At 41.9% G+C, this 65167-nt stretch overlaps 3 protein-coding genes and 2 long non-coding RNA genes across 5 annotated transcripts; 4 read left to right on the forward strand and 1 right to left on the reverse strand.

Annotated features, from left to right (window-relative positions):
• Positions 1-1022: 1022 nt before the first annotated feature.
• LOC124276388 (glycine-rich RNA-binding protein 10-like) lies at positions 1023-1361 on the forward strand. Its single transcript, XM_046712030.1, has one exon. It carries the CDS (start codon positions 1023-1025, stop codon positions 1359-1361), a length of 339 nt encoding a protein of 112 aa, XP_046567986.1.
• Positions 1362-24485: 23124 nt separating this feature from the next.
• On the reverse strand, positions 24486-30186 carry LOC124276387. Its single transcript, XM_046712029.1, has 5 exons — positions 29276-30186; positions 28975-29033; positions 28746-28794; positions 28202-28261; positions 24486-25705 (listed from the first exon to the last, which is right to left on the reverse strand). Exons 1-5 carry the CDS (start codon positions 29364-29366, stop codon positions 25464-25466), a joined length of 501 nt encoding a protein of 166 aa, XP_046567985.1. The 5' UTR covers positions 29367-30186; the 3' UTR covers positions 24486-25463.
• Positions 30187-49094: 18908 nt separating this feature from the next.
• LOC124276385 lies at positions 49095-55800 on the forward strand. Its single transcript, XR_006898534.1, has 3 exons — positions 49095-49282; positions 55207-55424; positions 55712-55800. It is a non-coding gene; the product is annotated as an uncharacterized LOC124276385 (long non-coding RNA).
• Positions 55801-55813: 13 nt separating this feature from the next.
• LOC124276389 (monocarboxylate transporter 12-B-like) lies at positions 55814-57374 on the forward strand. Its single transcript, XM_046712031.1, has 2 exons — positions 55814-55857; positions 57019-57374. Exons 1-2 carry the CDS (start codon positions 55851-55853, stop codon positions 57372-57374), a joined length of 363 nt encoding a protein of 120 aa, XP_046567987.1. The 5' UTR covers positions 55814-55850.
• A 15-nt stretch (positions 57375-57389) lies between these two features.
• LOC124276386 lies at positions 57390-58959 on the forward strand. Its single transcript, XR_006898535.1, has 3 exons — positions 57390-57817; positions 58105-58154; positions 58812-58959. It is a non-coding gene; the product is annotated as an uncharacterized LOC124276386 (long non-coding RNA).
• Positions 58960-65167: the final 6208 nt, after the last annotated feature.

The raw sequence follows: 65167 nt of genomic DNA on the forward strand, positions 1-65167 counted from the left end.
GGCGTCCATTCCTGAAACACATATCATATTGTCCCTACATCACTGAATCCAATAATACGAACATAAATATCAAGAATGGCATCGATTCCAAGAAATATATCGAAGCACCTTGAGTAGAAACCTTCATGTTAGATCGAGGCCTACTAGAGGAGAGGAGGCTGAGGCGGATAGGAGCAGAAGGAGAAAACGAGGCAGGCTGACATGGCTCTTGGGTAAGAGGAGAGGACTGAGACTGGTAGGGAGGCAAAGGCCATGGGCACGGTAGGATGGAGAGGCACCTGCAGGAGAGAGCCACGGGGGAGGGTATGGGTAGGGGGCACACAAGTGGCACAGGCACGAGGGAGAGGGTACTGCAGGAGGCAGAGGTAGGCACTGGGTAGGGCTGGAAGGAACCGGGTAGAAGGAGATAATGGGAGGAGGGCCGAGCCACAGGGATGCAACAGGCGTAGAGGGAGATCACAGGAAGGACAAGGGTCAGGAGGGAGTCTGGGAGGAGGCACGGGCAGGAGGAGGCACAGGAAGCTGGCACGGGGAAACCCAGTGGAGGAGGGAGCCACAGAGGGAGGAACCCCACAGGAGGGAGCCAGGACAAGACAAGGAGTGGAGTGGTGAGCCGGAAATGTGGCACCGGCACAGGAGGCCCAGGCACGGCACGAGAGGACCAGCCCCAGGCACGTGAGACCAGGAGGAAGGTACGTGGAGGACTGAGACCCAGGCACAGACTTGCACAGGCACGAGACCACAGGCATGGAGACTGGCATGGAGAGACTTGCACTGCACAGGTGGCATGTGGAGACTGAGGCACGAGACCACACGCATGTGAGACTGCACAGGCACGTGGAGCCGGAGACTGCACAGGCACCACAGGAGAGGCATGACATGGAGGAGGCCACGAGTGAGGGTGGACAGCCCTGAGTGGAGGTGGCTAAACAGATCCGGGGTAGGACAGACAAGGATGAAAGTGGACGGGGTGAGTGGAAGAATATGGTGAGAGACGGGGAAGGAGTGGACTGAGGAGGAGGATGGAGAGGTGGAAAAGGAGGGAGAGGAGGAGATGGAGTGGAGATGTGAAGTGGATAGTGGTAGATATAAATATGGAAGAAGGGAGGGAGGATGGAAGGGGGAAGAGGAGAGGAGGTGAGGGAGGGGTGGTGGAATGGAAAGATGTGGAATGGGTAGGAGAGGAGTGGATGAGAGAGGGAAACGGAGGGAATGGAAGGGGAGGAAGTGGAGAGGGGTGGTATGGAGTGGATGGTGGTGGGGGAAGTGGTGGTAGGAATGGAGATCTGGAAGGAGGGAGGGAAGAGGGAGAGGAAGGGGGGAGGGGAGGGGAGAATGGAGGGATTGAGGAAGGAATATGAGAAGAGTTGAAAGAGGAAGACCCAGGAGGACAGACAGAGGGAGATAGGAGCTGATAGTAGGAGGATGGAGACACTGAACCAGGATTTGGAAAATATGGGTAATGGCAGGCACAGGCAGGTACACAGAGGAGTGGATAGGAGGGAGAGGAGAGGCGGGCAATGGGTAGGATGAACCCAGGAGATATGGAGGCACGGGCAGGCACAGGCACACAGGATGATAGGAGGGAGGAGGAGACAGGAGCCGAACTAGGGAGATGGAGAGGCGGGCACGGGTAGCATATAGGCAGGCACACAGACAGGAGGAGGAGCAAGAGGCACCAGGGAGCAAACCCAGGAGATATGGAGAGGCGGGCACGGAGGGCAGGCACACAGGAGTGATAGGAGGAGGAGCAGAGGCACTGGTAGGAGCAAACGCAGGGGAGATATGGAGAGGCACGTACAGGACAGGCAACCCACAGGGACCAATCGAGACATCCCAGAGAGGCCCCAGAGGACCATGGACCACATTCCCAGGAGACTTGAGACCAACCGAGACAGCCCACAGGAGTGGACAATGAGAATCATAGATGAGACAGACATGGAATCCCATGTGGAGGACAAGGAGAGGGAGAGACATGACACACAGCCCCACTGAACAGTAGCCATGGAACAGGCATGGACGACACGGAGGAAAGTGGTAGGAGTGGACACGAACCCACAGGATCAGTGGACAACTGAAGGACATGAGCCCCAAGGACGATCATCAAACGATGGATACACAGGAGACACAGTGGACACACAGGACACATGGATGTGGACACGAGCCCGACCACAGACTGAATGGACCCCAGAAAGACTGATCCAAGGAAATAGAGTCCTAGCTGGCATGGTGACCAGAGGGACACAAGAATTGTAGTAGATGATCCCAGACAGGAGAAAGAGGGACCAGCATGGACAGAACAGAAATGGACTACAACCACAGCAGAGGAGAGGACACAGAGATCCTAGCACGAGGAATGAGACAGACAGACAACACAGACATGGACTGACAAGAGGAAATGAATGAGACAGACACAGACACAGTGACACAGTGGACACAGCCAGAAGGAAGACCACAGACAGACCAGACACACACAGAGTGAGCATGACCAGAACGACCCCAGTGACATGGCCACACGAAGAGCACAGTGGCCAAGGAAGCATGACCAGTGACAGTGGACCACACAACGGACACGGAAGGAAGTGAGACCTTACACACGTGGAGACCAAGGTGGACACCCAAGGACTGAACTGTATGGAAGAAAGATAAAGAACCCCAGGAACAACAGATCCCGACAGTGGAAAACCCAGGAACACAGGAAAGAAGGAGACAGACCACTGTGGACTGGATGGACACACAGGATCCCAGGATCGAAACCCACAGGAACAAAGATCCCAGACACAGCAGAAGCACCACACACACAGCAGCAGAAAAAAGACGCACAGAGAAAGGAGCACGAAGCCAATAAAGACATTCATGCACAGGACTGCCTTGTGGGCTAACCCCTGTGGAAAAGGAAATAGACGAAAGGATGAATATAAACGGAGTCTTGAATGGAAGAGGAAAATGAGTAATGCAGCCCAACTTGTGGACACAGGTATTTTGAAAGGAGGATGGACTTGTGGAATGGGAAAGAAACTTACAAAGACATTTACACGATAAACAATGTCCTGAAATGGAAAATGAGGACGATGATGTTGAATCATTAAGCGATGTCACACACAACAGGAAAAATAAGATGGCTGATCTTGAAGAGCAAGGTATAAGACAAATGTATTCACGTACGCGTGAGCTGAATAAAGACTTTTTGGATGAGAAACGACAGCTGTACATAAAAAGAGGTTTAAACGAAGACATGATTCAAGCCAAACTGAACAAATTGATGTGGAGCACGTTTAAAGAGACATATGCCCGATTTATTACTTATCTGTACCTGTACCAAAGACACAAGGAATACTGAAACAAGTAAAAGAAACAAATAATATGTATCATGAAGTGATTTCAAAATTGTACCAATATAAGTCTTGGGTCGAAGGCATGACTGAAGATGAAGACATAACATCTGATGAAGAGAGTGAAGGACAGGTGGATGAGGAAGGGTAATAAGACAACAGATGTAAAGTAGGCATTTGGGAGAGCTCCTATCCTAATGTCTACTCATTTGAAACGGAGCTAATAAACAATGAAATCTGTATATCTCTCTTGTTTCTTAATGCATTGTACCCATGAAGGTCTGGGTTACCCTTCAGTAACCCATGCTTGTCGTAAGAGGCGACTAACGGGATCGGGTGGTCAGGCTCGCTGGTTGACACATGGTGCATTGTGTAGAATGACGCTCATCCTGTTGATCACTGGATTGTCTGGGCAATTATGTACAGACCACCGCCAGAGAGGTGGACTATTGCTGAGAGTGTACTAAACTCACTGAATGTATTGCTGGAGGATTGACATAAGACAACTGTTGTACAATTCTTGGTTTTTATAATAGGAATTTCAACCCTATTTCACTGAATCCACAGAAATTTTTAACATGATCATACTATTATCAGACATACAAGTTTCAGTTTAAGCGTCATTCCTGTTGATTGAATACAAGATAACAACTGTTTCAGTTCATTGTATTGAAGATAACAACTGTTTCAGTTCATTGTATTGAATACGAGATAACAACAATCGTAATCGTAATCGTATGATCATATATATATATATATGGTTGAGTACTGTCATAGGAAAAGGTTTATAAATACATAAGCTATTACAAATGGTCACTTGTGTTGTAAGCCGTTTTGGTCTACAAAGCCGTTTTGGACATGTAGCCGTTTTGGACATGTAGCCGGTTTGGACATGTAGCCATTTTGGGTCAGAACCGTTTGCGAACCGGTTTGATAGGACTGTTTGCGATCCAGTTTGACAGAACCGGTTTTAGGTCGGGGCTGTTGGCGCCAAGATTTAATGCGCTTTGTTGGGTCTCCCTAATCTGAATGACGAATAACAGCAAATGACGAATGACAAATGTATTTTTGCACAATGAAGCATCCCTTGTCATTCGTTTTTCTGCGATAGTGAAAGATCATTACTTGATGTTAATTGTTATCTTTTTTAAACAGTATGTAATGTTACCACATATGAAGTTGAATGACAGGGTTTTAGAGTAATGTTATAAGAAACATCACCCTCAGCAAATGGAATGACAGTCATATCAGGTAGAATGACAATGTTTTTTGTAATGTTATCAGTAATATCACCCTCTGTAAATGGAATGACAGTCATATCAGGTACAATGGCAGTGTTTTCTGTAATGTTATCAGTAATATCACCCTCAGTAAAGGGAATGACAGTCATATGAGGTAGAATGACAGTGTTTTCTGTAGAGTTATCACTAATATCACTCTTAGTAAATGGAATGACAGTGATATGAGGTATAAATGGAATGACGGTCATATCAGGTACAATGACAGTGTTTTCTGTAATGTTATCAGTAATATCACCCTCAGTAAAGGGAATGACAGTCATATGAGGTAGAGTGACAGTGTTTTCTGTAAGGTCATCACTAATATCACCCTCAGTAAATGGAATGACAGTGATATGAGGTAGAATGACAGCGTTTTCTGTAGAGTTATCACTAATATCACCCTCTGTAAAGGGAATGACAGTCATATCAGGTAGCATGACAGCGTGTTCTGTAGAGTTATCAGTAATATCACCCTCAGTAAAGGGAATGACAGTCATATCAGGTACAATGACAGTGTTTTCTGTAGAGTTATCACTAATATCACCCTCAGTAAAGGGAATGACAGTCATATCAGGTAGAATGACAGTGTTTTCTGTAGAGTTATCACTAATATCACCCTCAGTAAAGGGAATGACAGTCATATCAGGTAGAATGACAGTGTTTTCTGTAGAGTTATCAGTAACATCACCCTCTGTAAAGGGAATGACAGTCATATCAGGTAGAATGACAGTGTTTTCTGTAGAGTTAGTTATCAGTGATATGAGGTAGAATGACAGTGTTTTTGTAATATCTAATACCCTCAGTAAAGGGAATGACAGTCATATCAGGTACAATGACAGTGTTTTCTGTAGAGTTATCACTAATATCACCCTCAGTAAATGGAATGACAGTGATATGAGGTAGAATGACAGCGTAGAACGACAGCGTTTCTGTAGAGTTATCACTAATATCTCAGTAAAGGGAATGACAGTCATATCAGGTACAATGACACTCAATATCACCCCCTCAGTAAAGGGAATGACAGTCATATCAGGTACAATGACAGTGTTTTCTGTAGAGTTATCACTAATATCACCCTCAGTAAATGGAATGACAGTGATATGAGGTAGAATGACAGTGTTTTCTGTAGAGTTATCACTAATATCACCCTCAGTAAAGGGAATGACAGTCATATCAGGTACAATGACAGTGTTTTCTGTAGAGTTATCACTAATATCACCCTCAGTAAAGGGAATGACAGTCATATCAGGTACAATGACAGTGTTTTCTGTAGAGTTAGCTGTAGTTTAGAAAAACGATGAACCTAGGAAAAGGTTCTGATTATGATTGGACTGTGTTTATTGTGTTGGGATTTAAAGATTCATGGCAAATGGGAGTAATGTGTAATCAACTTTCTATCGGTCGTATCCTATGTGTGTATCGGGCTGTGTTTATTCATGTGATTGTGTGTGAGTTTTAAAGTAGGCTCATGGCATATGTGAGTAATGTGTAATCAACTTTCTATAGGTTGTATTCTGTGTGTGTATGGGGCTGTGTTTATTAATATGATTATGTGGGATTTTAAAGTAGGTTCTACATGGGATATGTTGGTGAGAAGCATGCTGTGTGTGATTTCGCTATGACTTTCAACATTTTACTCAGTTTTTTTCATCGGCGGGCATGGCTAGGACTTTGTTATTTGTTTAAATCTATTTATTTATAATTTTTTTTCAAAATGGCGGCGAGGGACGCGGTCTGTGACCTAGTTTTACGCTTGTGCATGCATGGTTGAGTACTGTCACAGGAAAATGTTTGTTATATGTATTTTGTGTTTACATCGGAGTCATGGGTGGGCAAATGTCTTATTCATAGTTGGAGAACAGTGTGAATCAATCTGTTGTCTCCACATGAATGAGTGTCTTGTCATACTCAACAAAACATCATGAAATGGTACCTATGGATGTGTTATTCCCTGATGTCATTCATATGGATATGATGAACAGAGGTAAGTTGACTTCATGTACACTAGAATAGTCTTTATCCCCAACACTCGTTCAATTTGATGATGATGAAAATCTTAATCTGTGTTACGATGTATTCTGTGTAACAATGTAGGGACTGAAGGTAGGACGTTGTATACATTTGAATTTCACATTCTCAATAGTTATAGTTAGTCAGACGGTAATTTATACTGCGATAACGGGCGCTCGCTTTGAGATAAAAGAGAAATACACTGGTAGTATAATGTGTAGTCACTCCAGAGATGTGTAGTTGAGAGGCTGAGTTATTGAAAATATACATCCAGTGAATCACACAGTATAATCACAAGTTGTTTAGTATTCCAAAAACAATTACACTGGTATGGAGTATATCCACAATGTGTAATCACTAGGTGTAGTGACTGAGCTGTGTATGACATGGGGCTGTTCGGGGGACTTTATATTACCCACCAGTCTAAAAATAGAAACACCAGATGTTGATATGAGTCATGGTCTAAATATAGACTCTTCTAAAAATAGAAACAGCAGGTGTTGACATGACTCATGGTCTAAAAATATATTTTGACACTATAAAGCCCCATAGCTAAAAATAGATTTTGCCGCCATTAAGGCCTATATACTACTTACAGGCAGTTACGAGTATGAACAGGGCATTAGGGAGAGGTGGAAACGAGTTTAAGTGAGAGGCAGGTAAGAGTAAGAGGGAGAATCGTGTACGAGGGAGAGAGAGAAGGGTACAGATAGGAGGTGGAGGAGGGAGAGGCGGAAACGAGTTTAAGTGAGAGACAGGTAAGAGTAAGAGGGAGAATCGTGTACGAGGGAGAGAGAGACGGGTACAGATAGGAGGGGGAGGTGGAGGTGTAAAACGGGAGGATGTAGAGGCGTGTACGGGCACACAATAAACTATCTACCTCCATGTCATTCCCCTCGTTCTACCTATAACAATACCACTCTATTTCCCAAATAATGATCCACCTAAAGCCATTAGCTATTTTTCCACCCGCAACTCTTGTTCCTGGATCTACATACCCGACTACACATAGACGCTGAAGTAGAGATTTGTTTCACCGATCCACTGCACAGTTACGCCTCTTAGATAACAAGTCCTCCATGTCACGTGACGACGACAACGACAACTTCATGCACTACAATCTACGATATTGTACACCTCATGGTCGTCTGCTGTCAAGTCTGGAACCTTCCAGCTTGATGTTTAGAAAGAAACGGAATCTATCTAACCCTAATATGCGACAATTAACACCCCGATTCACTGTCACAACGTTAGGTAGAGTAGTTCCATGTTTGTAAGTACAATATCATATGCATCACACACAACACACTTCGAGGAATGGGGTCTGAGGTGGGAGTTACAATGAAGGGTTTACCTGTTTGTCCTGACGCCTGATTGTGAAAACTTAAATCAAGGGCAACATAGATATTACATAATCTACGATACTCACGTATGTATTGCGCTGATTTAGACTGCAAAATATATCTTGTCAAGACAGCTTTTCTGGAATATGTCGCGACAGTACAGCACACACCTACCTGGAGGTTCGGCTTCCTTGTAATATAGGTCATATGCCGGCGTCACCTGATGGTGATAACGACTGTCACACGACACCTAAACACAAAGCCCATGTACTGTGGAGATAGCTCATCTGCACTTGCACACTTCCACTAGCCTAGTGGTTAATGCGTTCGCTCGTCACGCCGAAGACCCGGGTTCGATTCCCCATATGGGTACAATGTGTGAAGCCCTATTTCTGGTGTCCCTCGCCGTGCTATTGCTAAAAGCGACGCAAAACTAAAGTCACTCACATCTGTACTCGATACCACCAAATTGGCGACATAAAGACGTTGACCTCTGACCTCACTCCTGTAAGCTGAACCTGAGGCTCACCTACAAATAGATAACGTTTGTTAAATATGTAGATACACTCCTTACTAACAGAGCTGATATTCATTGCACAAAAAAGCATGGAAAGAAAAGTAAACTTTTAACAAGATCGAAAGTTATGATTAAACTTCACAATTACTGATATTAAAAAAAAACAACCCCGAAGATCAAGCATTCTTTGTAAAACATATACTGAGGTTTTGAAATGACAAATGCAATACTAAATCTCAAAGGGGATCACAGTCCAGTACTTGTTACATGTGGCTGGTGCCAACAATTTTTGTCAGTTATGATTATCATTAACTGCAAGGCTGACACACAATATAATATAAGTTTGAAAACAATCTCGAGCTGGGCAGATACTTCTACTTGCTCACACACAGTCTCTATTTAACACTACACTGTTTCAGTCATACTATGGTACATGTACATGTCTACATGTGGTACACTGTAAGTACAGGCTAGACCTTATACTGGCACACACCCAGTCTCCCTTTAACACTACACTGTTTCAGTCATACTAAGGTACATGTACATGTCTATATGTGGTACACTGTAAGTACAGGCTAGAACCTTATACTGGCACACACCAGGTCTCCCTTTAACACTACACTGTTTCAGTCATACTATGGTACATGTACATGTCTACATGTGGTACACTGTAAGTACAGGCTAGAACCTTATACTGGCACACACCAGGTCTCCCTTTAACACTACACTGTTTCAGTCATACTAAGGTACATGGACATGTCTACATGTGGTACAGAGGAATATAGAACACTGTGAGTACCTCTGCCAGCCTGGGAGACATCAGTCACGAACTCGGCCTCCTCTCGGACTTTAACCTCCTTCTGTCTGAGAGGATCATCTTGGTGGACGTTCAGGTGAATGTTAAAATGACCTGAATCACACGTGTTGATATTAAAGTATTTTGTGTTAATCGTTATAACCCATGCTTTTCTTGGTGGTCCATGTTTCATTTCATAGTTTCAGCTCTGAAATTTAAAACAAAATTTCAAAATGTATGGATGCCTATGTGGCTGGAAGCTTTCAAGCTTTAGGATACAACATGTTAAGGTGTCCTAGAAAATTCACTTATAAATTTGATGACATCAACTGAAACATTACCTTTACAGCAAACACAAGGTACATTACCAACACAAATTATACATCTCAATTTGAAATATGGTTGTAGGAAAACAGTTAAAGACTTATGCCACTTTTAGAAATATTCCATTCACACAGTCATCGAACATCGTAATTAAAAATCTTCAGAGTAACAAGCCAAGACTCCAAGCTCAACATCATACGAACACCAGAAACACATTCCCATCAGATGGTAAAATAGAGCTACATCTCACTGCCCCATTAGATGCTAACATACAGCTAAACCTCACGGCATCCAAAAACACATCCCCATCAGATGCTAACATACAGTCATTTCAGGTTTATTCAAACATTCCATTTTTTACAGTTATTTTGACAATATCTATTGAAAATATAGCAATGCTTTCATTTTCAACCTGCTTCCTCTCATCCTTAGCCTGTTCACAGATATATTGAATTGCAACCAATGAAGTATTTCTATGGGGACATATACTGTATTCACCTAAATTGTCCAAATTGCCATATTTCACGGGTTTCCAAACCCAGATTTCCCATGATTGAAATGCACCATTACACCCCACACCTGTCGTCTCTATCTACCACGGCCTACATTCGTATAAGGTGTGGCAAGTCGATGTAAAGAGTTGCGGCCCTTACCCATGCTATTGTCTCTCCATTTACATTTTGAGCATTAAACAAAGTAAATATCTTGAATTATGCCTGCTTTCACTCTTATAACTGTACGTGGTTCCCCGTCAACCCGTGTTTTTTTCTAGGCCTTACTGTCACTGTGGTATTCATGCTTTGTATTCACAATCTTGTGTAGTTTTTAAATGTGGACAGAAACTATCACATCTTGTATCAATAGTCTTGTAACTATTTAGCAAAGGCGTTCAATCAGTTTATTCAGTTAATTCATTTAACTGAGCATAGTCACAACTTTGTAATTGAGGACAGACAGGCAGACAGGTTTTATCCAATAGTTTAGGCCCAGTGGCCTCAAGTACAATTGAAGCTGCTTAATGACTACTATTGGTCACATGACATGAGATAGTAAGTTTACACGTGATTTAAAAATGGGCATCGAATGTGTTATGAAAATGGCAACAGATTTGATAATATTAGCATCATTACAATTAAGAAGATTATACATCGTTTGTGGGTATCATTACTATATTATAAATACTTCTATCGACAGGCAGAAAAAGGTCCACAGACTGATCATATGTAAAATTCGTCTTCAGTTTTACCAGAAGAACAATAAAAACATGATAAATCTTCCAATATATTATTATCTTTTCTAAAACGTTGTATTTTAAGGCATGTAGAGAGATTCTAAATTTTAAAAACAAAGTAATACAAGACTTCTCTCACAAGTGACTTTTTCATGTCAATGCAGTTCATTGATATGTGTGCTGAAGTCGACCACACTCGACTCTATACAATTACACAAGCGTCACTGATAACGACAGGGTCAAGCAGAGTTTGTAAGTATTGAGTGACTCGAATCGTCTCTCTTTAATAATATTACGTTAGCTCTTCCTGACTAAAATATATTGCAGATGATGCTGATTGCAGTTGAGCAAATCTATATTAATATCATCGATTGAATCTCAATTCTAGTTAATCCCAATATAACACAGGGGTGTCAGGTGGTCTATATGATGCGCTTAATAATAATCTTTTCTGTGGCAGGATAACCTCGAGGTACATATTTTCATAATTGTATGGCTCTAAATATACTCTTCGTTTAACATACAACAATGACAATGATACCACGACCAAATACATTCCTATCCCTCCTATAAGGAGAATAAAAAAAATCTAATTTCAAATCATGTGTGTTTACAGAATCACCAAAGTGTGTTTCTGTAAAACATAATCTATCTTATTCAAAGATTTGATTAGAAATACGAGGTAATTTAAGTGAAATATGAATACACTGTAGTTCCTTATGGAGCGAGTTCACTGAAACGGGACCATGATTTGGCTCCACGTCTCCAGCAATAACAAGAAGTAAGGCGAAGTTTGGTATTACCTTAGACTCGTTGAAAGACTGTGTTAAACATACATGTAGATATATATCAACACGACTACAGCTAGTGGAACAGCAACGTGCTCTTATCATCTTTAACATAACCATCTGTTGCAGGTAGTGAATGATTGACTGGATGGAATGTTCCCTTCATCAGGTGAGTTCAAAAACATTTATCATAGGTGAGGTGAGGTGAGGTGAGGTGAAATTGGGTTTAACGTCGTCCTTGAGAATATTTCGCTCATATGACGACGTGCATGCGTGTGAATGTGTATGTGCGGCTGCTTGTACTAGCCCAGACTGAAGCTGGTTTTATAGTGCTAGCCCACTGAGATACCATGCGGCAGTGAAGCATGAATACCCCACTCAGACATATTATACTGACTCCGAGCCGACCAGTCCTTGTTGTACCCATTCGTGCCGAGCGCAAGACAGGGACCAACAAGTACCATATTTTAACGTCTTTTGGTAAGACGCGATCATCGATCGAACCCGCGACCTTCCGCTCTCCGGACATTTATCATAATGCATACCTATTGATGATGAATATTTTCAAACAGTGAACTAGCTGTGTGTGCTACAGGAGTGAGTGTGGAGAAAGTTACAGTAGAATTCAGACTCAATGAAGTAACATGCCGAGATTAACATATTATGCACATTTCGACAAAACATGTTCATGAGTGCAATGAAGTTGAGTGCACTGTGACACCGACACATGGCAATTTAAAATCTAATTAGCAAGCATACGTAAAAAGTAGCTCTGCATGCCATGAAATTGTATAAAATAAAAGTTATTTGAAACGTTATAAAAATAACCCTAAATACACATGTAGAAAAGCACTTTGGGTGAAATTTGATGTCACGTATCACGCGTGGCACGCGCATTTTGTGCACAATGAACTTGCTCACTTTTGACACTGAAGTTCACACACCTGATATTGAAAAGTGACGATCGGTAAGTTATTCTCTAGCCTCTAGTGGACAACACTTTTCAACCTAAACTGCGCGTACGTCATTCCACGGCTTACAGAAAATCAGCGTCTGAAGTGGCCCAAAATAAAGCGGCCAGACATTTTCGTGTACATCGAAACACGATCTCATCTCTGTGGGGATATTTTCAACACAACGGGAACACAGAAGATTTGCCTCGTACTGGCCGGCCACGCGTGACGTCACGTCAGCAAGACAACCACGTTACAACTTATGTTATGCACAGTCACTTTTTTCCGTCAGTATAGTTTTCTAATAAACAAGCGCATTATAAAATAATTCAACATTTGAGTTATGATTCTGCATAACAGGAAATGCTGAATGATTATTCTAAAAAAATGTAAACAGTACGTCTGCAAACAGAAATTGACATTGCTATTTCGTTGCATTTCCATCTCTACTTCAAGCGAAGGAAAGGGGCGGGGTTACTCACGATTTAAGTCAGTGGCAGGAATCTAAAGGCAAACTATGCGAGTTGAAGACTGGCCCTTAATTATCAACAATGTAACTTAATAACTTTCCATATCAGCGAAAAACGTGGCGCATTGTAGAAAATAGGATACGACCCTTAGTTTTGCAACTATGATGGCAATACGCAACGGTAAGGGAATATAGTGAACCCAGTGGCGATAATCAGGCAATGGCCAATACTTATTTCTGTGAATAAAGAATCAGCAAAAGTAGGTATATTCAATCTAAACATTCAAATTTCATACCATGATTTGATTTACGAGACATGTCTAAGATCCTACATTATGGAACCTGTAGAGACCAAACTGTGACAGACAATTAATTGATCTTTCAGATAAACTGACCCTCATCTCAGTTTACACACTCCATGTTTTAGATAAACCAAAATGGTGCTGCCCGTCGGTAAAACACAAACTTTCTACATACTTCCCCACCTTCAGGCTTCAGGGCCACTCTGAAGGCGGGTAATAAATAAATAGTGATGAAGGCCACAACTGAAGATTAGTTGAAAACGAGTTATTTCCCCTGTAGCATGTTGCTGCAGCATCAGCCTTAACAGATTTTAACGCCTCTTGGAACAAATATAGAATATTACGGCTGGTCGCTAACTCTCTCACGCAAAGCAAAGCAAGGCAGAGCCAAGCAGAGCCAAGTTCTACTTGAAATTGTTGTTCTGTTTCAATTTGCTTTGGATTGTCACCCGATCGTGTACACTGATAAATAACCTCACTTTATCCCTTTCACTAATTCTAAGGCAGAGAAAACACTATGCATTTCACAACAGTCAAAGGATAAGATTACAATAGGGGTCAGATGATAATAATGCCTTGGCCGGCTCATAGATGTTTATAATATCGACCACTGGATTGAATCGATATCACCGTGAAATGACTGGTGCTCACTGGCAGGTTGAACCTTGACTTTCTACATCAACAATTTAACGAAACACCGTCGTTTAAACACTAGCAGGAAAGAGAATGTGTCTTTGATAATTATTGCTTGAGGGTTTAGCATTGATGCCATTGCTTGAGGATTTAGAAAGTGGTCAAATGCAACATATGTTATATTTGGGATACATTTTCTCAGTAAAGTACAAATTCTAGTACTTTTGGGGTTGAATCCCATCCAGGTTTCGAACCCACACCCTCAGTGTCATGCACCAAATGGCCAGCACACAAAGTCAGCCGCCTAACCCGGACTGAGAAAGTGTATCCCAAATATATCATATGTTGGAATTGACCACTTTCTAAATGACATTGTGTAATCATAGCTTTCGGTCGTTGGAGCCGAGCCAATTTATACTTATCAGAGGGGTACACAAAGTCTGCAGTCTAGACTACAAGTTGTCCGTCTTCCATTTTTGTGGAAGTCTCGTTGGCTGAGTGGGTTAGGCGGCTGACTTTGTGTGCTGGCGATTGGGTGCCTGACTCTGAGGGTGTGGGTTCAAAACCCGGTTGAGATTCAACCCAAAAAGTACTAGAATTTGTACTTTACTGAGAAAGTGTAATCCCAAATATAACATATGCTGCAGTTGACCACTTTCTATAATGGCATTGTGTATTTCATGGTACTTGTTGGTCCCTGCCTGGCGCTCGGCATTACTGGGTACAACAAGGACTGCTCGTCCGGAGTCAGTATAATGTGTCTGGGTGGGGTATTCATGCTTCACTGCGGCATGGTATCTCATTGTGTTAGCACTATAAAACCAGCTTAAGTCCTGGCTAGTACAAGCAGCCGCACATACACATACACAAGCATGCACGTCGTCATATGAGCGAAATATTCTTAAGCACGACGTTAAACCCAATTCCACTACCACCACCATCCTATTTTTATTTTTAATCAGTGAAAAATATGATGATAGCGCATCTTTTGGAAATATGGTATTCAACTGTTTCCAGATTATTTGGAAATTTTAATGCTACTCCTCGCAGATGATATGGTTTTACTATGAGATACAGTCGAGGGATAACTAACACAACTCGATCATTATTGCTTGACGAATGCCATTACTAAATTCTATTTATTGAACAAAACGGACTTTAACTCCACGATAACTGTTCTGATTTTCTACTGTATCGTGTGTCAATATCTGAAAGTTGGCTTAACTAGCTCAGTGGTTAATACGTTTACAACGGACGGTACTTATGACGTCTTACTGTCGTCCACATTTCCTTGCTTATGATAAAATCCTCTCTCTCGTCATTCGTTCGCAGAATGTCAGAAACAATCTGTTGGTGTTGTGAAATGTCAGGACATTACTTTTATTGATTACAGCTTGGAAATAATTTGTGCTGACATAATTCATGTCGAAAGAAGATTAATCTTTTAAGTACTATTTTAAAAAGCGCAGCACTTTCTGGTTTTAATGCCGCCATGCACAGGTCGGGCTTTAATTTTTTTAGAAGATTTGTGGGACTGCTGTTGGATGCCTTTTTGTTTTTTGTTTTGGATATTTTTGGTGCTGTTTGGGTATGGTTTTGGTTTTGGTTTGGTTGTCTTTTTATGATGCGTATTTTTTTTTACCAGCGAACTCAAAGATGAAAAAGTCCCTAAATGCCCTTGCGCTATAGGGCCCGTAAGTAGGTCACGGCACTTCGCGAGACCTTAGTACTTTCGGTGACAAACAACGTCACATACCTTTTTGAATGTCTCTGGTTGTCAGTTGACAGTAAGGAAACGATAATCCTCGCAGGAATAACAAAGTTCCGATCTAACCATCCCCAAATTAGCCAACGGTCCTGTCTAGTAAAGTCATATTTGGCGGTCGCGCAATTTGGAAAAGAACTGGTTCTTGAATATAGGCTTGTCACCGGAAATCAGGTCCCGGAAGTAAGCTGGGCCCCCGTCTCTCATATCGAAAGAAGCGCCTAGCGAAACTTACAGGCCCTATTGACCAACTTTGAGCTGCATCACTGCTAAATATAACGGTCGTGGTCATATGACTACCAAAACTCAGTAGTTATGTTAATCTGTTGCAAACATTGCAGTTTTAGTCGTAACTGTCGGGGGCGGTGGGGTAGCCGAGTGGTTACAGCGATCGAACATTGTACCCATGTATGGAATCGAACCTAAGACTTTTATCCACTGGATTCCTCACCGCCTTTGTAATAAAGGAAATACAGCTGGATGTCAACCATTTGAACACATTCATACGATGATTCCCGTGGGGCCTGAAAAGGCCCTGGTCTTACCTCCTCTACAAGGCCCCCGTGCTCTTGTAGATGCCTTGGTAGTCGTGTTAAAGGAGGGTGCTCATTGTTTTATTGCCTGGCTCTCGACATAAGAATGAATGAGTGAGTGAGTGAGCGAGTATGGTTTCACGTCGCTTTTAGCAATATTCCAGCAACATCACGGCGGGGAACACCAGAAATGGGCTTCACACATTGTACCCGTGTGGGGCCTTCAACATGACGAGCGAACGCTTTAACCACATGGCTTCCCCACCGCCCCTAAAGGTGAGTGAGGGACCCAGCTGATAAAGCACGTGGGGTATCAGGTGGGTCCCCTCACTCACCTTTAGGGGCGGTGGGATAGCCTAGTGGTTAAAGCTTTCGCTCGTTACGCCGAAGACCCGGCTCCGATTCCCCACATGGGTACAATGTGAAGCCCACTTCTGGTGTCCAACGCCGTGATATTGCTGGAATATTGCTAAATGCGGCGTAAAACCCAACTCACTCACTCACTCGAGATGTGACAGGCACTCTGATGAATCTGGAATCAATTGTTTGCCTGCTGTGTGAGACACCCTTATAAACTAAACTTGTTCTAAACTTCTCAACTGGATTGTTAATTGTCCCGTTGCTCTGGCTTGGTTTTCTTTTATTCCAAAATAGTCATACCTGGACATTAAGTTTTGACTGCTAACGCTGTCATGATCATCACTACAGGATGCTGAGAAGTATAACTCTTGTACCCTTCTTTCCCCACCACCCCTAAAATCCTTCAGCCGTACCCTCCCCATCCGATCACAAGCAAATCCCGTGTAGAGACCCAGAGGCTGCTCAACGTTCACCACAAGCACATCTTGCTATATCGGGTTGAAGCATGCTAAGCTGTATCAGGTGGATGGTTTTTTTTTGCGATCAGGGAGTTGTGTTCTCCACTTCCCCAATGCTGTGAAGACTTTCCCGCACTGGCGGATGTACATTTTGCTGTAATTAGTGGAGGCGAACGTTGCTGTAACAGGTGAAGGGACATGTTTTCTTTATTATGACTCAAGTGAAATTGGCCAATCAGAGAGCATATACTGTGCCCGTTGTTCTGCTTTCTGATTCATCAATCTCAAACTGAGGCATAATAATTTGCCACATTGGATGGACGCACGAGAGGAAGGAATAGTTTGCTTTTTCGCGTAGTCACATTTTCGACTTCACCAAAGACTTTACAATATCGAGTGGATGAACTCTTTGGTGTTTGGGATGGAATGCATTCTCGACTTTTACTCTTACTTTTTTCGGTTTTGTGGACAGCGGAGTACTTAAAACGTCAGCTCCTCGTGTAAAACTTCTGCGTTCGATTCCGGCCCACAATAGACTCACAATCCTTCATGTCTGCTACCATGTGTATATCTAATGTTTTGTGAGTTTTTAACTCGATGTAAGACACTGCTCACATATTCACGTTACTATTTCCAACAATACTTCCCATCAGGACGACCCGTGAAGGTCCCGGTTAGAATTGGTCTTCAGCAACCCATGCTTGTCGTAAGAGGCGATTAACAGGATCGGGTGATCAGACTCGCTGACTTGGTTGGCACATGTCATCGGTTCTCAATTGCGCAGATCGATGTTCAGGCTGTTGATCACTGGAATTTCTGGTCCAGACTCGATTATTTACAGACGGCCGCCATATAGCTGGAATATTGCTGAGTGAGGCGTAAAACAAAACTATTTCACTCACTACCAAGCTCTCTTCTGTATCTTCCATGGGAAGTCGACTCAATGCATCTGCGTTGCTATATCACAGCCTTTCTTGTAGAACATAGTACAGTTATATATGCTTAAGCAAAACAGACCAATGTTGAGTGCGTGGGGATACCACATCAGGAACTAGTTTGTTTTGTCTAAAGAGTGACAATAGTTATTTATGGTCTTTACCGATCTCAAAAGTATGCCCATACACATATATTCTGTCCAAAATGAAACGCAAATGTGATTTAAAGATGTATCCTTTATGTATTATATATATAATCAACAGATCATAATAGATTGTTCAAATTTACCACAAGTGAATGTCACTCACCGAACGTCATCATGGCGCATATGAAACAATCCATTGTCAAGGTGAAGGTCATAGGTTCTCAGTGTCTTGTATGGTCCCCATGAGAGTCCAGAACTGCCTGGCATTGTCGTCCCATGGAGCATATCTGATATGAATTGTGTCCTGGGGTATGTTCACTCACTCTTCCTACAGAGCTACTGTTGAAGGTTCTGTCGCTGATGTTGATGTAATCGCCGACGTTGGTCACGAGCATCCCATAAATGTTCAAAGGGGTTTAGATCTTGAGACCTTCAGGGCCATGGTAATCATTGGACATTGTGGTTCTTCAAAAGGCCGTTGCCAGTCTTGGCGTTGTGTTGATAAATGACGTTAGCTTGTTGTATAACTTGAAGGACGTGTGGCTGAAGAATTGTATCTGTCTAATGCTGTGCCATTCAGTTGCCCTGGGCCATGTCTGTTCTATCGGTGTGGGAGACTGCAGCCCACATCATTACACTCATACAACTAAACCTTTCCACTTCCTTTATACAGTTTCGAGCATACCGTTCCCCACCAACTTTGTAAACACGATGTCTTAAGTCTTTATGGTGAAGCGAATAGCACGTCTCCATAGCTGTGGTGGCCATACTCTGTGTCCTTGACACCATTGACATCACAGCTGACGATGCTGATCAGACAGAATGACGCCTTTAACTGGTTGTCTCTAGCGATTACCTGCGGCGTGTTGAATATTCCTCACTTTCTGGGCTTAAATCCTACGCAAATCCTGGTATGTTTTGGAGCTGAAGAGGTGGCCTGTTGAGTTGATCATGTAAGTGACAAACTCGTGTGAACCTGTCCTCCGTAGGTGTTACACGTGGTCGACCGGGTCTGGACAGATCATGTGTTGACCTCTGCATCTGATAACGTTTCCATGGTCTTGTAATGGAGCATGGCGATACGTACAAAATCCTGACTACAGCTGAAGCCAGGTCGCCTGTCTGCAGTTGGACGATAGCGCTGTTGCAATGAGTTTCTGTCAGTCGTGGCCAGGTTTCTCTTTTCAGAGTTGTACAATTGTGATGACAGACAAATGAAAACCGATCGTTTATGTAATCCAACAGTCCATTTGCACGTTCATTTCAGTTGGTGTGTTTGGCTGCCACTCTCCCATGTGGTTGAGTATGTGCATTTCCTCGCTACTTTAGGTATTCTTTGGCCGCACTATATTCTACCTGCACAAAATGACTGCAGACATGAGAAATTCATATAGCCAGGTCGCCTGTCTGCAGTCGGACGATAGCGCTGTTGCAATGAGTTTCTGTCAGTCGTGGCCAGGTTTCACTTTTCAGAGTTGTACAATTGTGATGACAGACAAATGAAAACCGATCGTTTATGTAATCCAACAGTCCATTTGCACGTTCATTTCAGTTGGTGTGTTTGGCCGCCACTCTCCCATGTGGTTGAGTATGTGCATTTCCTCGCTACTTTAGGTATTCTTTGGCCGCACTATATTCTACCTGCACAAAATGACTGCAGACATGAGTAATTCATTTTTACTAATTTTCTTTGCACAGTTATCATCACAAGACAGCTTTCATCCTTTCGGCTTTTGCGTTTCTTTTATTGTAGAATACGTTTGTGAAATTTCTGCAAGCCATAAATGACAGTGTGACTTGGTTGACACATGTCATCGGTTCCCAATTGCGCAGATCGATGTTCATGCTGTTTATCACTGAATTGCCTGGTCCAGACTCGATTATTTACAGACCGAAACCATATAGCTGGAATATTGCTGAGTGCGGCTTAAAAATAACTCCACTCACTCACTCAAACTGTAGTAATATTGGTTTCGAAGAGTAAAAGTGAATACGCACATATTCTAATTGAATTCATATTCCGTTCTCTCTTTTCCCCAGGACTAAGCGGCATTTTCATGTCCAATATCCAATATGTCAGTCATGTCAGGAATGAATCGGTGATGATAGTTCAAAATCCAAAGATAAACACGCAAGTCACTTACTGTTCTTGGATGAGGAGCCTTGTTTATGGCCTCAACGTTTCTGTACATTTGTATCCCATTTATATCCAAACTGCGACGCAGGTAATCAACTTCTTCAGCTATAAACATACATTTCTTAGGTTTCAATTTCAAACCTGCATCAGAAAGTATTTGCATAAGTTCATCCAAAGTCTTGATGTGTTGGGGATCATCCTTGCCAGGGTTGATGATATCATGCATGTATTAGGCTCAACAGTCAATCCCATTAAGTAAGGTGTCAATGACCCCCTGAAATATTGCAGGTGACGATGACACACCAAAAGGCAGTCTGGTGTATTGAAACATACCTTTGGGTGTGATGATAAGCACATATTTTCTGGAGTTTTCATCTGGAACAGGTTTTTGGTTAGCATATGTTTGTAAACTTCTCACATCCTGCTACCTTGCTACACAGGTCTTCCAATGTAGGTAGCGGATACTCTTCAACTTTGGACACTGTGTTCACAGTCAAATTGTATGCTCCGCAGATTCTCACTGTACCCTCGGGTGTCATAATAGGCACCATTGGACATTCCCATTCAGAGTGTTCGACTACCTCCACTCACCATTGAACCAATGCCAATGCGAATGACAAAAGGCCTATAGCACTCTACTGCCTCCATTCGTCAGTATGCTCATTCAAACGCAGTCAACATGAGGTCTACATCCTCGATTGCCTCCTGTGTGATATGATGACGGCCAAGGGTCACCCGTCACGGTATTAACATTAGTGTTGAAGTTCAGTAGTTCTTCTGTGCATCTTTAGTGCACTCAGCCAAGAGACGACACAATTATAAAGTTGGTTATATCATAAACAGAATGGTCACTCTATAATTATTCAGTTATTTCCTCCTTCAGTGATAACTGACAAGCAAACATATCATCCTGCAGAGTTTGTATTAGATATTTTAGCCTATTTAGCATATTTTATAATGGAATTGTAATTGATATGGCGAGATGACTGATGACAAGTTAGAACATTCTGCTATTGACATTATATATGAAAAATATATAGATTAGAATACAGATTTTATTATAATTATTTTGCATTTAGACTGACTTTCTTCCTTCTACATTGAAACTAATATGATGGTGAAAAGATATTTTACTGTTAATGTATATTATGTAAAACCTAGGATGGTCATGAGAGAACTGTGATGACATTTTGTTGTCAGGTGGACATCTTGATGGAGGCAGCAGCCCACGGCGAGCACGACCCGATGAAAGGTGTATCTGAGAACATTATGCTGGGGCAGCTGGCCAAGATCGGCACAGGCTGCTTCGACCTGCTCCTGGATGCAGAGAAATGTGAATACGGCAGGGAAATCCCTACAGCTGATAAATCAGGAATGATGCTAGGTAAGGAACTAATGACGAGGCGAACTAAAGGATTGGGTAGTTAGTCTCGGGGTCTTGGTTGACCTCATATCCTGACGATGTTCACAATATCAACCACTGCATTGCCTGCTCCTGACTCTTACTTAACGGCTGCCATTATATAGCTGTAATATTTTGTGGTGTGGTGTTTAAAACATATAAACACCAGACTGCTCGAAGTAAGCATCACTTTGCATGGCACACACCAACCTATCCCCCTAGTTCACCCAAATACAGCCTAAGCAACCCACCCTACTCCCCCAGCTCTCCACAGAACACCCCAACATGCCCAAATACAGCCCAACCAGCCCCTCCTACTCCCCAAGCAGCCCCATGTACTTCCCCTCGTCCTCCAACTACACCCCGACTTCCCCACAGTACAGCCCCCAGTCCCCAGCGTACAGCCCCTCCTCCCCACAATACAGTCTCAGCTCACCTCGGTACTCCCCCTCCTCTCCCATATACTCTTTTACCAGCCCTCGATACTCCCCAACCTCTCTTACATACACCCCAACAAGCCCCAAGGTACTCCCCAACCTCCCCCAACATACACCCCAACCACACCCAAGTACTCCCCAACCTCCCCCACATACACCCCAACCACACCCAAGTACTCCCCAACCAACCCGCGATATCCAGGTCAAGGTGATCAAGACAGTGATGGAGATTAGATCTCTGCACGGGATAAACCAGATGGAGATCACAGTGCAACATGCAGCGGTCTGGATAAAGACAGTTAAAACTACACTGCAAGATTCAGAGACTTGCTGCTATGCAAAATGTATTTGTAGGTATATTTGTGACACCTTCAACCGCTAGTGCTGGGAGTGATAGAATGTTGTGGAGATGTACTATCGAACATTCTTGATGCATGAAGCAGATACTAATCAAATTGTATATCATGTACAAACTAACATCTTTGATCTTTGGTGAAATTCCTGTTTCTAGAATACAAGAAACCTGTACAAGATGTGGATCTAGTTGTATATTATGAACCCTCACCTTTATTTTGAGTATATGTTTTGTGTTTCTATGGAAATGGGAGAACCATTGAAAGAATTATGGAAGTTGCAGTTGCAGCAACCTGAAGAGAGAAAAACAAAATCAAAAAGCCTTAAATAGAAATGTGCATGTTGTACAGACTGTACAAAATGTGTTCAGGTCGATGCAGGAACTAATGGAACTTATAAAATGGCAAATACGTTATTGTCTTATTGTATTTCATCAGCCTTATGGCTTGACGTGCCTTTTAAATAGTGGGTCCCAGTTTCCCATGACACAGGGAATATCGCTGGGGATATAACCTACAGCTTTCTATATATATCGACATATAGTGAAGGGATGAAACTGGGGGTTTTACAAATACAAGCAAATCAATTTCGAAGAAAAACGTTACAGTGGCAAAACCCCCTAAGGAGGCTTAGGAGCATGACCCTATCCCTCTTACTCAAACTTCGCTGTACAGAGTTGCGTTCCCTGGGCACGTCAGTAGCCAATGACCGCAGGTTTGATCACAATTAACAATTTGGTTTCTAGATGTGTCAGTCAGCACCATAACGTGATCGGTTGTCCAAGAGGTAAATGTCTGAGGTCAGCATCACCATATGACTTTCTACACTTAATAAGTTTACACGTCGTAATATGACAGGAATGTGGTTCAGCTGGGCGTTTAAGTAAATGAATGAGTTTAGTTTTACGCCGCACTCAGCAATATTCCAGCTATATGGTGGCGGTCTGTAAAAAATCGAGTCTGGACAAGACAATCCAGTAATCAACAGCGTGAGAATCGATCTACGCAATTGGAATACGATGACATGTGTCAACCATGTCAGCGAGCCTGACCACCCGATCCCGTTAGTCGCCTCTTACGACAAGAATGGGTTACTGAAGATCAATTCTAACCCTGATCTTTACGGGTAAGAGGGCGTTAAAACAAGCTCACTTATCAACAAAACACAACGATTGTCCATATGTATGTATGTACATTGTACAGAGCGAAAGTCGAACAAACTCACGGAACCTTGTAGGTGTAACTTTAACAAAGTGATGCGCCACAAATTGGTTTCCATAGTGACACAACGGCATCACCAAGGTAACGCTTGATAGTTGTGTGCATCTTTCCTGCATGTTCTACGTATTCTAAAATGTTTATAGCAAGCACGTTTATAACGACCAGTTCCCGATGCTATTTTAACATTGTTTCCAATTTCAATGTGTCTTCATCTGTGGTTGTGCACGGGCTGAATTTAAATATAATTTTGTTAGGGTTCAGAAGTAGATTATTGATAAATTCACTTTACCCCAAGTTGAGAACATTGTACTGGGTAAATTAACACGCAGCCTTTGTAATCTTCATATGTTACACGTGCTAGGGATTACGTGCCTCACTCTGAGAATGGGGATTAGAATCCCGCTTGGGACTCAACCCCACAATTTTACTAGAAATTGAGTAAATATAATCCTAAATATAAAATATATTACATTTGACCACTTTCAGTGTTCATAAGTGTGTACAGATAATGTGTCCAAGTATATTTCCGCTGTCCTTACAGACGGCAGCCCAGTCTCACGTCACACTCAGTTACTTTATCCGGCAAATCGACACATGACAGCTGATGAGCTTTAGCGGACAGTGTTTGACAACTGGGAAGAAGCCAGTGTTCCTCTAAGTCTGACATTTCTGCTTCAGCTAATCCATAAACTAGTCATGTGTGGATTAGAAATACATTTTAGTGAAGATAAAATCCAACTAATTAGGAAAACAAAAGATCCTGTGAACTTGATTGTATTTCTGAATATACGTCACAACATGTAAACGAGGACATTCTATGTCCGCTTCAATCACTTTCATCATATTTCTTCACTGACATCAAATGTGGCGTATGTGGATTCACAACTACAATAATTTCATCTCAACAATATTCATGTGGGGATTTAAAACATTTGTATTACAGAGAAGACACGAAGCATGGCGAAAAAATCATGATTTGAAACAACTTTTGATGAATTTGTGACTCAGTTATTTGTTGTGATATTTCCCAGACATGTATGAAATGTGTGATAAACTGGTCAACTACTGCAGAATAATAATCATAACAATAGTCATGTGTGGATGTAAAATCTTTTTCATACACAAGAGAATCCAGTCAAGCAGTAAAACAACACATTTAACTGACTTCGTTACATTCTTGTCCACAACAAACATCACATAGACAGACAACTTATACGTCCGCCTCAATCACTACAATTACATTTGACAGTTGAAATAAATAAGTCACACTTACAAGTTTACACAATGTCATGTTTATTTTATTATCTAATTCAGGGCGTCATAGATAAGTGACTTCTTGGTGTCAGTCATGGTGATATCTGCGCCACTTATCACCTTCATTTTGACTGTGAAGAGATCTGGCGACCCAAGTCCAAACATGGGAAGAAGAGACTCGCTCCACTCAACATCCACCTTGGCTAAAACAACCTCTGTCGAGGTCGATGAAGGCGAGTATCCCTCCCCACATCCAGCACAACGCCATAGTGGAGGGTGGCCTGTGTGCCGGGTGTGTCAGACATTGTGTTAGTGTAACACTTCCCCCCCTCCCCCTGCTGCCACACACTGGTACAGAGACTCCCCTGGTGTGTGTAACATCTCCCTACACTGACACACCAGGAGCGGCGCTGGTAACAAACACACCACCCACTGTCCACCTGGCTCTCCTCCACCACACCCATCTCCAGGACAAGCCACCACCCTACACGCACCACACCCACCCTAGAGTGTGTCTCCCAGTATCGTGGTGTGTGTGGGACAGGGGTGACAGTAGAGGGGGATGGAGGAAGGGGCATGATGGTGGAGGCACATGTACCCCGATATTTCCTAACCTGCCGCTGTGTCTGTATTGTGTGGCGGGCGGCGAGTTCACCAGCTGACCGACTGTAGTTACGTGGCACCTGTCGGTGTTGGCTCGAGCAGCGTCCAGTTGTAGTTTAGGACCTGGAAATATACATTTTGTTTACAGTTTAACAAATTTCCTGACTTCAGACAACAAATTAGTCATGTTATTGTCAACCTCCTTTCAATGTTTACAAAACAGCACACTGAATGATCGGCCGCCATTTTCGTCTGTGTATGAATTGTATCACCACTGTCAATTAAATACACACAATTATACTGTGAAAATATTTGTATGGGTATTCTAAATGTTTTTCATACAGTTTGATATTGACTGACAATGAAATAAACACTCCATGAAACAGTTTGTCAGACACTGTCAGTTGAGCTGGTTTGTTGTCAGTAGTCAGAAATAGACATTTCCGTATGAAAACTCACATGTATAAACATCATTTCATGATAAAACTATTACTGTTGGTATTCCAAACTCTTCTTATACAGTTTACTAAACAATAAGACATAAAAGCTGTTGTTTGATGATATTTTTACATCTGAGTGTTCAACAGACACAGTGTCAACAGGTAACTTCTACGTCCGCTTCAATCACTGTGCACAGTTTCAACACACTCACTGTGTGGGGAGGTGGTCGAATCATGTCTATTGGCTGGGACTTATAATTATTTTTTATGTTAAACATAAAGTTTAAAGAGATGGGTTTTTTTCAAATTGATTAGTTTCGTATATCTTGAGACAGTTCGTTTCAGATGTTACCAAGAAAGCATCAAATACAACTTCACCAGGACCCGTGAACATCCGGGTTAGAATATTGGTCTTCAGTAACCCATGCTTGTCGTAAGAGGCGACTAACGGGATCGGGTGGTCAGGCTCGCTGACATGGTTGACACATGTCATCGTATCCCAACTGAGTAGATTGATGTTCATGGTGTTGATCCCTGGATTGTCTGGTCCAGACTCGATTATTTACAGACCGCCGCCATATAGCTGGAATATTGCTATGTGCGGCGTAAAACTAAACTCACTCACTCACTCAATTTCACCAGGAGGACTGACAACCTGTCCGATCATTATTACAGGTATTTGACATTTAGTTAATGGGTGAACATTTTGTCACATCAAATACGTATATTTCATATGCAAATAGCTGAACTGTCGTCAACCAGCTTCTCACCCGTGTCATACTCATTTTAGTCAAAATTCAATATATGTATAAACTCTCACCCTTTCATAATGATCTAGCATTTTCAGTTTAGCTTCTCAACACTAAATTGTAATATCTGCTTTAGGTCGTATCTGAAACGACGCATTATGTGAAAGACAATTAAGCAAAATATATATATGTCCTAAAGTATAATATTCATTACAGCGCATCAAAATCCCAGATCTTATAACGTTAGGCTTTCATCTCACTGATTGACACAAACTGACACCGACAATGGGTTATTTTACAATACACAAAACACACTATCAACCAAGAACTTGTTCCAAACGTTAACAATGATTAACGAATTTGTGGTGTTTTAGGCCCTTGGTTTAGATATTATACAACCGGACAGTAAACCAGTCAGACAAAGTTAACGAGAACCAGGTACACCCTCCTAGTGAACAACGGCTTCTGATTGCACATCCATATGTCGCCCATTAGAATTCGTAATAGTTTTGAGGGCAAATTCCAACTGGGTCGGGATAAAACAAGTACATCTATTCTTGAGCAAGTCAATCGCTGCGAATTCACATCTCCTTGTAAAAAAACGCGTCTCGGTGGCCTGTTGTAGACACATTCATATTACACCAGATGTCCTCCGTGACGCCCAGTCTGGCCACCTCGGCAAAGCCCTAGTGTTACCAGCTGTTCGAAGCCCCATCAAGAAATAAACACATGCAATTTTAGACCCTTGCAATTGCTTCTTCCAGCTGACGTTTCACTGTCTATAACGATACGTCCGAGGGTTTGTAATGATATACAGAAATATGGATTCTGTTGATAGATACGATAGTTACATTTTCTGGAAACAGTGTCGAAAACTCACTCACGATAAAAGTGCACAGGTCACCAAAAAGTAGAACCGGTGGCATGCCTATTGTTTAAAGGTCGGGTAACACCATGTCCAGTGTTTAAACGAAGTTAAATAGTTCCACCGAATCCCCCATATAAACAAGGCTCAACAGTACTACACCAAGTAGAGTGTCCTTTGTTTAAAGGGCAATCAAGATAATTTCATCCAGTACCATATCGTGTGTTAAAAGGCGGACATTACTACACTTAGCGCTATAATGAATGCTCAAAGGGCGGACATCATCACGGAATCTAATACCACAGATGATGGCAAACCTGAATACACCCAGTACCATATCATTTGTTCAGAAGACGGGAATCACTAATACAAGAACCCTTTAATAGACTTTAATAGTACACAATGTCCACAATGTCATAGGGTTTCAGCAGCAAACCTGTACAGCATCCTGTGGTTACAGGTCAGGAAAGAGCGCTTCATTCAGTAACTTATCCTGTTTGTGGGCGCACAACGGCATAACATCGAGTTGTGCAACGTCGCCAAGCAAGCAACTGATTATACTCACACTGCAGTGTCAACTTGGTCCCTGTTCCTGTTTCCAGACAGTAGGTTTTAGTCCCCGCATCTGCAAAATATTTCCCAGCTTGAAGAACAATAATGCTCATACACATTAAAGCATAAACAGTAACTTCTATGCTTGGAACTTTCTTTTTTCAAAATAAGAGGCACTCCACCTTTGTACCCAACAAAATATCTGCCAAGACAGATCTGGGTCCTTGTAATATCAGTAGAGTCACGTTTCAACATTTTTAGTCTCTCAGCTTCTGTCCATTACAAACGGGTATTGATAACGTATCCCATATCTGCCCTCTAAGTGTACACGTATCACAGTATCATGTCAATATAACAAGACCAAAAACTGTTCACATAAGATTACTTTGGATAAATATTTTATGAGGCCATTTTCTGTCCATTCATAACTATGTCTGTTTAAATCATAAAGGAGTTGGAAGCATGTGCTTCTGAAAATATGGCATGCAAAATAAAGGGACACATACGGTAACGATGTTTTCCGTCGTTACTTTTCCAAAGTAATCTAAAAATCTCACCAAACTGTGGTAGTGGTGCTGGATTGTTAGCAGCCTCCGGAAGCTTCAGCTTGAAACAAAAGAATATATTTACAATGTCGCAATTCAACATTCACAAAGCCGTAGGCTTGTTTCACTCCTAAGATACAAGCATAAGTTCAATATGAACATTATATGTACGCAGGTGACAATAATTATTACCTCAGAGACTACGAGACGTATATACGTATGCTTACTAAGAAGTACTTACATGCTTGGGTGTGTTCTCCGGGTCAGGTAGATGGATATCATCTGTCTGTGTACCTCTGTCTGTAAAATAACCAACAACTGTTACCAACGATCATTTTATGTTTCACCGAGTTTGTGTTAGAACGGAATAGAACGAGCATCAGCTCACCATCTTAAAGTCAAATTAAATGAATGGTCAAGAGAAACATCTACAAGCCATCAATGTTTCTGACAAAGCCTAATCAAAAATACTTGACAGTATGCTAGGAAATACTAAACAAATCTAATATATAACATATACTGCCAGAGTCAGAAGTAAGTACCTGTCAGTGTGTGTTCATCAGATGCTGATCCATCTCTAACGACAGACCCAAACTCAGAAATGTCGGATTTCAATTTCTCCAGTCCTCTCATGTTGAATGTGGCTGCAGGTGAACAGTGCAGCTCTGGTGGAACTGATCTGAGGTAAGTCTTCGTTGTTTCTTGTATTGAACTCTCCAGTGTCAGAAAGTCCGAGTTTGAAGCATATCTGAGCACTGTCTTGATGTAGTCTGAGGTCCACTTGCATCGTTCACTCTCGCCTTCAGAGGTAATTTGCTCTGTGTGTAGATTTGACAGTTTCTGCTTCGTCTGATTGTCAAGATCGATGATCAGTTCCTTCTCTCTTTGATCGAGTTGTGTCCTCAGAGAATGGAAAGTGTGGTGGATGGTCTCCTTCACAGCACTGCTTGTCTTCTTTGTGTCATTTATGGCTTTGCTGATGCTCTTCACATATGCTTGGTGAGACGTATGAAGTGCAGTCACGTTCTTCCCATGTTGTTCTATCCGCACTTTCGCAGCATCAGAAGCTACGTCTAAATCCTCAACGTCGTGTTCAGCATGGTCGCCAAGCCTGCATTTCGTACAGATTAAAATGTTACAGTTTTGTCAAAATATTCCAGAGGATAACGCTTGTGAAGTTTGCAAACTGGTTCAGCCTTCATGCTTCCCGGTGCCGTGTCCACAATGGTTTCAACAACATGTCGTCTGGTAGCTTTGAAACTGTTGTGCATGTTCTGGCAGTATTCACAGAGGAACTCTTCACAGTCCTGACACCAACACACAGCCTGGTTGCCACCATCTTCGTGTGTACAGAGAAGCTCTGTACGGCGATGCTTGACCATCAGGTGGAATATTTCCTTCTGTCTCACTGGGTCCTTCTGGAAGGTTGTGTCTGTGAGGTTGATCTCCCTCTGACATGTAGAGCATGATATCACACCACCAGCTGCAGATGTCACACATGTCCTCACACACGGCGTGTAGACAGGGCAGTAGGTAGGGGCGGGGCCTTTCAGGGTAAACTGCTGCTGACAGACAGAACATTTGGGGAAGGCGTCCATTCTGAAACAAACATATCATTGTCCTAAATCACTCAATTCAATAATACGAACATGTTATCAAGAATGGCATACTGATTCCAAGAAAATATATTTGTGCACTCTTTGTGAGTGAAAAAAATCTTCATGTTAGATTGAGTTTACTAGGAGGTGAGAGTGAGGGTGAGGCGGATAAGAGCAGAAGGGAGAAAAGAGGTACGGGTACAGGTAGGAGGGAGAGCATAGGAGGAGGGAGCGGCTAGCGCAGGTAGGATGTACAGGCGTAGAGGGAGTGACGTTTACAGGGGTAAGAGGGAGCCAGGGATGTATAGGTAGGATGGTGTATAGGGGAGGAGGGTACAGGCAAGTACGGGTAAAAGGGAGAGGTGGGTACGGGTAGGGTAGGAAGCTAGTACGGGTGGGAGGGAGGCATGGGAGGAGGGAGCGGCTAGTACGGGTAGGGGATGTACAGGAGTAGAGGGAGAGACGTTTACAGGTAGGATGGAGCCAGGGATGTACATTTTGTATAGGTAGGAGGGAGAACAGGTTAGAGCCGGGAAGGAGGGAGAGACTGGGTACGGGTAGGAGGTACAGGAGGGTACAGGTGGGTGGGAGAGGGGCTCGGAGGAGAGAGGCGTGCTTGAGTATGAGGGAAGGCATCGAGGAGAGTGAGGTGTACGATTAGGATGTCAAACAGATCCAGGTAGGATTTAGAGAAAGGGATGAGTTAGACGGGGTTGGGGGTGCGATTTGGAAGAAGTAGCAGGGAGGAGGGAGAGAGGGGGAAGGAGGGATTGAGAGGGAGTACAGAAGGGAGAGGCGGGTACGAGGGGAGAGGAGGGGACGAGAAGGAGGCAGAAGAGGGAGGAGTGAGATGCAGTTACAGAGTAGAAGGAGCAGAAGGATGAGGGGGAGATATTTGTATGATTAGCAAGGTAAGGCAGATACAAAATACAGGGGAGACAGGAGAGGAGGGAACAAGTAGGAGGGAGAGACGGGAAGGTGGGATTGAGGAGGAGTAGAGGAGAGGAGGCGGGTATGAGTAGGGGAGAGAGCCATTTGAAGGGAGGTACGAGGAGAAAGGAGGAGGAGGAGGGAGAATAGGTACGTGAAAGGAGAAAGGGAGGAGGGACAGGCGGGTACAGAGTTGGAGAGATATGGAGGATTGAGAGGAGGAAGGAAGGAGGGAGGAAGAGTAAAGAGGAAGAGCCTGGTAGGAGTGACAGTCAGAGGGAGGTATGGAGGAGGCGGGTGGGTACGGGTAGTAGGTACAGGCAGGTACATGTAGGAGTGATAGGAGGGGAGGAGGGAGAGGCGGGTACGGGTAGGAGCAGAACGCAGGGGAGATATGGAGAGGCGGGTACGGGTAGTAGGTACAGGCAGGTACATGTAGGAGTGATAGGAGGGGAGGAGGGAGAGGCGGGTACGGGTAGGAGCGAACGCAGGGGAGATATGGAGAGGCGGGTACGGGTAGTAGGTACAGGCAGGTACGAGTTGGAGTATGAACAGGGTATTAGTGAAAGGCGGAAACGAGTTAAAGTGAGAGGCAGGTAAGAGGTAAGAGGGAGAATCGTGTACGAGGGAGAGAGACGGGTACAGATGGGAGGGGAGGTGGAGGTGTAAAACAGGGGAGGATGTAGAGGCGTGTACGGGCACATGATAAACTATCTACCTCCATGTCATTCCCCTCGTTCTACCTATAACAATACCACTCTATTTCCCAAATAATGATCCACCTAAAACCACTAACTATATATCCACCCGCAACTCTTGTCTGGATCTACATACCCGACTACACACAGACGCTGAATGTAGAGATCTGTCTCACCGATCCCCTGCACAGTTACGCCTCTAAGATAACAAGTCCTCCATGTCACGTGACGACGATAACGCCCACTTCATGCACTACAATCGACGATATTGTACACCTCAAGGTCGTCTGCTGTCAAGTCTGGAACCTTCCAGCTTGATGTTTAGAAAGAAACGGAATCTATCTAACCCTAATATCTGACAATTAACACCCCGATTCACTGTCACAACGTTAGGTAGAGTAGTTCCTTGTTTGTAAATACAATATCATATGCATCACACACAACACACTACGAGTAATGGGGTCTGAGGTGGGAGTGACAATGAAGGGTTTACCTGTTTGTCCTGACGCCTGATTGTGTAAACTTAAATCAAGGGCAACATAGATATTACATAATCTACGATACTCACGTATATGTTTCGCAGATCTTTCTGTAAAATATATCTTGTCAAGACAGCTTTACTGGAATATGTCGCGACGGTACAGCACACACCTACCTGGAGGTTCGGCTTCCTTGTTATACTGGTGATTTGCAGGCGTCGCAGGATGGTGATAAAGACTGTCACACGACACCTAAACACAAAGTCCATGTACTGTGGAGATAGCATATCTGCACTTACACACTTGCACGCATGTGCACAGACGTCCCTTGCGTGTTATAGGAACTATAAATTCAATATTCTAGTGTGGTCACCATGCTGATATGGCATTTGTAATAATGGATATCAATATATGATCAAAATAAAATGCCTTTGGTAGTAGGTTTCCCGACAGGATAAAATCAAGGTTAATCAGTTACACCACTGTCTCAGGTTTCTGTTTGAACCATATTAAATGCTGTCACCATCGGGCTGATAAATAATCGACTCTCTGATCAAATATATTTCAATACACACTTAAACTGGAAATGGTTAGGGACCGTTTTGGATACACGAGAACAGGGTTTTCGACGACAGGATATCAATAACAAATTAAAGTGATGCAGACATTGTGTATTTTTCCAATGGTAAATACCGCCAAGGTTCATAAAATACAATATGAATTCATATTAAATGATATTTACCATGCAAAACGTCACTCGCTTGATAACGCAATAACTCTTTTTCATTCATGCTGCCATGAGTTTCACTTTTTTCATTACATGATATTTATATAGCGCACATATCCACGTGACTAGTACATGCACAAGACGCTGGTCACAACTTACAGGGGCGGTGGTGTAGCCTTGAGGTTAAAGCGTTCGCTCATCACGGCAAAGACCCGGGTTCGATTCCCCATATGAGTACAATGTGTGAAGCCCATTTCCGGTGTCCCTCGCCTTGCTAATGCTAAAAGCGACGTAAAACTAAAGTCACTCACATCTGTACTTGCTACCACCAATTGGCGACATGATAACGTTGACCTCTGACTTCACTCCTGTAAGCTGGACCTGAGGCTCGCCTACAAATAAATAACGTTTGTTAAATATGTAGATAAACTCCTTACAAACAGAGCTGATATTCATTGCACAAAGAAGCACGGAAAGAAAAGTAAACTTTAAACAAGGTCGAAAGTTTTGATTAAACTTTTACTGATATTAAAACTGATATTACTGATATTAAAATCAAAACAAAACCGGTTTTGAAATGACAAAAGGCAATACTAAATCTCAAAGGGGATCGAAGTCCAGCACTTGTTACATGTGGCTGGTGCCAAAGATTTTGTCAGTTATGATTATCATTAACTGCGAGACTGACACACACTATAATATGAGTTTGTAAACAATCTCGTGCTGGGCAGATACTTCTACTGGCTCACACCCAGTCTCCCTTTAACACTACACTGTTTCAGTCATACTAAGGTACATGTACATGTCTACATGTGGTACACTGTGAGTACAGGCTAGAACCTTATACTGGCACACACCCAGTCTCCCTTTAACACTACACTGTTTCAGTCATACTAAGGTACATGTACATGTCTACATGTGGTACACTGTAAGTACAGGCTAGACCTTATACTGGCACACACCCAGTCTCCCTTTAACACTACACTGTTTCAGTCATACTAAGGTACATGTACATGTCTACATGTGGTACACTGTAAGTACAAGCTAGAACCTTATACTGGCACACACCCAGTCTCCCTTTAACACTACACTGTTTCAGTCATACTAAGGTACATGTACATGTCTACATGTGGTACACTGTAAGTACAGGCTAGAACCTTATACTGGCACACACACAGTCTCCCTTTAACACTACACTGTTTCAGTCATACTAAGGTACATGTACATGTCTACATGTGGTACACTGTAAGTACAAGCTAGACCTTATACTGGCACACACCCAGTCTCCCTTTAACACTACACTGTTTCAGTCATACTAAGGTACATGTACATGTCTACATGTGGTACACTGTAAGTACAGGATAGAACCATATACTGGCACACAACCAGTCTTCCTTTAACACTACACTGTTTCAGTCATACTAAGGTACATGGACATGTCTACATGTGGTACACTGTGAGTACAGGCTAGACCTTATACTGGCACACACATCCAGTCTCCCTTTAACACTACACTGTTTCAGTCATACTAAGGTACATGTACATGTCTACATGTGGTACACTGTAAGTACAGGCTAGAACCTTATACTGGCACACACCCAGTCTCCCTTTAACACTACACTGTTTCAGTCATACTAAGGTACATGTACATGTCTACATGTGGTACACTGTAAGTACAGGCTAGACCTTTATACTGGCACACACCCAGTCTCCCTTTAACACTACACTGTTTCAGTCATACTAAGGTACATGTACATGTCTACATGTGGTACACTTTGAGTACAGGCTAGGACCTTATACTGGCACACACCAAGTCTCCCTTTAACACTACACTGTTTCAGTCATACTAAGGTACATGTACATGTCTACATGTGGTACACTTTGAGTAGAGGCTAGACCTTATACTGGCACACACCCAGTGTCCCTTTAACACTACACTGTTTCTGTCATACTAAGGCACATGTACATGTCTACATGTGGTACACTGTAAGTACAGGCTAGACCTTATACTGGCACACACCCAGTCTCCCTTTAACACTACACTGTTTCAGTCATACTAAGGTACATGTACATGTCTACATGTGGTACACTTTGAGTAGAGGCTAGACCTTATACTGGCAAACACCCAGTCTCCCTTTAACACTACACTGTTTCAGTCATACTAAGGTACATGTACATGTCTACATGTGGTACACTTTGAGTAGAGGCTAGACCTTATACTGGCACACACCCAGTGTCCTTTTAACACTACACTGTTTCAGTCATACTAAGGCACATGTACATGTCTACATGTGGTACACTGTAAGTACAGGCTAGAACCTTATACTGGCACACACCCAGTCTCCCTATAACACTACACTGTTTCAGTCATACTAAGGTACATGTACATGTCTACATGTTTTACACTTTGAGTTCAGGATAGACCTTATACTGGCACACACTCAGTCTCCCTTTAACACTACACTGTTTCAGTCATACTAAGGAACATGTACATGTCTACATGTGGTACACGGTAAGTGCAAGCTAGACCTTATACTGGCACACACCCAGTCTCCCTTTAACACTACACTGTTTCAGTCATACTAAGGTACATGTACATGTCAATATGTGGTACACTTTAGTTCATGCTAGACCTTATACTGGCACACACACAGTCTCCCTTTAACACTACACTGTTTCAGTCATTCTAAGGTACATGTACATGTCTATATGTGGTACACTGTAAGTACAAGCTAGACCTTATACTGGCACACACCCAGTCTCCCTTTAACACTACACTGTTTTAGTCATACTAAGGTACATGTACATGTCTACATGTGGTACACTGTAAGTACAGGATAGAACCATATACTGGCACACAACCAGTCTTCCTTTAACACTCCACTGTTTCAGTCATACTAAGGTACATGTACATGTCTACATGTGGTACACTGTGAGTACACGCTAGACCTTATACTGGCACACACCCAGTCTCCCTTTAACACTACACTGTTTTAGTCTTACTAAGGTACATGTACATGTCTACATGTGGTACAGAGGAATATAGAACACTGTGAGTACAGGCTAAAACCTTATACTGGCACACACCCAGTCTCCCTTTAACACTACATTGTTTCAGTCATACTAAGGTACATGTACATGTCTACATGTGGTACACTGTGAGTACAGGCTAGACCTTATACTGGCACATACCCAGTCTCCCTTTAACACTACACTGTTTCAGTCATACTAAGGTACATGTACATGTCTACATGTGGTGCAGAGGAATATAGAACACTCTGAGTACCTCTGCCAGCCTGGGAGACATCAGTCACGAACTCGGCCTCCTCTCGGACTTTAACTATCTTCTCTCTGAGAGGATCATCTTGGTGGACAGTTCAGGTGAATGTTAAAATGACCTGAATCACACGTGTTGATATGAAAGTATTTTGTGTTAATCGTTAAAACCCATGCTTTTCTTGGTGGTCCATGTTTCAAATCATAGTTTCAGCTCTGAAATTTAAAACAAAATTTCAAAATGTATGGATGCCTATGTGGCTGCAAGCTTTCAAGCTTTAAGATACAACATGTTGAGGTGTCCTAGAAAATTCACTTATACATTTGATGACATCAAACAGCAAACACAAGGTACATTACCAACACAAATTATACATCTCAATTTGAAAATTATAGTTGCAAGAAAACAGATTTATGCCACTTTTTAGAGATATTCCATTCACACAGTCATCGAACATCGAAAGTAAAATCTTCAGAGTAGCAAGCCAAGACTTCAAGCACAACATGATACGGACACCAGAAACACATTCCAATCAGATGGTAAAATAGAGCTTCACCTCACTGCCCCATCAGATGCTAACACACAGCTACACCGTACGACGACTAAAATCACATCCTCATCGGATGCTAAACTAGAGCTACATCTCACTGCCCCATAAGATGCTAACACACAGCTACACCGTACGACAACTAAAATCACATCCCCACCAGATGCTAAAATAGAGCTACATCTCACTGCTCCATCAGATGTTAACATACAGCTAAGACTCACGGCATCCACAAAAACATCCCCATCAGATGCTAACACACAGCTACACCGTACGACAACTAAAATCACATCCGCATCAGATGCTAAAAATAGAGCTACATCTCACTCCTCCATCAGATGCTAACATACAGCTAAATATCACGGCATCCAAAAACATATCCCCATCAGACACTAACATACAGCTAAACCTCACGGCATCCAAAAAACATCCCCATCAGATTCTAACACACAGCTACACCGTACGATAACTAAAATCACATCCGCATCAGATGCTAAAATAGAGCTACATCTCACTCCTCCATCAGATGCTAACATACAGCTAAATATCACGGCATCCAAAAACACATCCCCAGCAGATGCTAACATACAATCATTTCAGGTTTATTCAAACATTACATTTTTTCCAGTTATTTTGACAATATCTATTGAAAATATAGCAATGCTTTCATTTCCAACCTGCTTCCTCTCACCCTAAGCCTGTTCACAGATATATTGAATTGCAACCAATGAAGTATTTTTATATACTGCCTTCACCTAATTTGTCCACATTGCCACATTTCACGGGTTTCCAAACTCAGATTTCCCATGATTGAAATGCTCTATCACACCCCACACCTGTCGTCTCTATCTACCACGGCCTACAGTCGTATAAGGTGTGGCAAGTCGATGTACAGAGTTGCGGCCCTTCCCCATGCTAATATCTCTCCATTTACATTTTGAGCATGAAACAAAGTAAATATCTTGAATTATGCCTGCTTTCACTCTTCTAACTGTACGTGGTTCCCCGTCAAACCGTGGTTTATTTGTTGGCCTTACTGTCACTGTGGTATTCATGCTTTGTATTCACAATCTTGTGTAGGTTTAAATGTGGACAGACATCTTGTATCAATAGACTTGTAACTATTTAGCAAACACGTCCAATCAGTTTATTCAGTTAATTCATTTAACTGAGCATAGTCACATCTTTGTAATTGAAGACAGACAGGCAGACAGGTTTTATCCAATAGTTTAGGCCCAGTGGCCTAAAAAGTACAATTGAAGCTGCTTAATGACTACTATTGGTCACACGACATGAGATAATAAATTTACACGTTATTTAACAATGGGCATCGAATGTTTTATGAAAATGGAAACAGATTGATAATATTAGCATCATCAGAATTAAGAAGATTATACATCGTTTGTGGGGTATCATTACTATATTTTAAATACTTCTATCGACAGGCAGAAAAAGGTCCACAGACTGATCATATGTAAAATTCGTCTTCAGTTTTACCAGAAGAACAATAAAAACATGATAAATCTTCCAATATATTTTTATCTTTTCTAAAACGGTGTATTTTAAGGCATGTAGAGGGATTCTAAATTTTAAAAACAAAGTAATTCAAGACTTCTCTCACAAAGGACTTTTCATGTCAATGCAGTTCACTGATATGTGTGCTGAAGTCGACCACACTCGACTCTATACAATTACACAAGCGTCACTGATAACGGCAGGGTCAAGCAGAGTTTGTAAGTATTGAGTGACTCGAATCGTCTCTCTATAATTATATTACGTTAGCTCTTCCTGACTAAAATATATTGCAGATGATGCTGATTGCAGTTGAGCAAATCTTTATTAAAATCATCGATTGAATCTCAATTCTAGTTAATCCCAATATAACACAGGGTGTCAGGTGGTCTATATGATGCGCTTAATAATAATCTTTTCTGTGGCAGGATAACCTCGAGGTACATATTTTCATAATTGTATGGCTCTAAATATACTCTTCGTTTAACATACAACAATGACAATGACACCACGACCAAATACATTCCTATCCCTCCTATAAGGAGAATAAAAAATATAATTTCAAAACATCTGTGTTTACAGAATCACCAAAGTGTGTTTCTGTAAAACATAATCCTATCTTATTCAAATTATAAGATTTGATTAGAAATACGAGGTAGTTTTAAGTGAAATATGAATACATTGTAGTTCGTTATGGAGCGAGTTCTCTGAAACGGGACCATGATTTGGCTCCACGTCTCCAGCAATAACAAGAAGTAAGGCGAGGTTTGGTATTACATTAGACTCGTTGAAAGACTGTGTTAAACATACATGTAGATATATATCAACACGACTACAGCTAGTGGAACAGCAACGTGCTCATAACATCTTTAACATAACCATCTGAAGCAGGTAGTGAATGATTGACATGATGGAATGTTCCCTTCATCAGGTTAGTTCAAAAACATTTATCATAGGTGAGGTGAGGTGAAATTGGGTTTAACGTCGTACTTGAGAATATTTCGCTCATATGACGACGCATGCATGCGTGTGTATGTGTATGTGCCGGTGCTTGTACTAGCCCAGACTGAAGCTGGTTTTATAGTGCTAGCACACTGAGATACCATGCCGCAGTGAAGCATGAATACCCCACTCAGACACATTATACTGACTCCGAGCCGACCAGTCCGTGTTGTACCCATTAATGCCGAGCGCCAGACAGGGACCAACAAGTACCATATTTTAACGTCTTTTGGTTTGACGCGATCATCGATCGAACCCGCGACCTTCCGCTCTCCGGACATTTATCATAATGCACACCTATCGATGATGAATATTTTCAAACAGTGAACTAGATGTGTGGGCTACAGGAGTGAGTGTGGAGAAAGTTACAGTAGAATTCAGACTAAATGAAGTAACGTGCAGAGATTAACATATTATGCACATTTCGACAAACAATGTTCATGAGTGCAATGAAGTTGAGTGCACTGTGACACCCACACATGGCAATTTAAAATCTAATTAGCAAGCACACGTAAAAGTAGCTCGGCATGCCATGAAATTGAATAAAATAAAAGTTATTTGAAACGTTATCAAAATAACCCTAAATACACATGTAGAAAAGCACTTTGGGTGAAATTTGATGTCAAGTGGCACGCGTGGCACGCGCATTTTGTGCACAATCTCTCTCACGCAAAGCAAAGCAAGGCAGAGCCAAGCAGAGCCAGGGTTCTACTTGGAATTGTTGTTCTGTTTCAATTTGCTTTGGATTGTCATCCGATCGTGTACACTGATAAATTACCTCACTTTATCCCTTTCACTAATTCTAAGGCAGAGAAAAAACACTATGCATTTCACAACAATCAAAGGATAAGATTACAATAGGGATCAGATGATAATATTGCCTTGGCCGGCTCATAGATGTTTATAGTATCGACCACTGGATTGAATCGAATATCACTGTGAAATGATTGGTGCTCACTGGCAGGTTAAACCTTGACTTTCTACATCAACAATTTAACGAAACACCGTCGTTTAAAAACTAACAGGAAATAGAATGTAACTTTGATACTTATGTTTGAGGAATGATTACGCAATGCCATTTTAGAAAGTGGTTAATTTGCGGCAACATATGTTATATTTGGGATACACTTTCTCAGTCCGGGTTAGGCAGCTGACTTTGTGTGCTGGCCATTGTGCATGACACTGAGGGAGTGGGTTCGAAAGACGGATGGGATTCAACTTCAAAAAAGTACTAGAATTTGTACTTTACTGAGACCAGTGTATCCCGGAATATAACATATGTTGCATTTGACCACTTTCTATAATGGCAGTGTGTATTTATGGTAATGGCCACTGCCTGGCGCTCGGGATTAATGGGTACAACAAGGACTGGTCGGCTCTCGGAGTCAGTATAATGTGTCTGGTAGAATGGCATTGGGTATTCATACTTCACTGCGGCATGGTATATCATTGAGCTACCACTATAAAACCAGCTTCAGTCTGGGCTAGTACAAAGCAGCCACACATACATTACACACGCATGCAACGTCGTCAAATGAGCGAAATATTCTCAAGCACGACGTTAAACCCAATTCCACTACCACCACCATCCTATTTTTATTTTTTATCAGTGAATAATATGATGATAGCGCATCTTTTGGAAATATGGATATTCAACTGTTTCCAGATTACTTGGACATTTTAATGCTACTCTTCGCAGATGATGCGATTTTACTATGAGATACAGTCGAGGGATAACTAACACAACTCGATAATTATTGCTTGACGAATGCCATTACTAATTTCTATTTATTGAACAAAACACACTTTAACTCCACGATAACTGTTCTGATTTTCTACTGTATCGTGTGTCAATATCTAAAAAGTTGGCTTAACTAGCTCAATGGTTAATACGTTTACAACGGACGGTACTTATGACGTCTTACTGTCGTCCACATTTCCTTGCTTATGATAAAATCCTCTCTCTCTCGTCATTCGTTCGCAGAATGTCAGAAACAATCTGTGGGTGTTGTGAAATGTCAGGACATTACTTTTATTGATTACAGCTTGGAAATAATTTGTGCTGACATAATTCATGTCGAAAGAAGATTAATCTTTTAAGTACTATTTTAAAAGCGCATCACTTCCTGGTTTTAATGCCGCCATGAACAGGTCGGGGTTTAATTTTTTAGAAGATTTGTGGGACTGCTGTTGGATGCCTTTTTGTTTTCGTTTTTGGATATTTTTGGTGCTGTTTGGGAATTTTGGTTTTGGTTTTGGTTTAGTTGTCTTTTTATGATGCGTATTTGTTTTTACCAGCGAACTCAAAGATGAAAAAAAGTCCCTAAATGCCCTTGCGCTATAGGGCCTGTAAATAGGTCACGGCACTTCGCGAGACTCTTAGTACTTTCGGTGACGAAACAACGTTACATACCTTTTGAATGTGTCATGGTTGTCAGTTGACAGTAAGGAACCGATAATCCTCGCAGGAATAACAAAGTTCCGATCTAACCATCCCAAATTAGCCGTCAACGGTCCTGTCTAGCAAAGTCATATTTGGTGGTCTCGCAATTTGGAAAAGAACTGGTTCTTGAATATAGGCTTGTCACCGGAAATCAGGTCCCGGAAGTAAGCTGGGCCCCGTCTCTCATATCGAAAGTACCGGAAGAAGCGCCTAGCGAGGCTTACAGGCCCTACTGACAAACTGACATCACTGCTAAATATGACGGTCGTGGTCATATGACTACCAATACGTTCCCGAGTTGTAACCACATGATAACAAAACTAAGTAGTTATGTTAATCTTTTTCAAACATTGCAGTTTTAGTCGTAACTGTCGGGGGCGGTGGGGTAGCCGAGTGGTTACAGCGATCGAGCATTGTACCCATGTATGGAATCGAACCTAAGACTTTTATCTACTGGATTCCCTCACCGCCTTTGTAATAAAGGAAATACAACTGGATGTCAACCATTTGAACACATTCATACGATGATTCCCGTGGGCCCTGAAAGGCCCTGGTCTTTACCTCCTCTACAAGGCCCCCATGTTCTTGCAGATGCCTTGGTAGTCGTGTTAAAGGAGAGGTGCTCATTGTGTTTATTGCCTGGCTCTCGACATAAGAGTGAATGAGTGAGTGAGTGAGCGAGTATGGTTTCACGTCGCTTTTTGCAATATTCCATCAATATCACGTTGATGACACCAGAAATGGGTTTCACAAATGTACGCGTAAGGGGAATCGAACCCGGGTCTTCGGCGTGACGAGCGAACGTTTTAACGAAAGGCTACCCCACCGCCCCTAAAGTTAAGAGGGACCCAGCTGATACCCCACGTGCTTTCAGTGTCGGGATGTGAGGGGCGGTGGGATAGTCTAGTGGTTAAAGCGTTCGCTTGTTACGCCGAAGATCCGAGTTCGATTCCCACATGGATACAACGTGTGAAGCCTATTTCTGGTGTCCCCGCCGTGATATTGCTGGAATATTGCTAAAAGCGGCGCAAAGCCCAACTCACTCACTCACTCACCTCACTCGAGATGTGACAGGCACTCTGATGAATCTGGAATCTATTGTTTGCCTGCTGTGTGAGACACCCTTATAAACTAAACTTGTTCGAAACTTCTCACCTTGATTGTTAAATGTCCCGTTGCTCTGGCTTGGTTTTCTTCTATTCCAAAATAGTCATGCCTAGACATTAAGTTTTGAGTGCTAACGCTGTCATGATCATCACTACAGGATGCTGAGAAGTATAACTCTTATAACTCTTTGTTCCCACCACCCCTTCTTTCCCCACCACAAGCCCTAAAATCAACCACAAACACATCTTGCTATATCAGGTTGAAGCATGCTAAGCTGTATCAGGTGGATGGGTTTTGCGATAAGGGAGTTGTGTTCTCCACTTCCAATGCTGTGAAGACCTTCCCGCACTGGTGGATGTACATTTTGCTGTATTTAGCGGAGGCAAACGTTGCTGTAACAGGTGAATGGACAGTTTTCTTTATTATGACTCAAGTGAAATTGGCCAATCAGAGAGCATATACTGTGCCCGTTGTTCTGCTTTCTGATTCATCAATCTCAAACTGAGGCATAATAATTTACCCACATTGGATGGACGCACGAGAAGGAAGGAATTTGCGTCGCGTCGTCAAATTTTCGACTTCATGGACAATATCGAGTGGAGTACTTAAAAAACGACTTTTACTCTTACTTTTCAGCTCCTCGTGTAAAAATTCTGCGTTCGATTCCCCGCCCACAATAGACTCACAATCCTCCATGTCTGCTACCATGTGTATATCTAATGTTTTGTGAGTTTTAACGCGATGTAAGACACTGCTCACATATTCACGTTACTATTTCCAACAATACTTCCCATCAGGACGACCCGTGAAGGTCCGGGTTAGAATTGGTCTTCAGCAACCCATGCTTGTCGTAAGAGGCGACTAACGGGATCGGGTTTGCTGATTGCTGACTTGGTTGACAAATGTCATCGATTCCCAATTGCGCAGATCGATGCTCATGCTGTTGATCACTGGATTGTCTGGTCCAGACTCGATTATTTACGGCCGGCTGCCATATAGCTGGAATATTGCTGACTGGGACGTAAAAGACAAGAAAACAAAATCCATCAAGTCTTCGGCTTTATTTGAAGTTTGCGTGCACATATCAAATATGACAAAACAACAAATGCTTACAAAGAGAATACAGGCGTTGTAAAGTGTTCATGAAGAAACAGGCCGGAGAAACGCCATTGAAAACAACTAAGATAAAACAAATAACGTATATAATAATAATGATGATAATAATAATAATGAAACTAATAATAAACCAATCAACCATCACAACCAGAGGACTGTGCGATCAGAGGTAGAAGATAACATAATGTCAAGGACCTAAGGGAGATAATTTGTCATTGGAATGTGCTTTGTCTTATAACTTGTTTCAGTTGAATCCAGTACAGTACTGGTAGGGCCACAGTCAGGAGACGGTTTCCATGACAACGGTTGACAAGGACACGGCACCACTACTGACGGCGTGGCTATATCGAGGTAGCGTTCTAACACCACACGGCCATGTTGTGTGACGCCACTTCCTTCACGTCATCACTGCCCATAGATGACCTTGTACTCTGAAAAGGAGAGAGAACATAACGTTAGAAATACACTATTGGCGAGTTGTATGACACAGGAGTGAGTGAGTGAGTGAGTTACGCCGCTTATCTATATATTCCAGCAATACTACAACGACTGTGAGGATCATGACAAAAGGACTTACACTCTACCATGTCTACGAAAGGCTTCCGTGACAGAACGCGGAGCCGTACAACCTATATAAAGCAAGGATAACTACGCAAATAGAAATAGTTCTTGACGTTTTAATGGGCGATGGGGTAGTCTTGTGGTTAAAGTGTTCGCTGGTCACACCGAAGGCCCGGGTTCGAATTGGGTACAATGTGTGAAACCCATTTCTTGTGTGATATTGCTGAAATATTTCTGAAAGCGGCATAAAACCATAATCAGTCAGTCAGTCAGTCTTGACGTTTTAAGATATTTTCTCAATTAAAGCTGACCATCCTATTATATATGTATATCTAGACATGGAACTCGTCGAAAATAGAAAATCCCATAATTATGCAATATCTTGGAGAGACTGCATGATATGTGATATAGCGTCATAGGGCGGTAGTCCGTGGCGGAGGTACGACTTGGCTCCATCTCGCATACCGCAGTATGGCTTTGGCGCATGCCATAAATCAGTTGAAGTTCAGCAACGTTGTGATTGGTGACCGTGTTTGGCAGTTTGACTCCTGAGAGTTTCTATGACTTCAGCCCTGCCCCACAAAGAAGCACACGTGACACATGTGGTCTCACTTTAGCCAAGTGAGCTTGTTCAAACTTGCCTCTGTTCACCAAGCAGTGAATGGGTACCCGTTAGGAAAAGTCATTGTGACTGATAACATTCCAACGCCTCACAGGCAACTGGGGTTAACCGGGGTAATAATGTGTTAGGGCATTGAGCATGCACAAGTGCCTGGATACAGGCGCTTTATAAATAGCCATTATTGTTACTATATTGTTTTGAAGTTTCCGGGTGAGATCGTTTCAGCCGAATTAAGTTTAAATGACTTGAATTTTGAGCCATGTTACTTTTGAAACATACTTTCATTCATATGCAAAATCCAAAACATTGGGGCGGTGGGGTAGCCTAGTGGTCAAAGCGTTCGCTCGTCACGCCGAAGACCCGGGTTCGATTCCCCACATGGGTACAATGTGTGAAGCGCATGTCTGGTGTCCCCCGCCGTGATATTGCTGGAATATTGCTAAATGAACTGTAAATCTTAAAAGTGTTATAAGTAATATCGTTATCTTGTGTCTATGTACTGCCATGATGTTTATGATTGAATCGTGTATGTTTTAGGGCAGATCTGGACGTCTATTTGTCCGAATAAATCCCTCGAACCACTACAAGTACTCCCTTGTTTCTTGAGATGTCATGGGTTCCGCTGTTACAAATACATCCAAATCTACGTTTAAACATAGGCTGGCTACTCGCCGTCATAAAGAGGTTGCTGAAGAGTTTTGTACTGTAGTACAATATTTTCATGACGTCACACTGTAATGACGTCACTGCCTTGGTAACCGACGTCACGATGCATGTCAGTTGTCATCGCCTCGTACAGCCTCCTACAGTAGCAGCTCCGTTTCTTGGTTTGAAGTTGCTTCATTCGGCTAACATCACTGGTGGAAACATTGCGTTTATGTTTTCGACGGATATAATGTCTCAGTTCGACTCACACTTAAACAGCGACACGGCAACATTCCTACTGTTTACATTCCCAGAATGCATTTAAGTTGTAGAATGAATGAATTGACGTGTTTGATATGAATGAAAAAATAGTTACGTCAGAATGTGACCTAATTGAGAGGTCATCGGTTATCCGATCAAATCGTTAGAATATCAGGTCAAGTGGTTTACGACACATGTCACCGTGATACGACACTCGTGTGACGTACGAGATTAGTATGCAACTATCCATACGTTGACCACGTGGGTAATAAGATATGATATTATATTATATGATTTATACTTACACATATTAGTAAATGAAAGGAAACTGCTGAAAGATACACACTTTTGACGCTGGACACAAACTCCACTCAGATTACACGAGTGAGTGAGTTTAGTTTTACGCCGCTTTTGGCAATATTCCAGCAATATCACGACAGGGGACACTAGAAATGGGCTTCACACATTGTACCCATGTGGGGACTCGAACCTGGGTCTTTGGCATGGCGAGCGAACGCTTTAACCACTAGGCTAGCACGCACGAACATTCAAATACAACAGTTCAGCAAGTGTCTGATTTTATTGCAACGATTGTAAACTCATATAGTCGGATATTCTAAATGAAATGTGCCAGTGAAGTGACGCACATCCACTTTGAAATGTTTATGTATGTTGTGTGAATCGAAGGCGAAAACAAAACCGCACACAATAAATTATAAACGTATGACATCCATATGAATGATTTAGTTCTTATTCTTACGCTTTCCTTGTCTACACGTCTTAAATGTCATTTTCTTACAGCTTTCTGGATCTAAAACACCACACTGACACCCCTGCAGATGATCCAGACTACACTACAGGAAGAACACAGCTTGGTAACTTTGATATATGTCCAAACAGTCCCAAAACGTCAACTGTTGGTATTCGAGTGAGTAGGTTTAATCGTAAAGTCGTGTTTGGTACATGACCGAGGTCTTAGTGAGTTTAGTGAGTTTATGGTTCCGACAGATGATGAAACATAATCAGTAAGAATCAGGTATTCGAACCAACAATCACAGGCTTCTGGTAGACCAAGGGGAAACAACCCTGGACAACAAATTGCTATAACTTTCTATAAAATAACTGTCTCTGCTGTCTCTACTGCCACTACTACCAACGCATCCTCGATAATGTCCTGTGTAAACGTTCCGATCAATCGCCACTATAACCTGGATGCATCTACGGCTCGAGCCGATGATTTTATTACCTCCCTTGGTTGGCTTTTTATCCAATCAGGTTGCAATGCTAGGAAGTTGAAATTATCAATCACAACTCACTTTCGCTTTTAGATTATCTAACCGATTAAACTTGGCAACACAATCATATATTGTTGCTGGGGTACTCTGAAAGAGGTAGATTTCAGACCTGTCAATTTGTCTGTATGTTTTCCCCTAAAATCTGAGTCGCACTGCGAACAAACATTCGCGGCTGCGACCGCTATCTTTGTTGATACTGGCCAGCTAGGTTGTAACGGCGACTTACCTGATTGGCTACTGTGAGAATGCGGAGCCCGCAAAGGAGGTAATAAAATCATCAGCCTTAGATGCATCCAGGGTATAGTGGAGATTTATCGGAACGTATATCCCGGAGATTATCGAAGATGCTACCACCACTACTACTGTTACTACTACTTCTTCTACCACTACTTTGCTGTCCCCACTAGTCTGCCTCCCTGAACCACATTATTTTCCTGCCCAGACCTCACTGCAATGCCAAAACCCTAAATAAGGGCAAGTCTAGATTTCTTCCGGGTTCCCAACTCACTGGAGCTCCTTTTCAGAAATAGTTTTCAGACATTAAGCGTTAATCTATTTTATTGTCAGTCTCGATAGAAGAACTGTTACCATCTCATCCTAACGGGTACCCACCTCTGGATGAACAGAGGCATATTTTGTGTCACAAGCCTCAAGAGACACCACGTGCAGCACGTGTTTAATTGCAGGGCGTTCATCAAATGAAAGAAAACGTCGAGGTCTCCCGGTGAGAATTACTTTATCATTGAGTCAGGCGCAGCCCAAGAGAACGTCCTATTTCCTTATTGTACTTTTATATAAACCAGAACTCATGGGGTCACAGAAATACACTCGATGCCTGACGATTTTTCTATAACCATCTAAATATGTACAGTACACTTACATGTCAGAAAATTTTGAGTGGAATCACTGAATACATTTGTTTCAAATTTGAGGGCGAAATAAAAAACTTTTCAGTTATCCACACAGGTTACGTTTTTCTTTTGGGATGGGCGAGATACGTGACTTGTATGTCGGATGACTCGGAAAGATGTTGCGGGCGGATACTTTTACGGGAGGGACACACTGTCCCGCTACACCGTTCCATTGTCAACACACACACAAACGAAGCTAGTGGTAAGTTGTAATTTTCTGTTGAGAAAGGTTTCTGCTTCTGCAAACTAAGCTATTAATCTCTGTTGTGCGCAACATGTCACCAGTATGTGAGATATAATTTTAAATCTGAATGTGAAACTCAAACTGAAACATGCCAGCAAATCTGCACTTATAGACTAACGCTCAGTCTCCGAACGTATATAATTTTCATAGTAACAATAAACCCATTTAAATTGAAAAGGAGCCCCATTGAGATGGGAGATTCAGAACCTGGGGAAGTCTATAGTTGCTCCATTACAGGCTTTAGCATTGCAGGGAGGGCTAGGTAGAAGGAAAATAATATGGTTCGGGGACGGTGAGACAGACTACAGCACTCACAGCGATTTACAGATCTGAAAATCAACCAGACCCGGGGTTGTAAAATCTGTATATTATAATGCAGACACGAAATGAACGTAACACGTGGCTTGAATATCGGATGAATCCTGTCTGGCATGTCATACGAGGGATTTGTAATCCTGGACGGGAACAACATATCCTGCCCTCCTAAGGTGTTGCAGGTGGATATTTTCACCAGAGGGACACGCTGACCTGCTACACCGGTTCATTGTGTGAACACATCCGAACAAGGCTGGCGGTGAGTGGTGCTATTGTTTACTTCTGTCAAAGGTTAAACTTTCAATTTCTGCAAACTACTTTATTAATCTTTTTTGTAATGACATGCTCCACACATGTGAGTTTTAATTGTTCTAATTCAGACACAATAACCCTTACAACGGCATATTATGCATTTTTGTTGCATTCAAGTGCGGCTGTGTACACAGACGGGTGAGAATCTAGAGCGAGTCGAAGCTGATAAGATTGGGAAGGTTTAAGTATGACGTTTCTTTGCTTGTGTAAACAGGTATACGTGCATTTCCTACGCGTCAGATATGTCACGACAGCTCATTGTTCTCCCTTCGTTAAGGGCGGTGGGGTAGCCTAGTGGTTAAAACGTTCGCCCGTCACGCCGATGACCTGGGTTTGATTCCACACATGAGTACAATATGTGAAGCCCATTTCTGGTGTACCCGCCGTGATATTGCTGGAACATTTGTAAAAGCCGCGCAAAACTAAACCTCACACACTCACTCACCCCTCTTCACGATCCTGTCAGTCACTAGCACTTGTATACTGTGGAAATCCCACTGTCCTGCCTGATTAGCCTGTCTCTATCTTGCATTCATGGTGTACAGTGGAGGGACGGGTCATGCACCATTCCTTTCAAGATACTGCTGTGTAAGTAAATAAATATCATATACAATCTAAACAATCAGTTAATCCCGAATATATCCTTTTCGGGCGAGGGTAAGCCACTGGTGCCCATTTTACAGGGCTACCTCCCTTAAAATGTTTACGGTTTCCACTGTTCCTCTTTATTTTATACCCGTGAAGATCCGGGTTAAATATAGTCTCCAGTAACCTACGCTGGTCGTAAAAGGCAACTAACGGCATCGGGGGGTCAGGCTCGGTTGACACATGTCATTGTATCCCAACTACGTAGATCGATGCTCATGCTGTTGATCACTGGATTGTCTGGTCTAGACTCGGTTATTTACAGACCGCCGTCATATAGCTGAAATATTGCGGCGTTAAACAACATATGCCAACTTTATTCTATCAATATTTTCCTTCATCACGTTTATTTCTTTCCCGAGTCTTACCCGTTGGGTTTCAGGGCAACAATATTGGATGCCCGGAACCTAGGTTATAGTCGACCGTGGTAAATGATGTCAATCACTGGATTATCAGGTATAGATTCAATTATAATCAGGCCGCCTCTATAAAGTTGGATTACAGGCCATTCGCTCAAAATTTCATTCACTGGATTGTGTGATTTTTTAATAATTATGTACATAAAAACATTTAAATACATGTAGTATGCTTAAAAAATTATGGGAAGGGGTGGGTGGGGTGTCATTGAGTTTGTTGAGCTTGACATGCAGTGGGGGTTGGGGGTTGGGGTGTGTGTCACTTACTTTGTACATAAATCTTAGGGGGTGGGGGTGGGGGTATTTACATTGTACATGCGTCTCCATAAAATCATCATCACCCCACTAGCCATAAATTATGAACGGTACCTAAACAACAAAAGCGACAGATCCCTTTCTACTGCCATAAGACATATCTGTTGAAAGCCGAGTCCACTGTACAATTCCGACCATATAATGAGCCATGGGTTTGTTTGTTTGTTTGTTTTATTTGTGTACCGCCACAGCTGTTTGGTCAGACAATCCAGTGACTAACATAATGGTAATACGATGACAGAACATGACAAATAGTTTGTTTGTTGTTTTTAACATCGCACTCAGCAATATTCCAGCTATATGGCGGCTGTCTGTAGTGAGTGAGTGAGTGAGTTTAGTTTTACGCCGCACTCAGCAATATTTCAACTATATGGCGGCTGTCTGTAGTGACAATCCAGAGTGAGTGAGTGAGTTTAGTTTTACGCCGCACTCGGCAATATTTCAGCTGTATGGCGGCGGTCTGTAGAGGCGGCTGTCTGAAAATAATCGAGTCTGGACCAGATAATCCAGTGATCATCATCACCGATCTACGCAATTGGGATACAGCGACAGTGAGTTTAGTTTTACGCCGCTTTTAGCAATATTCCAGCGATATCACAGCGGGAGACACCAGAAATGGGCTTCACACATTGTACCCATGTGGGGATTCGAACCCGGGCCTTCGGAGTGACGAGCGAACGCTTTAACCACTATAGGCTACCCCACCACCCCGCAATTGGGATACGATGGCATATCAACCAAGTAAGTAAGCCTGACCACCCGATTCCGTTAGTCGCCTCTTACGACAAACTATGGTTGCTGAATATCCGGATCTTCATCTTCATGTAAATCACATAGTCATGATACCAGGCGTTCGCGAAAGCGTGAGCATATTCCGCCCCACCGGTGACACCCGTCAAAGACAAGTCACATTTGGCTGTTGGAAAGTTTAAATCATCCCACTTGTCATACAGCCTTGTGGAGAGTTTTTGTCACTGTGATTCTTTATGCATAGATCTAAAATGGACCAGTTGAGGCTGTCTCGCTTGTTTCCTTAATTATTATTCTCCTTGGTTATTGATCGATATTTATAAGATCATGGATATACCGGAAGCTTAAGTTCAATTTCTTGGCCAAACTACCTGTTTTAATTTTGCCAAACCGAGCAAAAACTATGATTCATATGCACAAAGAAATAGATTCACAAGGAGGGGAACTCAGTTGTTTCCAATGGGAATACCTCCACATGTTTCTTTGATGTTATCAATGAGGAAGTATATTCAGCATTCTACATATGGTTTTCTCAGTTAACTTCAAGTGCTTTAATTTTGGACATTTTTCCTGAACCTCTGAACTTGGATACGTATAGGTAAATCACTTCCTTACAAGGTATTTATCAATAAACTATGCGAGGGCTTCAGCCGGAGCAGAGTTTATTTGAATAACTACCGGTGTGAGGATGATTAAACGGCTTACACCACGAGAGCATACTTATTTAATACGCGTGTAATGTATTAGGCATGATGAAGATTATCAAAATGAGTACACTGTTGTTGTTTTTAAAAGACATAATCGCCCTAAGGCAGTTATTCAGTTATGCTAATAAAACACTTCCAAGAACAATGGACATATCTTTCCCTAGTGGTTTAAATAAGTATACTTGTGTTCACGTACCTGTAATTCATGGTTTAAAGAATGAAAAGTTTCCTTAAGTTTGTCATGGATAGTGGTGTACAACGTTGAAAAATCAAATGTTTTGACAGATCTGAACACGGTCCGGTTCAAAGTCTTTGAAGTTTTGAGAACCAGATGATGTTAATTCTGCTTGTCTCAAATACTTTCTGATATATAGTCCTTCCTTGATAGTATTAAAGATTATGGATATTTTTCGACAGCGATATGGTGGTATATATGCTTGACCCAGCAATATATCTATCTTTCTATTTAATATTTAATGGAGCTTTGGAAGCCAGTACGAAAGAGGAATGGGCGTGTCTTCTGGTTTCAGAGTCAAGACGAACGTTGACTGCACCGATGAATGGTTTAGACAGATTTCTTCCCCAGTTAACACACTGGCCTTATATATGGCATTATTTGATATGTCACGTACAGCAAGTTCTCCTGGTAGAAACAGTTAATGCAGTGATGTCTACATGTAATGGTTATAATATTAGAGTCCTTGTTAGTGGGAACAACTACAAAGTTTCATTTATGGAAATAAGACTTTGGATGACAGCTGGCTGGGACATAATGGGTCTATTCCAAATCTATTTCCTCTTTTTAAGTTGTGCATCCAAATCCATAAGTTTGAAGTTGTAGGTGAGGTGAGGTGAAATTGGGTTTAACGTCGTGCTTGAGAATATTTCGCTCATATGACGACATGCATGTGTGTGTATGTGTATGTGCGGCTGCTTGTACTAGCCCAGACTAAAGCTGGTTTTATAGTGCTAGCCCACTGAGATACCATGCCGCAGTGAAGCATGAATACCCCACTCAGACACATTATACTGACTCGAGCCGACCAGTCCTTGTTGTACCGATTAATGCCGAGCGCTAGGCAGGGACCAACAAGTACCATCAAGTCTCCGGGTGGACGCTCTAACCACTACACCACGGAGGCGGTCTTTAAAGTTGTAACTACAATTGCTTGGAGGTTGTTCACGACTGACCAAACAACGATATTTTACATATTTGTAAATATACCTGATACACTGCAACATTAAATCAACTACACATATGACCACATGCATCATTAATCTTATCCAGTGAGCAGATGGAATATAAATAGTGAATCCTATATTGATTGATGGATTTATTCAACCATATCTATTCATTGTTCTTCTTAAATTACAAATATAACTATAAATATAATTTCACTTAATATTCAGCGATCTTGTAAGATTTCAACGAATTGTAAGTTTGCTATCGCATCTACACACAGCTGTTGCAACAGACAAAGATATCCAGGCGCACGGCCCCATGTGCTCGTGGAGTGGAGATTGCATATCGAGAAATAGGTCACACAGTCTCGAGTTCGGTAAATACCCCGGACCACCATTGCGGTATATCAGTGAATATAGTTATGCTATAGTATGACCAGAAATTATTGAGAATTTTAGGAATATGTTTAATTGGATTTCTAGTATATCAGAAAGAGTTATCCCCTTTGTTTTACTTGCTAGCAGACGACATTTTCAGTGATCCCCAGTATGGATGATTTAGAGAAGAGGAAGTTGATTTTAGAGTATTATAACAAGGACATCAGATCAGCTAAAGTAGAGCAGGCATCCCTTTGTCCACATTTTTTATTGTGTTTTGAAAATATTGAAATGGATATGGCATTGAGCACCAGGGAGGCGCAGGTAGGCCCAGAAAATTGACTGTCGGTGACAGGAGGCGGCTTGGTATTCTTGTTTCTAAAACAAACGAAGGAGTTTAGAAAAGCTAGGGCTGGATATGATTGATAAAGGAACTGTGGCTGTCTGTAAGGAGACAATTAGAACTGAGCTGCATGCAATGGGTTGGCAGAAAAGTCGAGGAATTCCATCACCGATCATGAAACCTGAACAAAAGGAGCGAAGGTTGAACTGGTGCTTACAGCATAGAAATTTCAACTGGGACAATGTGATTTTCTCAGATGAAGGTTCTGTGTGACTGTTTCCTAATACATTGAAATTCTGGACTAAACAAACTGAAAACTTTTCTCTCAACGCCCAAAGTACAGTCCGAAATTTAATGTGTGGGCTGTCATATCTGTGTCAGGGGCAACGCCCCCTCTGTGTATTTGAAGGGAATATGAACAGTGAGCGGTACACAGATATTTTCGAGGACATGTATTTCCATCTGCTCACTTGTTCTATGGAAGTTTTGGATTTTCCAGCAGGACAACGACCCAAAACATCGTCAAAAAGCATTCACGGGCCTGGTTTAGGACCCAAAATATGACATTATTAGATTGGCCAAGCCAATGACCCTGACCTAAATCCAATAGAAACAGTTTGGGGACTTATGAAGGAAAGTGTCAATAAGAAAAATCTGACAAATATTGCTGAAATGAAAGAAGAGGTGGTCCGATATTGGGACAGCATGGACCACAACTTTCTAACTTCTTTGATCAGTAGTATGCCCTGCCGCGCATTGAAGCCTGCTTTGCTGCCCATGGTGACTTGACAAAATACTGTTCACCTGTCTTTGAATCTGGAGTTATGTTCTGCTAATCTTCACATTTAATACGTGAGTAATGAGTGAAAAAATATAAAAATTACAATCTTTAAATTCTCAAGAATTTCTGGTTGTACTGTATAGTCATTGTATTATATAGCTTGCCATTAAGTCAAACAATACTGTCACATATCTAAAGATAAATTGTGACGCCATCCTCATATGAGGACAACATGAGTGGGAGAGTTGGTTAGACAGAAGCCCAGTAGGTATTTATGAAAAGGTTTCTCAGAACTGTCTTTTTGGGCAGCTACTAAGGATGTTTCACGTCTCATATGCATACCTCTCATTACAGTGGTACTGACAGACCCAGATGGGCTAACAACATGTCCGACAGACTCGAGCCATGGGCATGGGTGGTGGTAGTGGCGTCGCTTTGTGCTCTTTTCCTCAACACGAGCCTATCCAGTATTGCTGGCGTCATGCACGTGGCGCTTCTCGAGACGTTTCAAGATGACGTCACACTGACGTCATGGGTTGGCTCTCTCTACTCCTGCATGTTTGCCCTTTCAGGTATTTTCACAGCATGTTAGAAGTACTACCTAAACACTACACAAATGATATTTTCATTAGTCAGTGTGCTGTCAGGCTGAAGACGGGTTCAACACAACTCAGAAAATATCAGAAAATCGTATCGTAGGTCGGGACAGTCCAGTTGGGTAGCCTTGTTTATCATAATTTGGTTTGGCAGGAAGAAAACAGGTTTCATGATTCTTTTCATGCTTCTGTCCACAATTGCCCCTGCTGTTTCTCTCGAGGGAAAGTATTGAAATACATTTCTACCTTCCCTTTTAATTCAGGTCCCGTGGCCAGCTTCATCATCAACAGATGGAACTGTCGGTGTTGTGTCATAGTAAGCGGTGTGTTTGGCCTCGTTGGGTTTGCTTCCCAGTAGCCCTCGCTGATGACATACGCTGGCTCTTCCTCACATACGCCCTGATGGCGGGTAAGTCAGGACATTGGGCACGGGTGTGGGTCGGAATTTAACGTAAGCGTAGTTTGACATAAATGTTTTCCTTCATATGCCTTGATGGCAGGTGAGTATGGACATACAACGGAGCAGTGGTCACTGGTATGAGGTAGAGAGTCTGTTGTGTTGGCAGTATGAGATGAACACGTTCCTGTATGAGTAAAGGAAACCAAGTTCTATGGATAGTCAACTTTTATTGCAATGAGTGCGACGTTTCGGTGGAGGTAACTTGGTTTGATAAGGGTGTTAGTGCCTACACCGAAACGTCGCAGGAAACCAAGTTCTATGGATAGTCAAATTCTTCATTGCAACGAGTGTGACGTTTCGGTGTAGGTAACTTGTGCTTGATAAGGGTGTAAGTGCCTTCCACCCGAAACGTCGCAGGAAACCAAGTTCTATGGATAGTCAAATTCTTCATTGCAACGAGTGTGACGTTTCGGTGGAGGTAACTTTGCTTGATAAGGGTGTTAGTGCTCTACACCGAATCGTCGCAGGAAAACCAAGTTCCATGGATAGTCAAATTCTTCATTGCAACGAGTGTGACGTTTCGGTGTAGGTAACTGTTTGATAAGGGTGCGTGCCTTCACCGAAACGTCGCAGGAAACCAAGTTCTATGGATAGTCAAATTCTTCATTGCAAACGAGTGTGACGTTTCGGTGGAGGTAACTTGTTTGGATAAGGGTGTTAGTGCCTACACCGAAACGTCGCAGGAAAGTCCAACTTGCTTGATAACGATGTTCATACCTACACCGAAACGTCGCACTCATTGCAATAAAGAAGTAGACTATGAATAGAACTTGGTTTTCCTTCACCTATACAACTTCTAAAATGCCTCAAAGAAGTCATGTATGAGTAGTTACTAATTTTGTAACCGGTGATATTATTGCTTTTATATATTTTTCTTTTCAAGATTTGTTTTGTCAGCACAAAGTAGTCGATCGTAAAACCTAGACATGGTTTGTGAAAGATAGGCAATTAACCATTAAAAAATAGTTGTCAGATACATGAATAACATTTCTTGAACTCCCCCAAATTTACAAATTCCAGTCTCGATGAAAAGAAGCATATGTTTCCGATTTATTCGCATTAAAACATAACGATGTTGTTTCTCTTTAATTAGCTAAATTGTATTTCTAGGACTTGGCCAAGGATTGTGCTACACTGGCTGCCTCGTGTTACTAGGGTTTTACTTCAAGAAGCGGACAAGCCTAGCCACGGGGATAGGAATAGTTGGCATTGGCATCGGCAACTTTATTCTGCCACCTCTCACACAGTACCTGGTGGATGGGTATGGACTCAAAGGGGCCTTCCTTCTCCTGGGAGCAGTGACCTTTCAGTCTTGTGTGTGTGGTTTTCATGAGACCTTCCCAACACGAGCGTCAAAGACATCAGAGGTACCAAGAAGACGGAGAAGCCAACCAAGAGAACCTAGCCTCAAGATGTCAATCCTGCTTCAACCAAGTCCCGCTCATGCTCTATACCACACTTCCTAAACATGGCCTTTCTTTGTATCTGTTAAGCGTTATGACCTTCACAATTGGAAACTCGACCTTGAAGCTGTACTTCCCTGATTTTGTGATGAAACAAGGGGCGACCTTCCAACATGCGTCGTCACTAGTCTCAGTTATCGGTGTCGGCAGCATTGTGTCCAGGATCTGTTTGGGATTTGCTGCAACAGACCCCAAGATTGGACCATCGCTTCTGTACTCTGGGGTCAATGGTCTGACTTGTGTCCTTGTGTTCTTCATACCCCCTTAACTCGAACGTCTGTGTTGAGGATCATATTTTCTTTTGTTATGGAGTATATAATGGTGGCATATGGACCCTTTTAACCCAATAACATATGCCATTGTGGGAGTACATCATCTAGCATCCGCCATGGGTTGGGTGATGTTTACGTGCGGGATGGGGTACCTCATCGGAGGGCCCATAGCAGGTAAGTACAGAGTGTGGATCAGTTTCTGAGCTCATTTATTGTAGAGCATAGTTAAATGATATCGTTCACTTGGAATTGATCATTTATGGTTACACGGTGTATAATTATAATCGTATCCCCAATAATGTACGCCAACACCTTTACATGGAGCTGTTTGAATTGCACTGTAGGACATCTGAGTCACGAGATTGTGGGCGCTAAGCTAAAAACCAAGGAACTCATGATGAAATAAAGTTGACATGACATTGTAGAATTGAGATAGGTTTACACCTTACCTACTGTTTCAGGAATGCTGTATGAGGCGACGGAGATTATCAGACTGCCTTCATATTTTCAGGTGAGAAGTTCATTGTATCAAAACCAATGACGTATCGCCAGTTCATCGATCTCGACATTTTGACAGTTTTGACCGTTTTCTACTTCATACTGACATTGCATTCTGTACATGATCTGAACTGTGTAGGAGGTCACAATACCTCTCTGGATAGACACAATATTGAATTTGAGTTTTCGTCAACTCCTCTTCCTCTTGACAATACATCAGCCTCAATTTTCAGGCCAGCTTCACAACTTATCACAGCTGATTCAATATGAACTATGAAACTGACCCAATGTGAGTTGTGTATCGACCCTTAATTGAACAATACTTTCCGTCCACATACCCATCGTCATTCCTTGATTTTGACGTGATGGCTAGCTTGACACAAAACAATACTCACTGTGCAATTTTTTTCCCCTACCTCGACATGTTACCTTGACGCTCTGCCCATGTCAGCTTTTGCTACCTTTTCTTGTTGACGCTTATTATATGTTGAGAGCGTACCTAACCCAACGTCAAGCAATACTGTCCACCCACCACGCCCCTCGACATTCCATGATCTGGAAATGATGGCCAGGTCGACACAATACTCTTCCTCTATTTATGAACATTTCAGCTCTGCTAACAGCCTACTACTTATTTGCCGACTTAATAAAGTAATTTCTTTTCCTCCAGCCTCGTCTTTTCTTCTGGCCTCCATTCTTGGTTTACTGATGAACTGTGCAAGGTCAGAACCTCCGGACGTGGAGACAACACCTACTGCAACCCTACCGGAAAGAGAGGCCTTGAAATCTTAAATAAAGCTGACGTTTGTGTTACAGGACTTGGCCTCTTGTTAGTTTATCAGAGTACAGTGCAACCTTGCTAGTCGAGTTAATCTGTTATCACTTCCTTCTGAGCGAGTCCATTTGGTGGGGCATGTATGTATAACATTAGCAGTACTCAATATGTCCTCAATCTGAACACCTGCTGATCTGGAAACCCTATCTTCTGGGTGAGCCCATTTGGTGGGGCATGTATAACATGGAACATTACTCAATATGTCCTCAATCTGAACACCTGCTGATCTGGAAACCCTATCTTCTGGGTGAGTCCATTTGGTGGGGCATGTATAACATGGAACATTACTCAATATGTCCTCAATCTGAACACCTGCTGATCTGGAAACCCTATCTTCTGGGTGAGTCCATTTGGTGGGGCATGTATAACATGGAACATTACTCAATATGTCCTCAATCTGAACACCTGCTGATCTGGAAACCCTGTCTACGATTCCTGCTGTCCACACAATAACACCTGCACATGTATGCAAAGTAACACTACACAAGGATTAGTTAATGCAGTTACTTGTCTGTGCTGATAGTTTCAGTGGCTACGCTTTCCGTGGCATAAATGTGGTTCCATTGCATATGCGTGTACGTTTGCCAGTTTTTCTTTAACCTGACCGTCATGCATCTGGCAATGGTTACCTAATGGTGGAGAGGTCAGTTCAGTCGTATATATACTGAAGAACCATTGTTCAGTTGAGATGCCGAGACTGTATGCTGCCAATTGACCTCTTGTGAAAGCTGATGAGCACCCTGTTCACTTTCATGGGGTCAAGAACGCCAACCTCAGCTTCACGCTATGAATTGTTCTCTCTCCGTAAAGATCGCGGGTTGGATATTGACAATCGATTTCAGTTAATCCTGAAACATGTTATAAGAGGCAATACTTTATTGTGTTTTTATCATTTCTTGGTCTGGCTCTTACACAACCGCTTGACTTGTTTATATGAATGCACGTCATGTCATATGCCGTGCAAGTTGTGCGTCAGATCGATGGCTCATGCGGTTGATCACTGGATTTTCTGGTCCAGACTCGATTATTTACAGACCGCCGCCATATATCTGGAATATTGCTGAATGCGTCCGGCGTAAAACTAAAATCACTCACTCACTCACTCACTCACTCAATCCAAATTCAAGATTCAGGATCATCCCAAACCTTCGATGGCACCCGGCGTTGTTCAGCTCTACTTGTAGCACGCACCATATATATTATACTAATATATTATAATGCGGACATGGGATGGACATAAAACGTGGCTTGAATATCTGGCATGCCATATGAGAGATGTGTAATCCTGGACTGGAAAAACATATCCTGCCCTCTCGTTAAAGATGCTGCGGGTGGATACTTTAACCAGAAGGGGGACGCTGGCCTGCTACACCGGGTCATTAGGTGAACAGTTGACATAAAGGGATACACAAGCACTGACCCAGCAAGGCCAATAATCTATATAAACAGATAAGGACAAACTCTATGGATGAACACCTTCTTTGTTCGGGTGATGAGACGTTTCTATACGATACAAGAATCTGTACCGAAACGTCGCATCAGCCGAATAGAGAAGTTGTTCATCCATAAAGTTTGTCCTTTTCTGATTCTACGTAGATACAGGCGTCCCATATTCTGTGTCTGATCACAGCCCTGTCTTAGTATGTTTCAATATGGACGCTGATAATGTAAGTTATCATGGGGAACGTCCAAACTGGGGAAAGCAAATTGTACCGAGTTTATGCTATATCGGTATGAAACCGAAAATTACTTTAGAAATGTACAGTTTGATGTTGCACATTTTTCATCTCCTGATGAATACATCGAGTAGCACAATAGTTATATCACAGAATGTCTACATACTGCAACTATACTTGCAATTCCTACTTCCAAGCACACTTAACGCCATACTGGAGGAAGTATGAACTTCAGAACATCATGATCATATGCGTAATTGCCGTAAAAATTGGATTTTTAAAGTCAAAAGCAACAGCTCAGAGGACAAATATTTTATTGAATATAAACAAGCTAAACGTGCATTTCGAAGAAACCAACGTTCATCTAAGCAACGGTACAGAAATGAAACATTTGATGAAATTTACCAAGCAGCTGAGGTAGACATCCAAGAGTACTTTAGAGTTACAAAAAGTTTAAACTTAAAAGAGAGCAAACACAGTCTTTACCTTATAACTGTGACTCCTGTAACACGTAGGAAGTTGTATGTAATCTCTTTAGCATGTACTTCTGTGACTTGTCTGTACCTCAGAATGCAGAATGCTTTGATACTGGATTTACAGAGCACGTTGATAAGTTTGTAGAAGATGTTGTATATAACCCTGTAAATGACGACAGTGATTCAGTCTCTCTCCCGTTTACTAAAGATGAGGTACTTGATACCGTGAAACGTCTTAGAAACAACAAATCTCCAGGCTCAGATGGTATTTCAAACGAGCATGTAAAGTATGCTGGTCGGTCTGTTATTGACCATATTGTATGACTATTTAATGCCATTGTATCGTTTGAGTATGTACCAAATGCATTTAGTGTTGGTAATATTTTTACCAGTTCACAAAGGAAATGGTAAGAGCAAGCATGGATCATGTAGTTATAGAGGTATCACTCTTACACCTGTTCTCTCAACACCTTTTGAAAGATTACTGCTCAAAAGAATTGAAACACTGACTCCAGCTTTGAATTTGAATTTGTGTAGCAGAAACGGCAGCACTTACTCTAACTGAAAGTATTGCCTACTATGTCGAAAGAAATTCACCTGTTTATTGTGCCTTCCTTGATAATGAGAAAGCGTTTGACAGAGTTTGGTTGAATGGACTTTTCTATAAGCTTTACAATTTCGGAATTCGAGGTAAACTGTGGAGAATTATATACACTTATGTACACATCAATGAAATCATGTGTTAGCACTGGTGGCTGCATTTCTAATGTATTTGATGTAAAAAAGAGGGGTAGGTCAGGTTCGTGTCTTATCAGCTGGGTAAAACACCAGGGGTGCTGTTAGCCGACGACTTGTCTTTAATAAGTGCATACCCAGGTGGACTTCAAAGTTTGCTTGATGTTGTGCATAAGTATGTGCATACATGGCACTTGCGCTTTAATGCATCAAATAGTTTATTTCTTTGTATTTGGAGATACAAAAACATGTCCATCCTAAAATATACATTGGTGAGAAGGAAATACCTTCCAATACACATGTAAAATTTGCTGGTCTACAATCTATTCATCCGGTAAAACTATAAAACGTACGCAGTTTGTATGTGAAAGGCTTAGGATACTCTTTAATGCCAATTAAAACCATGGCCTGTGTTTGGGTGGCCTTAACCGTATTTGGGAATGAGTTATTCTGCCATGCGGTTTGTACTCTTTATAATGTATGCGCTCGTTTACCTGAAAAGGAAATATGATATGCTGGAAACTGTTCAAAATCGTTTTTGTAAAAGTATCCAAGGCCTTTCAAAACGTGGATCATCCACAATAGCCAGAGACAGTCTCGCCCTGGTAAGACTACGAAGATATATGCACCAGAAGGCCTTGCCTATTTCTCGTTAAACTATGTTACAGCGATACTGAATTTGTCTTTAAGAAAGTGTTTGTGCATAGACTTTGTCAGTACAGACAGACTTCATCACTGGATAAAGAGCGATATAGCAAGTCATCGCCAGTCTTCCACATGCTTAATCTTGTAGCAATATTATGTATGACCAAGATATGCCATTGTAACGAACTGAGATGTTAAACCAATCCTCCTTCTTAACGAAGTTGAGACTTAACCAAACATGTTCACAAGGCTGTCACAGACTGGTCTGCATGTTATAAAAGCCAGAATGTTTCAATAACATTGCTGCTCTTCTACGTATCAGCACTCTTACCATTCAGTATTTTGAGTTTGAATGTGGCATAGCTGCCTATGATATTGTAAAACATGTATTTACAGTGCACTCTCACACAAAGTAGTAGAAACGCTTTGATCGAGTCACTAGTTGACATGCTTGACGTCGACACTTTTGTGAGTTTATGGAATGATGAAGACCTATTTGTGTCATTTTTTCATATTATTAATATGCTTGTTTACCGATCCGGTTCCTTTCTTTGAAAATAAATATGTTTAAATCATTTGTCTCATTTATGCTCGGTGGTCTACCAAATGCATATGCTCAAGAGCTTGAACAATGTGGTTTAAATGTATAAAACTAATAGCAAACTCTGTAAAACCCTGGCTGCATCAACTAAAATACCTATTTTAACTTTGATTGTCACACTCTGTAACCTGTAAATACATATGTATAACTATTGTTACAACCTGCTGTATCTTCGACTTCGGAGGAAGTAAAAGATTATCTGTCTGTCTGTCTGGCTGGTTGTCTGTCTGTCTGTCTAGCTGGCTAGCTAGCTATGGATGAACACCTTCTTTTATTCGGGTGATGCGACGTTTCTATACGATACGAGAATCTGTACCCGAAACGTCGCATCAGCCGAATAAAGAAGTTGTTCATCCATAAAGTTTGTCCTTTTCTGATTCACCTACTTCTAAATACATTGTATGCCACTCAAAGGAACTATGTAAACATCTCTCTCTTTTAAAAGCAATATTAGTAACATTACAAAATTTTCAAATTACTCATATTCGTATAATTTGCAGGTGCTACATGCAATAAACAAAATGTGATAAACTTTACTTGTTTACCAGCAAGTGCTGGCATACTTACATTTCTACTACAGACTATTGCTTTAATCCCCATTGTTGTAAGGATTAGTACGGTCCAGTAATTATAATCCATTAAACAATACGTGCAGGCAAAAAAGAGAACACCCCTGTTAAACTACCCCTTTGATTTGTATATCTCTGGCTTCCATGCCTTTCCCTTTGTTAAATCACTGGCTACTTAACATAAAATATGTTAATTATGTTCTTTATATACAGCACATCCATTTTATACACAGCCCGTGTGCTAAATACGAATCATGTCGGAAAGCACACGATTACCTCATCATAATCATCATAATTATCACTGCATGTTACATCCTTGCTCGACAACGATACAAGATTCTGTACCGACACGTCGCACTCACGAAATAAAAGGAGTTGTTATCCATAAAGTTTGTGTATATTGTACTTGTAAATTACCAGCCAAAGAAGGGTCACTTAGGTATCCTGGTGGTTAAAGCGTTCGCTGATCACGCCGAAGAGCCGGGTTCGATTTCCCACAAGTGTACAATGTGTGAAGCCCAATTTTGTGTCCCCGCCGTGATATTGTTGGAATATTGCTAACTCCGGCTCAAAACCATACTCACTTACTCAAAGAAGTTAACACCTTATGATTCTAAAGTTGAAAACCAAGCTGTTCACGCTCGACCAAACAGCTGTGTTTCACATATTTTTCCATATTCATTATGCATAGCAATACATTAATCAACTACGACTATAGCCACATGCACCATTATTCTTATCCAGTGAGCAGATGGAATTGAAATAATAAATCAAATATCGATTGATGAATTTATTCAACCATATCTATTCATTATTTCTCTGATATTGAAAATAGAACTATAAATATCGGTAGTGCAATATCGCATTTCACTTAATACTCTGTGGTATGATGGGATTTCAGTACGTTAGTTTGCTGTCAAATCCACATGTTCAACAACTGTTGCAATAGGCGTCAGGCACCATAAACGGTGAACGGACAAAATCCACACGGACAAAAATCCACCCCAAAATTGCCACCCCGGACAAAATCCACCTCTTCTTAACAAAAAAGGGAAAAATCCACCCTCCTCAAATTGCTATTGTTAAAATTTTAGTGTGTCCTGATCTTTGATCAAGTTGTTTTTCTCAAGCATCGCAAGCATTGTTTTGATAGCATTTACGTTTTCCTAATTGGCTGTTGTTCCTAGATGTTGTTTCAAACATTAAAGGTCACTAGTGATCACTACTTAATCCTCTTTCATGTATCATTAAGTAGTCTCACACTTTGATCATTACGTAGTCCCCCTTAAAGAATTAAAGATGTTTTGCAAGCCTGATTGGAGCCCTTTTTACTCATGTTTTGGTAGAACTTACTTTTAATGAGTTTGAGATCATCCCGTTTCCTGCTAATCCTTAGGCTGGAATTTATTGGGGGTGGATTTTGTCCGGGGTGGATTTTGTCCTAGGTTGCAATTTTGGGGTGGATTTTGTGCGGGTGGATTTTGTCCTG

This window comes from Haliotis rubra, unplaced genomic scaffold, assembly GCF_003918875.1.
Source record: "Haliotis rubra isolate DU_JTF1 unplaced genomic scaffold, ASM391887v1 Scf2088, whole genome shotgun sequence".
In the NCBI taxonomy this organism is placed as follows: domain Eukaryota; kingdom Metazoa; phylum Mollusca; class Gastropoda; order Lepetellida; family Haliotidae; genus Haliotis; species Haliotis rubra.

What these genes read in the sequence shown, in the direction of transcription:
- LOC124276387 (XM_046712029.1), bottom strand. Translation starts at nt 29,366, where the DNA reads ATGAGAGGACTGGAGAAATTGAAATCCGACATTTCTGAGTTTGGGTCT. An exon ending in CGGAGAACACACCCAAGCAT is followed by an intron (nt 28,795 to 28,974) that starts GTAAGTACTTCT and finishes TTTTGTTTCAAG; the next exon opens with CTGAAGCTTCCGGAGGCTGC. An exon ending in GACCAAGTTGACACTGCAGT is followed by an intron (nt 25,706 to 28,201) that starts GTGAGTATAATC and finishes GTATATTTCCAG; the next exon opens with GTCCTAAACTACAACTGGAC.
- LOC124276388 (XM_046712030.1), top strand. Translation starts at nt 1,023, where the DNA reads ATGGAGAGGTGGAAAAGGAGGGAGAGGAGGAGATGGAGTGGAGATGTG.